The sequence below is a fragment of the Vidua macroura genome, chromosome 1 (assembly GCF_024509145.1).
Source record: "Vidua macroura isolate BioBank_ID:100142 chromosome 1, ASM2450914v1, whole genome shotgun sequence".
NCBI classification, from domain to species: domain Eukaryota; kingdom Metazoa; phylum Chordata; class Aves; order Passeriformes; family Viduidae; genus Vidua; species Vidua macroura.
Window position 1 is genome coordinate 106,215,769 of NC_071571.1, and position 72,089 is coordinate 106,287,857.

The 72,089-nt window shown below is 43.7% G+C and overlaps 1 protein-coding gene and 1 long non-coding RNA gene across 6 annotated transcripts; one reads left to right on the top strand and one right to left on the bottom strand.

The window, feature by feature from the left end:
- Positions 1 to 31,267: 31,267 nt before the first annotated feature.
- On the top strand, positions 31,268 to 32,991 carry LOC128803388 (uncharacterized). Its single transcript, XR_008435707.1, has 3 exons — positions 31,268 to 31,327; positions 32,603 to 32,648; positions 32,919 to 32,991. It is a non-coding gene; the product is annotated as an uncharacterized LOC128803388 (long non-coding RNA).
- A 3,235-nt stretch (positions 32,992 to 36,226) lies between these two features.
- Positions 36,227 to 41,670, bottom strand: ADCYAP1 (adenylate cyclase activating polypeptide 1). 5 transcript variants are annotated; one of them, XM_053995958.1, is made up of 5 exons: positions 41,606 to 41,670; positions 40,211 to 40,318; positions 38,188 to 38,322; positions 37,601 to 37,696; positions 36,227 to 36,623 (listed from the first exon to the last, which is right to left on the bottom strand). In XM_053995958.1, exons 2-5 carry the CDS (start codon positions 40,309 to 40,311, stop codon positions 36,437 to 36,439), a joined length of 519 nt encoding a protein of 172 aa, XP_053851933.1. In that variant the 5' UTR covers positions 40,312 to 40,318; positions 41,606 to 41,670; the 3' UTR covers positions 36,227 to 36,436. The 5 variants fall into 5 exon arrangements, with proteins under 5 accessions (XP_053851933.1, XP_053851951.1, XP_053851927.1 ...); XM_053995976.1 differs by having other exon boundaries at positions 40,211 to 40,342; positions 41,606 to 41,660; XM_053995952.1 differs by lacking the exon at positions 41,606 to 41,670 and adding an exon at positions 40,629 to 41,422.
- Between the last annotated feature and the right edge of the window lie 30,419 nt (positions 41,671 to 72,089).

Here is a 72,089-nt window from a genome sequence, read left to right on the forward strand (position 1 = left end):
TTACCATAACATAGTTTACATTTTTGATAACAAAATGTAAGTTTTGTTTAAAGGCAGTGCTTAATATCTTCTCTACATCAGCCACATATGAAAAATCCTGTTCTTCAGACAGGCTGCAGATAAACAAGGTGCTTTTCCTTATACACAGTTTGCCACACATGAGCAATACACAGGCAACCTATGACAGTTGTGAATTAGCAGCAGAAATCCTCTCATATTTTGTTGGGAGGACAACCCACTAACTTCACTAACTTTTTTGCTGTTGTTTTGTTTTAACATTTCCCTATCTTTCAAGATGGCCAGTGGAGGGAGTTGGCAGCACATTCCCCCTTTCCGTGATGAACGTGCCCTTTCAATGCTCCCAGTCCATAACAGAGGTTGTAATATTCAGCAACGTTCTGCAACGGCAGCTTTGCTGCCTGAGGCACAAAATTAGGTTTGGTTTGTCTTGCAGTAAAGCATGTATTTGTGATCCAGTATTCACCTCAAAGACCATAGCCAAACTAGCAGCAGCAGATTCAGGAGCTGTCATGATTAAATCATTCACAAAGGCAAAAGAAACTAGAAACAAGCTTATTGCTTGCTGAAGGAGCAACAAGAAATAAGTAGCTGTAGATTGGAATGTCCTAAGGCCTCTGTGTCAGTACTGGTAAATAAAACTGTGACCAAGTGCTTGCCCCCTTTGCCTACACTTCATTTCCCTCAAACAAGACAGCCTCAGAGAGGTGCATCTTCCTCCTGTGCTCTTGTCCATCTCTCTCTTGGCACCTGCGACTGCCCTGCTCTCAGCTCTGCAGCTCTCCTGAGGCTGTGCCTATTGTCCTCACACCTGAGGTGTGGTCCAGCTCCTGTGGGGCTGGGAGGCAGTGGGGACCCCTGCCCTAGAGCGAAAGAGAGCTGTGGGATGCTCAGCACACACGCCTCACATTTCTGGGGGCATCACGAGGAGAGCAACTGGATAATGCAGAGCCTCAAGGTATGGGCTGGAGTACAGACCAGTGCTGCTCCATATTTTCATGTTCTTCAACCATATTCACAAGAACAGCTGTGCTGTATTTTATAGGTGTGCTGAAAGCCTTAGCCCACTGAGAGAGAGAGACACATAAGGCTTCTCTGTGGCTTTTCCTGTTATCTACACAAAAAGCCAAAAAAGAGCTATTTTCTTTATCACCTGAATATTGGGGAACAAAAAATAGGCTGGAAGTCTGTACTCAGGTTTGTCAGATTAATGTAGTATTTGCTCTCATCAAAACTCAGGAATACTCATCCTCACCTTCCTGTGTGCCCCTGTCTTAAAACTAGGAAAAACACCTTCCAGATTTCTTCCCAGAGCTGTGGAGAAGGGATCAGGGGATTCAGGGATCTTTTCTGTTTTTCTGTACTTGTATTGCCAAAGCTAACGTCAAGGAAAATCACTTTGTGTGTTTGCAATTTCTTTGGACAGATATATGAAGTCTGACTTGCCTGACTTGCCTTTGAGTTCTGAACAAATTGTTCCCTATGTCACTTTCCATTATGAATATCTTGGGATGTTTGTTTGGTTTCTCCCTGGCTCGAAAATTAAAAAAGTAATATAAAAGGAAAAGCATACTTGTTCAAGCCATCCTTTAATCAACACCACACAAAATATTGCTTTCCTAAGTAATTTAAATAGCAGCACTGCAATTCTTATGTACCTTTAGATACTGAATTTAATCAAATAAAATCTGGTTAGCGTGGGAAAATACTTCCAAAATAGTCTTTAATGACTGCGGACTTACCAGAATATCTTTGGGAATACACAAGTGCAACAAAGCACGTTATTTCAAGAAACAGAGGAGAGCCACCCAAACTCAGAGCTTGGTCAAATACTAAGAAATGCTGCACAGTCTTGTCATCTTCAGGGAAAATCAGCCTTCAGGTCCTGCTCTGAGTAACACCCCTGTTTCAGTAGGGCGCAGCTACACACATTCAGATCCCACTGAAGTCAACAGCACTGAAATGATACTGGCCTATGGGTATGTGATTCAGTGCTTTCCTGAACAGGTGTGAGTTTCATTTATGTTTAAAAATTTTGCCTGAGAGAGGGTTTGAATTAACACTGTCAGCTCAGTCAGCAGCCACTGTGAAACAAACTGCAGCATCAGTTTTTAAGAATTCCCTGTTCCTGTATACTCCTCTTAAATGTACAAGAAATAAAGAAGTAGTGTTTAAATCTGCTGACATAAAGCCTTCACTTTTATGTTATACTTTGGGAAAGCATACAACATATCTTTCATCCAAGGTCTCCATTGATTTTCCTTTAAAAATTCTTAGTTCTATAATTATTAATTTTCCTTGTTACTTTTATATTTGTGCCTTGTTGAATTTCAAATGTCTGAATCAATACACTTTTATCTTTCAGCCACAGCAGACATGTAGTGGAGCAAAGGTCCTGCCACTAAAACTTGTCTCTGTCTGTCAAGGTATCTGCTCCACTCTTGCGTTACTGGTACAGTGGCTGAAATATTCCTAGCTATCAAACTAATTCAGACATCTTTGAACTGCCCCTATTCAGTAATTAAGTATTATTGTGCTACTTTACAAATGGGAAGTGAAGGTCAAGGATCCCATTCAATGAACTGGATGTCTCAATTTTTTACCCCAGTCTTCAAAGAAAAACAGTAGAGAGCAGGGACTTAGGGTCCTATTTCTGGCAGGAGTCGAACCTCTTCACATCAACTGTTCAGGGAAGTGAGCAGTGTATTTATATTTAGTCCACACTAATCTAAATTTACCTCACAGCCTCCTAACAATGAGAACCTACATAAAGTATAAGAGTCTGTCACAAAGGTTATCTGAAACCTCATTCACTTTTTCATAGATAAAGCTCTCCTAGTGGATGCGGCTTTGACATAACGCAGGCAAGAATTTCAGACATGCTTTCCCAAGTGTTAATTGTTGGGGAAGATGAAATAGCAAGGCCCTATAAATATGAGGGCCTGGCAAAAGAATCAGAGAATACAGATATCGAGATGAAAACGAGGTTTGAAATACCAAACCTTCATTACTGAGCATCCCGAAAACAATAATGCAATCCCCCCTTTCTGATAGATCCTAAGGTCAAATGGAATGTCCTGTCTCACCCCCCAATGTGTGGTTCATCCCATACCTGTAACCCTCCCCTGAAGTATCCGATGTCTGTAACCCCATTGGCCCAAGTCCTGTCCCAGCCCACCTTGAAGCCCCCTGATAAGGTGTGGCCGAGGGACCGGACGCTCTCTCTCGCTCTCTCTCTCGGACCTTCCTGCTGGGGCACCCACCTGGCACCATCCCTCTCTCTCCCCCCGCTCTCCCCGGGCCTGCCACGAGTTGCGGCTAGCAACTCTAAGCAGGGCCCTTCATCCTTTATAATAAACCCTATGCTCTAAAGACCGGGCCTCAGAGATCCTTCGTTACCACCCACCCAAACCGTCCTGGAGTCCAGCAATCCCCGCAGATTGGCGCCCAACGAGGAAGACCGACCCCCACAGACCGGCAACCCCACGTGTCTGAAGACCTCTTCAGCTTTTCTACCTGTGGGAGATTTCTCCATGGACGGTAACTAAATAACCAGTTGTAGCCTCCTAATCGGTGTCGTGAGCACGGCGTATCGTTGCTGAGCAGCGTAGAAGCCGGAGCTCTGTAACTTTGCCGAGGCAATCCTCGAGCAGGGGAATTCGTTACAAGGTAGCGAGTACCTCTAGCTCTTGGAGGAATTTGCCTGGCAATCCTCGAGCATAGGCGGCCGCTGCTGCGCGGCAGCTACCTAGAGCTCTCTGAGGAAGCTTGCCGTGGCACCCCGCCACGTGCACTGAGCACAGGCGAGCACTGCTCTGCACTGCCCGCACTGAAGCTCTGAGTGGAGTCTGGAGGCCCCGAGCACGGAAAGACGTTCCTGAGCGACGCCTGAAACCGGAGCTCTGAGGGGGACCTCAAGCAGAGTCCTGAGCGCTGACTGGAGTGCCTGGCCAGCCCCCCACGTCGGAGTTCTGAGTGAGGACCCTGCCCCTGCGATATCGAGGTGAGCTACACTGGTGTAAAAATGGGACAATCCCACTCTGCCCCTGATCGGGATCTCTATAAGGAACTTAAGCATTCTTTACGCTGCAGTAACAGTACTTTACCTAAGCAAGAGTTAAAGAATCTTTTAGAATGGACTGCACTTAATTTCCCGAATGCGGACCGTTCAGCCGTCTTTACCAGAGACTTTTGGGACTCAGTTGGAAATAGACTCTTTAATGATATTTCGCGCCGGGATTTGACTGGCGTTCCCCTTCTCCCGGCGTGCAGAGCATTGGTTGAGCTCTTTGCTGCACAGCAAACGCCCGCGGCAGCCGCTCAGCCTGGCCACGCTGTCCCCGAGAATCCCCTCCACGCTGCCGCGAGTCCGCAGCGCGGCACACCCCCCCGCCTCCCCCCCCGCGCCGCGCGGCTGCGGCGCCCGCGGCCCCTCCCCCCGCCCTCGTGGTCGCGGCGTCCGTTGCCCCGGCCCCCCCACCGGACCCCGCGGCCCCTCCCCCCGCCCATGCGGTCGCGGCGTCCGTTGCCCCAGCCCCCCCACCGGACCCCGCGGCCCCTCCCGCCGCCCCCCTCCATCCCCGCACCCCCCACTCCACTAACTTCTGCTGCTCCGGTTGGCGCGGTTCGCCCCCCCCGCTCCGTGTCGGGCCCCTCCTCCGCCTCCGCCCAAGCGAGCCCGCCCAGCAATGTGATCGCGGCAACACCCCCCGCTGCTGGCGCTGCACCGGCCCCGGCCCCCCCCTCCCCCCGCGGCCCCGACTGTACCCCCCCCTCCCCCCCGCGAGTCCCGCCGCTCCCCCAGCCACATGCTGTGTCTCTGTAGCTACAGCCATCGCTGGCCTCCTGCAGAGTCACGCGGCCACGTTTCTGCAAGCAGCTCATGCTACCGTCGCTGCCGCGGCGCAGGCTGACACGGCAGCGTCCTTTGTGCCGCGGGACGGAGCGGTCCAGCCCGCCAAGCCGCCCCGCGCCTCCCGCGCGGTGGCTCCCCCCACCGTTGTCACTGCCCCCCTCAGACACGCCCACCGCCATGGTCCCGTGCCTCCCCGACCGCCCGGCCCCTGCTCCAGCCCAGCTTGCGAGCTACCAGCGGCTGAGCTCCGCGGCACAGACGCCGGCTTGCCCCCAGCGCCCTGTCCCCGCTCCGCGGCGATCCCTGGCCAGCCCCCCCCTTCCTACCACCGCTGCGGCTGCGCCGGGGACCGCGGCCACCGCCGGAACCGCGAAAGCAGCCCAGCCCCCTGCTTCCGAGCCCCCCAGCGCACCGCTGTTTGCGGCGCCGCTGCCGGCTCGGAGCGCCGCGGCGCCGCCGTGGCCCGACCCGCCCCCATCGCGTAGGGATGCCCCGGGGCTCCACGCCGCGGCGCTGCCACCCCCTGCGGGCGGCGGCGCCCTGCCGTTCCCTTCTGTGGCCACAGAGACAGTCCCTGCTGCGCTCCCCGAGGCGGCCGCCATGATGCCTCACCACGCGGACCCCGTGACACGCCCCCCGCATGCGCAGTCCCTGCGACCCTCGGAAGTCCTGCCTCACGCCGCGACACCACCGCCGCCCCCCCACGCCGCCTCCGCCGCGCCTTTGATCCAGCCTCCCGGTTCCCACACGCTCCATGCTGCAGTCTACCCCCAGCCGACATCACCGTGCCCTCCCACGCCAGCACCATCGCTCCCAATTCCAGCCGCAGGACACCAGCCCGCGTCGCCACAACTTCCGGGATCACCGCATCTACAAGTGTCTCCGCCCACACCACCAGCCCAGCCGGAGCCTGTTACAGCCTCATCACAAGTGGCCCCCACTGCAGCGCGCCTCGCACAGCCTCTGGAAACCCCAACGCTACAGCCACCAGCAGTTCCTGCGCAGACGCAGCCTCCAGCCACCCTTCACCTGTCTCCATCGCCACCGGGTACCGTGCTGCAGCCACCGCATCCTGCACCTGGACCAAGCAGGACTGGACTACAACCAAGCACACAAACCGTGCAACGAGAAGGGGGAGGGTCGAATGTGACACACATGGAGAACTGTATTGCATTTCCAAATGCCAACCCTCTTAATGCTGAAAAGCCACCAGCATCAATCACAAATTTAGAAAAGCCCCAGAAAAGTTCTGACAATCTTCAACTGACAGACTGGAATCAAATAACACGTGACATTTGCAAAGAGGAAAGCCTAAACCCTATAGCACTGCCTGTGGTATTCAGCCAGCAAGCCGGTGGTCCCAGAACTTGGACAGCTATCCCATCTCATGAGGTGAAAGAATTGCGAAAAGCAATAAAGGACAATGGTATCTCCTCTCCATATTTTAGACAACTGCTGAAAAGCACCCTGGAAGGACATACACTCACACCAAATGACTGTAAAAATCTTGCTGCTATAATTCTTACAGACTCACAGTATATACTATGGGAACTTAAATGGAAGAGACTGCTTACAGGGGTACTAAACACTTATAGACAATGTACTGATGCAGACCTTCGTGCCCTCACCCTGTCTAAATTGATAGGTGATCCACCTGATGACCAGAATGAAAATCAAGTGAATTTACCCAGAATGGTGTTAGATGACATAAAAAAGATGGCTCGCAAAGCTTTTTTGCAAGTTCAGCCTGCAGGAACTTTTGAAAAAGCCTACAATCTAGTTAGTCAAGAGTCATCTGAACCATTCACCTCATTTGTGGACCGGGTGATCCAAGCAGCAGAAAGACAATGCGGTGATGATATAGCCCGTCCAATAGTGATACGGGACATCATTGAAAATAATGCAAACGTGGAATGCAAGAGAGTCATCAAAGCCCTGGGAAAAGAAAGACCTACAGTGCCTGAAATGATTGATGCCTGCAGCAAAATTGGGAGCCCACAGCATGTAGCAACAGTTCGAGTAAATGAACTTGGAGAAACTCTAGGAGAGAAAATTGAAAGGGCTCTTACAGCACAAGTAGCGCAAGCAAAAGCACAGGCAGCACAAGCAGAAGTACGAGACCAAAAACTTACTGAAATCCTAACTGCCTTGCATCTAAGTTCCCAGCAAAGAGACAACACTGTAGCTGTCATGCAAGCTGCTGCGCCTCCAGGACCTTGCTACTTCTGTAAAAAACCTGGCCACATCATGAGGGATTGCCCAGAGGTCGCACGAAGTGCACAAGCCACCGATCGCTGCTCTATCTGCAAGAAGGGAAAACATCACGCCTGGCAGTGTCGATCCAGACAAGATGTAAGCAGGAAATACAATCCAAAAAACTCCAAGGTGAGCGCGCAACGCCATCGCGCGATGAAACAAGTAATGGCACCCCAAGCTCCCGAGGCAAAATTTGTGAATACCCCGACCCAGAAGCTCTTCGCTTCATCACCAGCACAATCCCAAGTTATGACCCAAGCCTACTACCCCCAGGGACCTGGTGCACTTTGGCAACCTCCAAGCCAACAACCTTTTTAAAGGATGATGGCTATGACTATATTTCAACAGGGATTACTGGGCCTTCACAACAAAGACAAGACTTTTTAGTTGTTGGTAAAGAAAGGAATAGCATCTTGGGACTGCTTGTTTTGCCTTGTGTAATGTCTGTTAACTGCAGTGAAGAATTACTGGTGCTAGCCAATGCCTGCTACCCCCCGTTGCATATTCCACCTAGAACCCCTATAGCTATTGCTATAGCACTGCCTATGGGGACTATGGATCAAATGCCACCACGCTGTTTCCCCGTTGCTTCTGAAAATCCTGAAGTTCTATGGGTTCAACACATAAGTCAGCAACGACCAATGCTAACTTGTGAATTGTCAAATGGTGGGGTTCAAGTTTACATCAAGGGGATGATTGATACGGGGGCGGATGTTTCTGTGATCTCTTCTTACTGTTGGCCAACAGACTGGAAGTTGGTCATTCCCCCAGGTACTCTCACAGGCATTGGAGGTGTCACTCCTTGCTTGCAAAGTGAATCTTTGATCAACATCACAGGGCCTGACAAGAAGAGAGCGTCAATCCGTCCCTATGTAGTGCAGAAACCCATCACAGTGTGGGGAAGGGACTTACTTTCTGAATGGGGAGCAAAAATTGAACTGGGTTTTTCGTAGGGGCCACTAAAGCACTCAGCACCCTGAAACTGACCTGGAAAACTGACACCCCTGTCTGGGTCGACCAGTGGCCCCTGCCAGACAATAAGCTGAGTGCCCTCAAAAAACTAGTGGCTGAACAACTGCAAAAAGGCCACATTAAGCCCACTAACAGCCCCTGGAATTCACCTGTGTTTGTGATCCATAAGAAAACTTCTGACACTTGGCGATTGTTACATGATCTCAGAAAGATCAATGCAGTAATTGAGAACATGGGGCCTCTCCAACCTGGCCTGCCTAACCTTTCTATGATCCCGAGAAACTGGCCACTTGTAATCATTGACCTAAAAGACTGTTTCTTCAACATCCCACTGCATCCGGATGACGCTCCTCGTTTTGCCTTCTCCGTTCCAAGCACAAACTTACAAGAACCACTCCAGAGATACCATTGGTTAGTTTTGCCACAAGGGATGAGAAATTCGCCGACTATCTGTCAATATTTTGTGGCCTGCGTGCTGTCTCCAGTCCGTGCACAGTTCCCACAGTCAGTTATTCTCCACTACATGGACGATTTGCTCATTGCAGCACCAACACAAAAACAGATGGAAGAGACCCGTGATTGTATTGTTGTTGAGATCAAAAAGGCTGGACTGGTAATATCCGAATCAAAAATACAAGAGACTGCTCCCTGGAAGTATTTAGGTTGGAAACTAACAGAACAGTCTATTACTCCTCAAAAGATACAAATCCGAACTGATGTTTGTACCTTGCAGGACTTACAACAGCTTTTAGGGGAAATTAATTGGGTTAGACCTGTCCTTGGAATCACTGCTGATGAACTTTCCCCACTTTTTGATTTGTTGAAAGGGGACAATGACATCAGATCCCCTAGATGTCTCACTCCAGAGGCTTACAAGGCCCTGGAAAACATTACTGATGCTCTGCAGAACAGGCAGGCACATCGCTGTGCTCCTGATAAACCCTTTTTCCTTGCGATTTTAGGAGAAAAGCTGAGACTGTGCGGTCTCATTTTTCAATGGGATTCCTCTCACAAAGATCCATTGCTAATAATTGAATGGGTTTTTATTTCTTACAGGTCGCCAAAGACAATCCTCACACCTCTAGAAATGATGTCTCAAATCATCATCAAAGGCAGAGCAAGGCTTCTTTCTATAGCAGGTCATGAATTTGCAATTATATATTTGCCCATGAAGAAAGCCTATTTTGACTGGGCAATGCAAAAATCAGAAGATCTGCTGTATGCTTTGCTCGATTTCCCAGGCACTTGCTCTATTCATTATCCATCACACAAAATGATCAAAGCTAAATTATGTTACAAAGAAAAACCCCTGATCAGTGAAGAACCCTTAGATGCGGTCACTATCTTCACTGATGGGTCAGGGCGAACGCACAATTCGGTTGTTACATGGCAAAATAAAAATACTAAGTCCTGGGAACAGGATGTTCAAAAAGTTGAAGGTTCCCCTCAGATTGTCGAATTGGCAGCAGTTGTAAGAGCATTTCAGCTCTTTCCAGAACCTTTCAACTTGATCACTGATTCGGCATACGTTGCTAATATTATTAAGAGAATTGAAGGATCTGTTCTAAAGGATGTGAACAACGACAAGTTGTGTCTTTGGCTCACCTGTCTCTATCAAACTTTATCACACAGAATTAATCCTTATTTTGTTTCTCACATCAGAGCTCATTCTGGTCTTCCAGGATTCATGGCAGAGGGAAATGCACGAGCTGATGCACTGGCATCAGCAACGTCTGATGAGGAAGGTGCAGCAGGCATTGAAAATTCCACCTCAGTGCTTGCTGCAACCACCTTACCTAACATTATTGAACAAGCCAAATTGAGTCATGCATTTTTGCATCAAAATGCACAGGCAATCAAACGAGACTTTCGCATTACCCTAGAGCAAGCACAAAATATTGTACGGGCTTGCCCAAATTGTCAGCATGTTCAGCCAGTCCCCTCTTCAGGAGCCACCAACCCACGAGGGTTGGAGAGCTTACAGAAATGGCAAACAGATGTTACTAAGTACCCGTCTTTCGGGAAATTTAAAAATATCCATGTCTCCATTGATACATTCTCAAACGCAGTTTTTGCCTCTGTACATACAGGAGAAACAGCTAAGCATGTCTGCCAGCATTTTTCACAAGCTTTCTCCTATTTGGGTGTCCCCCAAGAAATCAAAACAGATAATGGCCCTTCATATGCTTCACAAGAATTAGCTGCGTTCCTGAATGACTGGGGTGTTCGCCATACATTTGGCATTCCTTACTCTCCCACGAGTCAAGGTATTATAGAAAGAACACATCAAACCTTGAAACGCATTTTAGATCAACAGAAAGGGGGAGAAGACCAGGCTGCACCTCAAAGGAGGCTGAATAAGGCTCTGTATGTTTACAATTTTCTAAATAGCTCTGCAGAAGAGCCTGACCCCCCCATTTACAGACACTTTTTGAACAACAAAAAAGCAAAACTAAAAGAGCACCCCCCAGTTTTGATTAAAAACTTAGATTCAGGACAAATAGAAGGACCATACAATCTTATAACATGGGGAAAGGGGTTTGCATGTGTTTCCACAGGTGGAGGACTTAAGTGGGTCCCAGCAAAGAACGTGAAGCCCTACCACACATCGAAGCCCGCTGACACCCTCACATCAGCCAGTACTTCCACAAGTACAAACCAAGAAGCAAGCACCCAGACCTGAGCTGCGCAGAATCATCAGGAGAAAGTGATCTGCCAGGAACAGCTCAAGAAAAGAATGAAGTTTTATCGTTTGCGCGCGTGCATGTTGCTTTTGTTCTTTTGTTTTAGTTCTTGTAGTGAAGCTTTACCTGTAAGTCAACCAAAGACGAATGTCTGGGTTGCTTTAGCCAAGTCTGCAGGCTCTGATACCATCTGTCTATCTGACACAAGCCCTGACAAACCTTTTTCAACCTGCTTAGTTGGGGTACCTCTTCCAGAAGGTTTTGATAATGTTACTCTTGACAAATACTGGCCATATGACGATCATCACGTATCTCCCACTCCTAGCCAAAGACACCAAACGTATATTGATAATTCTAAAATTGATAAATCTGACCTTCAAGAGCTAGAAATCCTAGGCTCATTAACTATGGACACCTGCTACTTCTTTCATTTCCTAGGTGAAGGCGGCCCTTATTTAAACGTTACCCCTTATCACCCAGTTTATAGCAATATAACCTCTTGGTGCAATCAAACTAAGCTTCTCATATATGATGAGCCTTACGCAGATCGTTTTAACAAACTTCCTATTCGATTTCCTAAAGGAATTTGGCTCATCTGTGGAGACAGGGCCTGGCAAGGTATACCTTCAAAGATAGATGGTGGCCCTTGTGCAATGGGGCAACTTACAATAATTGCTCCTAGTGTAAAAAGAGTAGTAAGAAAGAAAAGCAGGAGGATTAGATCCTCCTGGGGACATCAATATGAGAACGACTGTGATAGTGATTTTCACCCTTGGAGCTCAGGAAAATCGACTCTTATAAGTGTTTTTCTACCTCAGATAAGTTCCTCGATTGCATTGAAACAGTTAAACAAGTTAGGGTGTTGGCTCAGTAAAGAAGTAAATGCTACCTCTACTATAATCAGTGATTTACTAACAGATGAAGAAGCAGTGAAACATGCCACTTTACAAAATAGAGCTGCTATTGACTTTCTTTTACTAGCACATGGACATGGCTGTGAAGATTTTGAAGGATTATGTTGTATGAATCTGTCTGACCATTCTGTTTCCATTCATAAACAGCTACAAAATTTGAGGGATTTAGCTAACCAAATTACAACAGATAGCCCATCCTGGTTAGACGATTTGTTTGATGGTTGGAGCTTTGCACCTTGGCTAAAGGAACTCTGTAAAGTAGGTTTGATTATTCTGATAGTGATAATTGTAGTTTTAGTAGCAGTACCCTGTATACTTCAGTGTGTGCAGAACATAATGAGTAAGACAGTATCTAGCATCTTAGTTGTTCATCAGAACGGGGGAGATGTTGGGGAAGATGAAATAGCAAGGCCCTATAAATATGAGGGCCTGGCAAAAGAATCAGAGAATACAGATATCGAGATGAAAACGAGGTTTGAAATACCAAACCTTCATTACTGAGCATCCCGAAAACAATAATGCAATCCCCCCTTTCTGATAGATCCTAAGGTCAAATGGAATGTCCTGTCTCACCCCCCAATGTGTGGTTCATCCCATACCTGTAACCCTCCCCTGAAGTATCCGATGTCTGTAACCCCATTGGCCCAAGTCCTGTCCCAGCCCACCTTGAAGCCCCCTGATAAGGTGTGGCCGAGGGACCGGACGCTCTCTCTCGCTCTCTCTCTCGGACCTTCCTGCTGGGACACCCACCTGGCACCATCCCTCTCTCTCCCCCCGCTATCCCCGGGCCTGCCACGAGTTGCGGCTAGCAACTCTAAGCAGGGCCCTTCATCCTTTATAATAAACCCTATGCTCTAAAGACCGGGCCTCAGAGATCCTTCGTTACCACCCACCCAAACCGTCCTGGAGTCCAGCAATCCCCGCAGTTAATAAAAGATGCTTGAAATTTTGCTGCCAGAAGCAAGACAGGCTTGCAATTGCTTCAGAGTTGCAAATCAGAAGCAATCTCATTACCCCTGGTGTCACTGTTCTCCTTCCTAGCAGTGGGATGACAGAGGTGCAAAATCAGTGTGAGTCCTGACACACCCATCCCTTATTTTAGTAACCCTTAAAAATGGATTGCAATGCAGTTGCAGCTGACCTCTTCTGTGATGCAGTACATACAAAAGTATAAAGCCAACAAGTTTTATAGGCTGGAAAAATTACAAGAAGGCTGAGGTTCTCAAATGACAATGTTTTGTCCAGACTGAGACGTGTCCAGAGCTCCAGAAAATGATGAGTTCCTCTCTTATGAATAAAAACTTTTACATCAAAATTCACAGACAGAAGATCCCAAAGTCAAAATCATTTCCAAATATCTTGGTCACAATATAACTTCTTGCTCTGTTCTCTCCTTAAGCCTGAGAACTGTAACTATTTTTGTGTGCATGCATGGACAGATTTGTGTTTGGATATAATGCCCAATTCTGTTCACTCTAGCTAGCATACACCAAGTAATAATTGCAGCAGAACAGTTAGAACAGCCTTGCCCTTTGTATTTTAGAAATACTTTTTTTGCTCATGTACTTAGACAGTTGGCCACTTTGCTTCAAGTCATTGCCTGAGGGTCTTTTTTATACCATGAGATTATTGATCAATGCAGTGATGGTATTGGCCATGCTAAAGCACTTAGCAGAGAGGATCATGCAAAAATTCCTTTCCTCCAATCTATTCAGACAGAAGAAAAACTAAATATAAACTGAACTTTTTAAGGCTCCATTGACTGTTTGTCCAAGTGTGAGGACAAAATTCAGGTCAATTCACCTATCCCTCAAGCACTCCTTAGAGTTCATTAAAATTGAAAAAAAATAACCTTCTAATAGATATGACCATCACTTAGGGCAAAAGTGCCCTTATACGCTAATAAGACTGTAAAACATCACATAGGGAATCACTGATTCTCTGTTTTTCTTAGCTTGTTTCCTAGAAATGGCTAGCCATAGGAAATTAATAGAAAAATGGCATTAATCTGTTGTTATATTTTACCCACAAGCCTATTTACTCTAAAATTTTCTTACTGCAGGAGCTGTAAAATGAAGAAGTTTTTGGCTTGTATGGAGCTCAATAAGAATGATGATTCATCTCTAGAACAAATATTTGGACATTAAAAAAAAAAAAGAAGACTCAAGAAATGATGCCTGCCTTAATATAGATCCTTTTGTGAAGAGTACTGTCCCTACCTCCATCACTGACTGACTCAGCTCACCTTTTTACTCTGAGCAATCAGCAGACCACTGGCTCCTTTTCCAAGTTTTCCTGACACATGTAATGTATAGTGTTGTAAGACTTCTTCACATTTGTTAATTAAATTTTTCTTGGTCTATAGTCTGGCACTGAGACCTGCAGGCATGGACTACCCTGTCCATGCTTTTAAACTCTCCTAGTCTCCAAGAGGCCAAACTGCCTTTGGGGAGTTACTAGCTCCTGAATCACTCTGAGTTGGCTTCGAGCTGTTATTTGCTGTGGGTCACAAGTGTGCCATTCGTAGGCTGTTGCAGAAATAACAGTACAGACAACCAGGTGCCTGTGCCCTGGGGCCCTCCCTGTCACCACTTAATTTCCTGGCATAAATGTAGCTGTTTGTTCAGTCTATCATTGCCCAGGTTCATCATCTTTTCATACCTCTGAAAATCAGAGAAGTTTTTCAACAGCTAACTGTGTAGTCTACAGCGGCTCAACCTCTCTGTATTTCTGCTGACATTCCCTAAAAGTTTAAAAGCTATTAAGGATTTTTTTGAGTAAGAAAAACATTGTAAAAGAGACATCACAGCTCACAGATCTGACACCATGCTTTAGGTTTTCCCAGCTTTCTGCCCATGAAGAAGGGGCTAGCAGTACTATACACGGGATTTATTTCTCAGTTGCAGTAATATTGCATTATCAAACAATCCCTCCAGAAATAAGGATCACACCCACAAAAAGTTTTAACCACTGTTGTCAGAAAGCTGGAAGAGTAAACATCAAGATAAGGCACCTTATATAAACCTCTAATAAGGGTGAAAAGCAGTTTTGGAAAGAAATTGTAGTAAGTACATGGCAAGAATATGAGAAAACTTTAGATTACTAAGAGCATTCTTTCCAATGGAAGTGAAATCTCATTCTTTTAATGGAGGAAAAAACCTCTTTTAATTAGAAAATATCAGTGACACTCATCATAAATAAAGTGCCTGGCTTAGCAAGTAATTTGTTGCTGCTGCATCATCAGATCAATAAAGATTCAAAATAAGAATGTGCTTCAGACTTTTCCAGGATCATAGCAAAAATTTCTAACCTGCTGAGAAATCGTGTAATTCCTACTCCTAACTAGCTATATTTGAGATGATTACGTAGAGATAGGTGCAGATAAAGATATAGAGATAGAGATCTAGAGGATATAGATACAGATATAGATTATATAGCTGTGCATGTGTGTATCGGAGATGCTACATATTTATTCTGCTTTATTTTCTACATGCAGTTCTACAAATAAAAATTTAAAAGCAAAAATATATAGCTGATTCAGTATTGACCTTCATCACTATTATTCTGGCATTCATAAGAACTCTATTCAGAGTTTTCTTCAGTACACATTTTCCTGTTAACTCACAGTACCTATTGATGCAGGAAGCACTTCATAATTTCTTACTCATTGACTCTATTTAAGTTAATACATTGTTTAGTAAGCTTAATATTTTTAAGTTCCAAGGATCTTCTAAATATAAATTAGTATACTATAGGCTCCATACTAATGAGATGGCATCCTGGGAAAAATATTAATGGGACCCACAGAAAATAGCTTTAATGTATTATGAGTTGACAATTTGAATTTTGAAAGGAAATACAAAAACACTAATGAGTAACATTAAGCCTAACATTAAAAAGCAAGCATCTGTCATCAAGCATTACAATAGCCACAGCATTATCAGAAGTATCAGAAGTTACAACTTTGTTACAGAACTCTATCCTAGTTATAAGTGTTCCAAATTACAATCTTTTACACTCTTTCTAACAATTTTGAACTCATATCTCTCTCTTTCCAGCTGTCATAAAATCACAGAACATTTTTCCTCGCCTATGCTCCATATCTTGGAGTACTGTGCTAAAGTACACCTAATTCCTGTAGCCATGAATCAGCTTTGCATTTCCATTTGATTTGCTGGCCAACTTTGAAGATTTATCTCTCTGCCTTGACAAATTGCTATTAAACATGTCTCCTCAGTTTACCTTGTTCCTATGTCCAGATCACAAGCACAGATACCCCTTTCTTCTGCTCTTCAGTGTCTCCTGCTCCCTCTTTCTCTCTCCTCTCTTATCACATGCTCATGAAGTTCTCCAGACCTTGTGTCTCCCCACTCACACTTTTTTTTTTTTTCCCACCTTTCCACTGCAAGGTATGTCTCCCTCCTGTTTCCTCTCTTCCTCCTCTCCCCAGCCTGGGCAACATCCTCCACTCTGAATTCTTTCCCCTCTCCTCCTTTTCTCCTTCAGTTCTTTAGTTCTGCTGCATCCCAACTAAAAAAACCCTCTATGCTTCTATACTAAACTGAATCCCATGTTTTTGAGCTGACATCTTACCACCATCCTCAATTAGTCCTTCAGTCATCTTTTCCTTTTCCTTTTCCTTTTCCTTTTCCTTTTCCTTTTCCTTTTCCTTTTCCTTTTCCTTTTCCTTTTCCTTTTCCTTTTCCCTTTCCTTTTCCTTTTCCCTGCTTCCCAACCATACATTTCTCCTTGTCATGAGAATCGTCAGGCTTTTCAAAACTCCTTCCCTTTTGCAGGGCATGCAGGACATACATACTGCAATATTCATTCTAAGCAGACAAGCATCTTATCTGCTTCTTTCAAGCTTGTCTTTTAATCTCACTGGCACTCTTCCACTCCCTCTTTAGTATCTCTATTTCTCAATTTCCTCAAGATGCTCCACCTCATAATATAAATGTCCTTTTAAAAATAAACCATCTTTGACTCCACTCTCCTCTCTACCAACCATCCCGCCCACCTTTTTTTGTCTGCAAATGTATTCTGGAGCTCTTCCAATTAAACTCAGTCTTGAGCCTTTTTTTTTCTCCTAACTTCTTCTCTTTGCCCTCCAGTGAAGAAGACACATTTTCACCAAAGTGCTTCACAAATCATTCCTCCCAAAACCCAGAATTGACATCCCTTTTCACCCTCTCCAATTTGCCTGCAAGACTCTTCTTGTAAAGCTGCTCTCCATGGACTTTGACTCATCTGTGCCTTGATTCTCCTCTTTTCCCTCTAACCACACTCCAATGTACATTTCAAAGGATTTTTCTCATTCTTTCCTCCAGTTTTCCACAGAAGCCTTCTACACCTGGACTCTGTCTCTGTTTCTTTTCATGTTGTCTCCAGATAATTCATTTACAGATAATTATGCAAATAATCAAATTCCAGATAATCTCATCTTCAAAATAAAGAAATCATGTACCTGCTCCATGTTTCAGCCATCTGCTTAAGAGTGGCACAGTCAGAGTAAGGCTCTTCATCTTTCCCTCTGTCACGTTCCCCTTTTTTTGTCACAATGGAAATTCCACTATCTTGCGTCTTCTGCAGCTCCTCCAGTCCATAGCCTTGCACAGCCTTTAGCTGAATTCCCATGTGATTCTTATTCCATCTTTTTACTTTACAGTTGCACGTTATACATTTCTATTCTCATTCATAACGTAAAACCCTCCTCCAGGCTCTCACCATCTCCCGTCTCAACTAACATCATCTTCTACAAATTTGTCAAATATAACATAGCTACCTATTTCCATTCATAACATTATGGTGAAGAAAAGTTTCCTACCCTTTTGCTCCAAGCATGTGATTTCACTTTTCACAGCCTTCCCCCTCTTCATTCACACCAAACATCAGCTTCTTGTCTTTATTCTTCACAGCTTGTCTCCACAGAATTTATCATCTTTCATATACTAAAAGTGACAGTAACATTTAACACAGGTTCCCACAGCACCCTTGGCAGGAACAGGCATTCAGGGCCAAAAGCAGAGGAGAGGTGAATTAACATCCTTTGCATGAAGCCAGCGAGATGTGCCCAAGTACCAACAGAGCCACTTATCCTATCTTTTCTGGTAAGGAAGGGAATTTACTCATCTGTAGCCTGGGGAGCAAAAGAAAGTTTAATTCATGCAGGATAAAGCAGGAAGAGGCAAACCCTCTGAATCAGCCACTCAGAAGGCAGTAGTGAATGGTGAAGACTGAGTTCAGGAGCACAGGCATAGAGCCCCTAGGCTGACTTTGGCAGCCTTGTTCTGTGCCCAGTCATAAAATATCCATTAGAAGAATCCCTAAAAAGCTAAAGGTGGATATGACAGCAGCTCAAAGATGTGCTGGTAGCAGACAGCTCAGATGCAGGGCTCCATGGTGCACTACTCCAAACAATCTCCAAATATTTGAACGCATCACCTCTGCACAGCTAGCAGGCAATTTTTATTCAGAGTCAGAGCTGAGTCAATGCCTACAACAGAAAAAGTCTTGCAAAAAATATTCTCCAAAGCAGCTAGTGTATTAGCCTCCTAGTCTTTCTTTCAAATTGTCCTCTTAAAAGTATTCACAACAGGCAGCCACCATGCATGAGGCAGCTGAAAGAAAAAGGCTCTTTACATCCCAACCCATTAGAGCCAAACTGTGCTGTGCACAGAGCTTATCCATTCACTCATCCCTCCTTTCTCAGATCAGTGCTGTTCATCTGCCTGGGCGTCAATCTCTGCTGCACATCTGGGGAAACTGGGGTCCAGTTTTGAGAGCACCTTTACCTCATCTGAACATGAACCTTTTATACCAACAAATGACAGCATTTGGTACTTAAGCTACTTAATCTGTAGATGCATGCAGATACAAAAAATTATGAGATCTAAATACTGTCATTTGACCTTGAACATTTTCTAGCATCAATTCTGAATTGGTTTCCCATTCATTTGCCCATTAATAGCAAATTGTCTAGGCATTTGGCTTTAAAAGTCTTGTAGTCAGAAACAGGCATTTTGTCCAAATAGGGACTGAGCACACCTCAGAGGTTTGCCCTGCTTTAATTGTGATGGAAATGATTTTCATTTATTTCTTTCTGCTATGTATATTGTTTCCATATGAGAGAATAGACAGACTAGGATTGTCCTTATGATATCCAAAAGACCGTGCTTTTCAAACCACTCTGGTCCCGTAAGCCCTACATCCAATCAGACAGTCAGATCAAGCTGCTTATAAATTCATATTTGTCGAAAATAAGTGAGTAAATATCCCTGACTATGCCTTCATAGAAAGCTTAGGCTTCCTTGCTTCCAAAGGAGCACCCTGTTGACAGCTCCCAAAGCCCAGGGTGCAGCCTGCAGCTCTGGCCAGCTGTGCCCACGAATAAAGCCAGGCTCCAGACCCAACCAGACCCTGCCTCCCCGCTTCTGCCGGGTGATGAGTGAGGCCGCCTGCGAACAGCGGCACTTCCCGCCAGCTGAATCCCCCTTCTGCAACAATATCACACACACTCCTATTTTCCAAAATCTTGCTGGTGGAAACACTGCGGTTTTAGTTCTCTCTTCTAATCTACAGGATAACCAGGAAGATTTATCAGCTGTTTGATACAGAGAGGAAAAAGGGCAGGGGCAGTGGCAGTCAACGTTAGACAAGAGCACATCCCCCCACCAGCATAGTGCCTTCAGAAACAAAATGGAGAGCCTCCCTGCAAAGATCCCAACAGCAATTTAGTCTGAAGGAATATGCCTCCCTCAGGACTCTTCTTATGGCTGCCAGAGTTATGAGGGCCACGTGCTGCCGCATCATTAATATGGTGCATTTAATTAGCACACAAACATACATGTTTGTGTTCTTTCTTTTGAAATAACCCAAAACTACATGCATTGTGCAAACTCCCTTCATTAAAATGACATAGTAAATCATGTCTTCTTTCAGGCAGAAATTTGTGAGGGTAACATGTTGCAGAAAAAAAGGTCAAGAACAAGGAAGAGAGAAAAATAAATAGGAAACTAAAATAAAGAGATAGTGAAGAAGGGAAGGAGTTAATGGAAGTCTTTATAGGGCACAAAAGATGAAAGGAAGGTTTCAAGGTGTTAACAGGGCCTAACACAGCTGAATGGCACATCAGGAATTGATATGCTCTGAAATGTAGTAGAATTTAAGAAGGTCACTGTTTTGTGTAAACATGGTCCTTTTGGTGGTGTCCCCACTGGGATTTGTAGGGTGATAGTTTCTTATGGAGGGTTGACAACTTTTCTTCTTAACAAACAAGAAGGCTTCCTCAGGTCAATGGCAAGATAATGGGAAAGGAATATTTCCAGGTCCCAGGTTCATTAAAGCCTGAATTCTGTACCAAAGAGTTTTGCATAGCTTTCCTCATGTGAGGAGATCGTGCTCAGATGGATCAGCAGAGATGCTCCCACTAGCCATCCACACAGTAAATGTGGAGATGCTGCAGCATGAGGTCTTTAGTTGGCCCTTCCTTCCTGGCTTGATAGAGCCTGAATTTATTTCCTTAAGGGCATGGTTCAAGGTCTGCTGATAATGCCAGCATTTCTCTGAGGAGTTTTATCAGACAGGCAAGTTATCACTGAGGGTCTGATTGTGGTTTTATTTATCCTTTATATTGAAACTTGCTTTACATCTTTTGTCTGCAGCTGCATACGTGACCTCAGAGACCTTTAAAAATTAAGAACACCTTATTAATGCGAGTGTGGGCTTCTCATCTGTTTTTCCTGTTTGTGCAGTTCCTAGCAAACTGGGGGTTTGACTGGGGCTGAACTCCTAGTTGCTATGGCAATACAAGTAATAAATAAATAGTAAAAATAATACATTGGAATAAAATATTCTGATTTTGTAAGCATGATCTTCAGAATTATAATAACTGCACTTACTTACAATTTAGCATTTCTGAGCGACTGGGGTGCCCCAAAACACTTGTTAACTATCATGCCTTGTACACACCAGAAAATGGTAATGTGGCTCTCTCATGTAATGCTGCAGATTTTGGCAGTGCTAGTCATGACTGCATGTTGCCAGAGGTGTGTCTGGGAGGAGATGTGTGTGTGTGTGGACATGCTAGTGCACATGACAGAGCCAGGCATGTCCAAACCCGTGAGTTTGCACAAATGAGGGACACCAGTAACTTCTACAATACCATGACATGTACACTCTCACTCAGTTGAGAACTTTTTAACTTCTCCAGCTGTGCAAAAAAAAAAAGCCACAAAATGCCTGTAATTTATATTTATAGTCTCATTAAAGAATATCTTTATTTATTATATAACAATAATTAAGCTCATGTGGCCAAGATGCAACAGAAAGCTGTAGATCAAGAGATATATTTGAAAGAACTACAGAACTGATTTTTCCTGAATAATGTCCAAATTATAAGACTCTTCAATGTTTTTTGTTGGTTTTTTCCCTTGAAATTTGTAATAACATGCACTTCCATTGTAGATGGACATCAGTTCTAGAAATCAAAGCCATGTAGAAAAATAGCTGCTTTTCCTCCTGTTTTGCAGGGGAAAATAATAAATATTGGTAAAATCAGAAGTGCCTGCAGATTTGTTTTTTATTGAAACAAAATTATGTTTAATCCTGTATTTAATCCTAAGAATGATACATTAAATTCATACAGAGATAAATAGGTATGTTCATATGCATGTGTATTGATTGCATACAAACTGCTGCTAGGTGTATTTAGAAAATAAGAAAATATAAACCTTCATTATTGCAATGACAGATATATCTTATAATATCCAGTAGCTCCAGTGGTCATTGAAATATTTAAGTACAATTTTGCCTGTTAACACATTTCTAAAATAGATGAAAAATTAAATGTTAAAAACAGAAAGAGTAAACATTGGTGGCTTGCAAAGAGAGCAGAATGTTAAATCTACAGCGCTCAGAGACAGTATAAAGACCTGATGAGGTTGTACAGATACAAAAGAAGCTCATGTTTCTAAAGACAAACCTTGAAAAATTAGATTGATCATTTATTGCATCTTCCTTGCAACATATTGCACATAAGACTAAGGACCAGCAGTAACACAGATATATGGGAATTGCAGTTGCTTCCTACTGCAAGTTTTTTAAAAGGTGACTTACTCTGAAATAGTTGATAGTTACAGAAAACATTTCTGAAGCATTAAAGTACAGCAGTAACAATTTCTTTTATTTTTTTCATAGCAGGCCTCATCAGGGAAGAATGGCAAATGAAAAAAAAAACCAAAAAAACCTACCTTTTCCCAAATCCTCTGGTTGTCTGATCACAGAAGACACTCCTCCAACTTACAGTTCTTAACAGCAGCACAGCAGAGAGCAATATGACTTTATATCATAACAAACATTCTTTGAAAGAAGACATTACTTGTAAGAAAAGTTAAATTGCAGTTCAACTACAGCCGAAGAGACACTGCTCTTTTGAAGACAGCAGGTTATGAAAGATCACTCTGACTTTGCCATGGGAAAACAAGTGGCCAAAGATGCAACAGGGGAGAGCAGTAGGATGCAACCCCCATTTCTCCAGCTCACAGCTTAATCTCTGGCTTCTGCCTGATTCTGTACCCTACAGGGGTAACATCCCTCACAAGCACACCTAACAGACAACACCCTGAACAGTAAGGAGTTGAGGTAACATCTGGTTTATGGATCTTGCCTAACAGCCCAACATTTGTTCATGTCAGGACATTAGGCAGTCAGGTGGAAATGTCTGCCCACAGAAAACAGATGTGTGTTGCCAGGACAAGGAGATACACCGGTGAACTTCAAACATCTGTACAGCTAGGGGGGAGGTACATGAACACAGTGCTCTGTCAGGCACCAGGCCATCTCTTCCTCCTGATGTCTCCAGCCCTCAATGTCAAGCCCTAGGGTACATCTACCACCAAGGAACAAAGTAAATTTATCATGACAAGCGCAATGATCCGGGAGCATCCAGTCCATGCTTTACCTCAGATCAAAGAGACAAGTGCTATTAGCAGCAGTAACCTGATGCACACTTTTAGTGCCAACTTTTGCCCAAAATAGTCTTTCTGTGTACTGAAAATCCAAAACCAAGGGGAAAAATAAAGGCATACAGTGTGGCAAAAGAGAAGCCTAAGACATCTTTTCTATATCTTTATCCTCCTAAAGCTGCAAAGATACTCAGTGCTGGTTAGGGAGTCAAATTTTGAGAAGGTAAGTAATGGCAAATTTAATATGCAAACCTGTGTCATTTAAACATTTAAGCCTAAAAAATTAATATTTGGAATAGGATCTGCACAGTCGGTTCAGAGTTAGAATAATCCATACAAGTGGGTTCCTGTGTCAGCTTTACATAGAGAATAACCTGAATTGTCAGGCTAAACTGCGTTCCTCTTAATCTTTCTGGATGAGCGGAGCATGGCTTACCAAAGGGCTACCCACCCTCCCTCTACACCTTTGCAAAGGCATCGGGGCCACCCCTGCAGAACTGATCCACCAAGAACATTTCTAGGTTTCCCTGCTGAGACTTCATTAAAGGGAATAGCATTTGAGTTCAGTATCATTCTACATCAATGTCCACATTAAAGCACTGACTGCAAGTGCTCATCTGCGGCATTGGCAAGTGGCTTCCAGCCCCCTCCAGGCAGCAGCACAAGAGGGAAGCCTCACTGAGCTTCCCCTCTCTTCTACTGACCATGAACTTTAAGCTTTGCAAAAATGAGGGTTTGTGAAAAAATCTGTTGAGGCTTTACCACAATTGGAAAGACAGATTTGAGAAAATGCTTCTTAAAAAACAATCTGATGACTTTTTGCTGACTTGGAAACATAACAAAGCCTCAACACCCAACCTCACCCCGGTGTATCTGTCACTTTTGAATCATCTGATAGTAATTGCACCCTCTTTTCCACCAAGATGAAACACTCACTATAGAATGACAACCACTCTCTGATCAGCTTGGCTTTTCCCATGTGGTTGGCATAAGTTACTCAACAAAGTGATAGATCTGTCAACACAAGACAATTTGATATGTGTGCATCCCTATCAGGATGGACCCCAGTGCTGAAGCTCAGCTCCTTGCCAATACAAACCATTACCTGAAGTTTTCCCTGACTGTGCTGTCTATGTGCTGGCACCAACCAACTTTGCTGGTTGAGCTGAGTCCTCTTTCCTGTAGACATCTTCTTATTCTGCAGCACTATTCCCCTTTTTGAGCTACATGCAGACCTCCTGCTGAATTCATGGACTCACCTTTGCTCATGACCATGAGAGGCTCTTTGCTGTGCAACCTGCCCTGGTGGCAGCAGAGGTGGTATGTTGCGGAAGCATCACCAACATGGAATTATTTCTTGTCATGGGGGTAAAGAACACAGTCTCTTTTTTTTTTTTTTTTTTCTTTATAAACCCATCTGGACATCTTCAGCTCACCAGGTTTTTGGTTTTTTTTCTGATTAAGGCAACCAGACTCTAACAAAGTCCTGCTGGCTTATGTCTTTCACCATGATGCAGAGTATCATAATTCCAAGTGGTCAGAGAAAGACAGCTGCATTTCCTGCCCCTTTTGTATTCCTACAGCAATGAGCCTGGGCTGATTTCTCTGCATGCAGAAAGTCATTGAAAGCCAGAGGGAATATGTACTTGAAAGGGTTTCAGCCATGAAATGCAGCAAGCCCCAGCAGCATCTCTCTGTGAGACTCAAAGGAATATGTCATTCTTTGGGTATTGTGAATCTTGACAGGTGTTTTAAGGGTATCTCTTTTTGCCCACATGTTACACTATAGTCTCTGTACATTTGGGTGTGTATATAGATAAAAAAGATAAAAATTTCAAAAGAAAAGCAATTCTAGTTTTTGACCAAGCTGGTGAAAGTCTCAGACTGGGTGAAAAAATATGTGATTTTATCAGTATTTCACAGTAATCATTACAAGTTGTTGGACAAGATGTGGAAACACCCAAAGCTGGTGTTCAAATATGTGGCTTTGTATTATAAAAGCATACTGAAGCACTGGTGGATTTACTTGTGGTTTAGTTGCTAAAATTCACTCCTAGGTTTCAAACTCGGGCTTTGGAGCTATATGGAAAGCACAACAAAGCTATCATACAGTGCTTTCTCATGGTGCTCATTCTAAAGGCATTGTTAGAGAAAGAGAAGTCAGAATGCTCCTGAGACAGAAAAAGCTGTACCATGTATAAACGCAAAGTTTATAAATAGCTTGAAAGTCATAGCAAGAAATTTTTAAAACTCCCTAAATTGTCGGGTAGGAAGAATGGACAGGATGGGGTAGGAAGAATGGACAGAAAATCATAATTCAGATGAGATTTCTGCATTTTAATGAGCTGTGATTTTTTTTCTGTCATCTCCAACAGCCAACATGTATCCTGTCTCAGAATATACAAGTAATGATACTTTGACTATAGATACTCAGCCGTGTCTTCAGAGGGTAGTTATGCATGTAACAATCTAATTTACCAAAGCACAAGAATTTATAGTGTCTAATTAAAATGGGATATTCATTGCTAAAATAAAGTTTTTTTTTAAAAATGGACTTTAAAATGTAGCCACAAAATCAATGGATATCCCTCTGGTGTGTTAGACACCCATATAAAGGCAGCTTATGAATAGTAAGTACTTAATTTGCTGATGGCCAGATGCTTATTTTGGCAAAGATGGCCCTTCTGCATGCCTAGATTCAGAGACATTTCTGAAACTGTTGATGACCATCAGAAACAGGCTGCTGGGCTAGCCTTTGGCCTGGTCCATATGGAAGTTCTTATGGTCTTGCTAATAGAGCAGAGCAAGAAAGCAATCCGTTCTTATTTCTTGCAATTCAAAGGTGGAGGAACAAAGTTCTTCTCGTTTGGTGCCTTCTCAAGACCTCTGCACACAGATACAGCAGAGCCTTTGGACACCCCCTGCTCCTGCCTCATACTCCCAGCTTGTGCCTGCCTGTCCCCAAACACAGGCATGGTATTCATTGCCATTTAAAAACTGCTTTTCCACCTGTCATCTGCCTATAGCAGGGGAATCTAACAAACTCCTGCTGACTTTTGTCTTCACTGTGTGTGCATCCTAATTCCAGGCAGAAGCATTTCATTGAGGAGTCAGAGGACACATTATCCCTTTTTAACAGTACACAACCCCAGTCATAATGTATGCCCACAGGAAGAAATGTTTCCCATGCAGGGAATGACTCAGACTAGGTCAAAGCAGCGATATAAGTAGTGTGGAGAAAAGTGAACAGTAACTGCAGCTTATAAAAGGTAGCATTTATCTTAACAAAGTGACAACTGCATTTATCTTAACAGAGTAACAAGTTACAAGGGAGTATTGTGATCTTCTGACTCTGAAGCCCACCCTTTAGGAACCACTGATCTGGAATATGAAAAGACTGTACATGCTGAAAAAGTCTTTTTTAATGAGACAGGGTCAGATTGTGCTGAAGCTCACTCAGGTCGAGTGGGCAGGCATTTTCCTTCTTATTTTGGCCCCATTGACATTAACACTACCATTATTAGTAAAATAAAGCTGAATACAATGCAAATGCAATTGTGGTCCCTTTGCATACTAATAATTGATAATTAGTAGATTTCAATAGTTTCAATAGGTCCCAATGTTTTTATTTTTTCTGAGTGACTGGCTCTACTGGGAAGTAACAACAGTATGAGGTCGCCCTGGTAGTACACTTATAATGAAGTGAGGTGCAACAACTATCAGTCATGAAGTTGACTCTCTGTTTATAAGATTAAACAATGACTAAGCTTTTAAAAATGCGTAAACAGCGGTGTAATAAGACTGTCATTGAAGTATAAGGAATAAAATGAAACTGGTAAAAAATATAACTTCATTTTATAATAGCAAGTGAAACACAGCCAGAAAACAGCTTCCTTTCAGTCTAATTCTTCCACCTCCCTGTATACAGCATGCTACACAAAATCTTGGGCTTAATCACCTCTTAGCTGTGTCATGGCTCTTTCCTGATGGAAAGCACAGCAATGCACCAAATCAACTAGAGACACCAGAAATTATTAAACATGCATAACCTTTGAGAGTCAAGGCCAGCCTTTCTTAGTTTTTGTGTATTCATCAGCCCAAGAAAAAAAAATAGATAATATCTACAGAAGCTGTACAAAAGCAGATTAACCATTTGATTTGTATCAGAGATGAGTTGTGCCTTGTAATATCTATCAGTTGGGCTGTGCTGGGGACAGATGACAAAAGACTGGAGGGGAGCCCATGAAGCTCTAACCCATGTGGCACAAGAGGTGCATCCTGGGTCTGACACAGAGGAAAAAGACTCATAACCTGGGAACAGCCTGGCTGCAGTTCATTTACGGAGAGAATGCACTTGTTGAGTGCCATGAGTCTGGTTTCAGAGGTGTCTCTCAGAGGAGGAATGAGCTAGATTCCTCAGCTATGGTGTGCATAACCTGCATGATGCCCTTGGGCTGGCAGGAAACTCATTGGCCCAGGTCTTGGGTGGAAAGAGGCGGGAAGAGAGTGACTGTGTGTAGTTTTATATTGGGCAGATATGAACAGAGGTTGTGCTGACAGTGGGTTGGGTTGGACTGACTTTGCTCAGCTTCTTTTTTTTGGTTTTTTTGTTTTTTTGTTTTTTTTTTTTTTTTTTTTTTTTTTTTTTGCTTGAGACTGCTTTGCTCAGGTATCACTTGAACAGACCTCATGTTTTTCATTTATGCTTTTTAATCTCAGCACTCCTAAAACAGAGATGTCTCAAGGTACTATTTGCAAGGTCATCAGCTAACCGGACTATGAAAACTCAGACAGCTCATTAAATTAAGCTATCTGGTTTACTATAAAAGACTAGAGAACCAAGTGTACATTAAAAAATCAAGTAAGAAAAGAACAGAAATTGGGAAGGAAGTTTCTCCGTTTTTAAGCACTGAGAACGAGAAAAGCAGAGATGTAAAGGGAAAAACTTAGAGCCAGAAGATCCAAACTTCCCCTTGATTCTAAACTTAGCTCAGCCACTGGCCCACCGTGCAGATGACTCAGTGCACTTCCTTGAACTTAAATCATTCCTCTTACAAAACTTGTTAAAGAAAGACGTCAGTGTAAATTAGATGTTGTGTCTAAGTTTAGCTATGGCCAATACATAAATATCAGAAATTTAATGTGTTCTCATTCTTGTCTGCTTAAGAAAGATGTGTATATACATGCACATATGCATATATATATATATATATACATAGCAAGGGAGAGAAAGACTTCTTTGCGCTATTTTTACAGTTTCATTTGCATATATTGTTATTTTGCTGGTGACATAAGAGTTCACAGCTGATTAGAAGTTTAACTGTTTTAGAGCAGCCTAATTGCCACAACGCCCAAGCACTCTTCATTCTCTCAAACTGTCAGGAAAGTTTCAATCCCATCCAAGCAGTGAGAGCTGAGAGAGTACACATTCGGCATATAACATACATGATGGCTGATTTCTTGTGACACTAATCTTCACTCCTGGGGGAAAGGCAGTCATTTATTCATAACTCTACCACTCAAAAGTAACCATTCTTCTCACCATGGAGATAAATGTCAAAACAGAGACCATCCATTGGCTGAGTCTAATCTAATCTGTCCAAAATGAATATATATTTAGATCTGTTGTCAAATCTTGAATAGCAAACCCTTTAGCCTAGGCAGCTATTTCCTCAGTCTGCCCTCTCCATCTATAAATATGCATATCAGAATGGATATATACTATCAGAGAAGCATATTAATCCTGCTAACGTGGACAGGATATGATGCTGACCAATCTTTCTGATACGAGCAAAGAGTCAGACGACAAAGCACAAGACTTTCAGAAATGTGTAACAGAGAGGGGGAAATATATCAATTTTTGTTAAAATATCTCTGTCATTCAACATGCACCTGAATTCAGCAGGCCCTCCACTCCCAAGTGGCTGGTCCAACAAATGAGAAGAACAGGGTCCTACCTGGATGTCTGCAGAAGATGGCAATGGAAATTTCCTTTCTCATAAAACTGTTAATTCTCATTGTCCCTCTCCTTTCTCCAGTTCACATTTTCATTTTAGGGATGTCAGCTGGAAGGTGTTTATTTATGCTACATCCTTTCCCATCAAATTATACCTATGGAGTTCTTCATATCCTCCTGAAAATGGTTGTCACAATTCTTAAGAATGAGAAGGATGACCCCAGAAACTACAGGCCAATCTTGCTTTGGTGCCCAGTAAAATCATGGGAAAGGTTATTCTGGAAGGTATGGAAAAATACCTGAAGGTCAATGCAGTCATCTGTCAGCCAGCATGGCTTCACGAGGGAAAAGTCCTGCTTGTCAAATCTGATTTCCCTCTATGACAGGGTAACCTACCAAGATGATCTAGGAAAGCTAGTAGATGTAATCTTTTTGGAACTCAGCAAAGATTTTTGTATTTTCTGACGCAAAATCCTTCTGGATAAAATGTCCAGCAAACAGTTGGATAACCATGTTACATGATGAGTGAATAAGTGGCTTACAGGTTGGGCACAAAGGGTTACAGCGACTGGGATGATACCAGACTGGCAACCTGTCACTAGTGGAGTTCTGCAGGGCTCCATCCTTGGCCCTGTGATCTTCAACATCTTCATAAATTACTTGAAACAGGGCTGGAAGGAATACTAAGTTTGCCAGTGATACTAAGTTAGGAGGAGCTGACTCCATCAAAGGCAGGGAAGCCCTGCAGAGAGAGGTCAACATATTAGAGACATGGGCTGTCACCAACCGTGTGAAGTTTAACAAGGGAAAGTGCCAGATATTCTGCACCTGGGATGGGCAACTGCAGCCTGGTTGTGTGTATAGAGGGTTGGAAAGCAGTGCTGCAAAAAGGGACCTGGGGGTCCTGGTCAATGGCAAATTGAATCTGAGTCAGCAGTGCCCTGGCAGCCAGGAGGGCCAAGCATGTTCTGGGGCATCACCAGCCTGGCAAGGGAGGGGATTGTCCCGCTCTGCTCTGCACTGAGGCAGCCTCTACTTGGGTGCTGGGGGCAGTTTCAGGCACTACAAGATAAAAATAACATTACGCTTTGAGACAGTGTCCAAAGGAGGGCCATAAGGATGGTGATGGATTTGGAGGAAAAGCCACGCTTAGGCCACTTTGCTTGTCCAGCCTGGAGAAGAGGAGACTGAGGGGAGACCTCATTGTAGTCTTCAACATTCTCAGGAAGAGAAGCAAAGGGGCAGGTACTGATCTCTTCTCTCTGGTGACCAGTTTCAGGACACAAGGAAATGTCATGAAGCTGAGTCAGGGGAGATTTAGGTTGGATATCAAGAAAAGGTTCTTTACCTAGAGTGGTCAAGTACTGGAACAGGTTCCCCAGGGAAGTGGTCACAGCACCAACCCTGAGAGAGGTCAAGGAGTGTATGGAAAATGCTCTCAGACACATGGTGTGATTTTTGAGGTGTCCTGCGCAAGGCCAGGAGTTGGACTTGTTGATCCTGATGGGTCCCTTCCAACACAGGATATTCTATGATATCCTGCTACTGAGACGCTGGACAACGCCATAGAAGAACCAGAAGTGACTGTCATTTTTCTGTCCCATGCCTCTATTTCATACTACCATGAATCTCCAAGAAGTTCTTTTGGAAGTGGAATGTCTGAAGCTCATCTCAGAGCCTGAAGAGAAAAAAATCTTCTTGCTGTGGTCCTCACAAAGGAATTATGCTGTTTTAGAGAAACATACCTCTATCTCTTATAGATACTTCATTATTGAAGTTGCACAACACTATTGCATAAATGGTAAACATAGGTTACACTGCTTGTAAACTGTCCTATTTCTGGTGCTCTAATATCCTTGTTCAAAACTAAATTTCATTTTTACATTTGGATGAATCTTAGCAGCAGCCAATTAACTAATTATTTCAAAAGATGAGTTAGGCTTTCCACTTATTCTACCTTAGCAGTTCAACCAAATTATCATTAATATATCATTAACTACTTTTCTTGTCTGTGTATTCCAAGTGAGTAACTGAGCCATGGTTGTATCAAAAAGTACTTTCAGATGTCCCACACAGGTTTAGAGTGAATGGTACCTCAATTATGCCAGTATGGGATTGCTCTAGGAACGCAAGTGCAAAAGGAGATCTGGCCAGCAACCTGCTATGAGTCACTCTGACTTGCTCTGGATTTGCTCTTACAAGTGGGTCAAATCCTTGTCTGGAATAGTTAGAAAGATCTGCACTGCAGCAGGATTGAGCCCATGTGTCACAATGCACAAATACACAAGCAGTATTGCCAGAAAGGGTCTGCTTTCCAAAGGTGGCAGAAATGGGTGCCAGGTGACAACTGAGATGGCACATAATGGTCTTTGTGCGGGAAAAATAAAATGGATGTTTTGCAAAGTAATAGCTCAGTAAGGTAAAATAACTGGGGGGAAAAGTGCTTTAACACAACATAAAACAATAGTACGAAATAGGAATCAAGAACCGTGGTGTCACTTCCAGGCCATGGCTTCTGTACATGTGAAGTAATCATCTGGAAAAGATGGTAGCTGTGGGAGAGGATTATGAACAGGTCATGATCTCACAACATGACAAAATGGCCAAGAGAGCAAATGCAACCCTTGTTAGCAAATGCAACCCTTGTTAGCAGAAGGAGGAGTTAAAGAAGTTGCTACTTTTTGTCACATCCTGAAGGTGGCCCTTGCTAGGTATTGTAACCATTTCTAGTCTCAACACTTTAGCAAGGATGTTAATAAATACAAATGGTTCAGAGATAGTCACACCTGAGGAAAATCTCCCTCATGGTGAGCACTTAAAGATCAACCTCACAGCCTCAAAGAAAGCGCATAGAGGAGAGCAAAACACTGCCCAAGACTACCTATGTGGAGAGGGAAATCTACAGGCATTAGAGATTCTTCATCAGGCTACAAATCTCTTGAACTCAAAAATGAGACAAAGAACAGTGCTAAACTGCCACGTTTGGAACAACTTATCCAGTTAATTTGCCATCCCTGCTAGCCTTGGAATCAATATTGCTGTCATACAGAATAGCTCTTTCAGAAATGAAATGCTGAATGAAGGAGTCCATGAAATCCTATGTCCTGTATTATCTAAAACAGAGTAGATGAACATAAGAGTCTGCTTGAGTCTTAAAAATCCATGAGTGTAGTTCAGAGGACATGTAGTTCTAGAGGCTAAGTATGAGGCCCTTACATTTTTCAGGATGAGTTTTCCCTGAAGGTTTTTCCTGAAGACTAAATTATTTATCCTATAACTGAAAAGTAAGCTTCAAATGTATGATGGAGCAAGCCCCCAAAAGATCAGATTTCCTCCTGTTTTCCCATTTTCCTTAATTCTAGGTGAAAACATATACAGACAATAGACAAACTTTATGTTTTGAAGAAGACTGAAAGTTCTGCAGGCACGTGGAAAGGAGATCAGCACCCTCACAAGCAAGTCTTGTGAAAGACAGATACTGTCTGCATCTGAGTTTACAACAGGGCTCTAAAGAAATTGGCTTTTCTGGTTTTGATGACCTATGTAGCTCTGTAACAGATGTGGTGTTGTACCACATTTCCAAGGGATGGAATCTACAGCAACTTCCTTTACTGGATTTTATCACTTTGACTGGATGTCAGGAGGTTTTTACAATATGAGGCTCCAAAACCATGTCTTGCCTAGTCATTCTTGTTTCCTCAGCCAGTTTTATCCATTTCTGCTTGTAGCTGTATAGCAGCATACAGAACTCCAGTAATCCCCACAAAACTCTTACTGTAAGACTCAGTATTGCACATTTTCCAAGAGTAACATTTAAGATGGCACTTTAATTCACTGGGAACTGAGCTGAGCTTTTCCGTGAAATTGTATTTGATTTGGTAAAGTAGAGTGAGGCTAGGACTATCTCTATATGATTTACAGCAGAATTTCCATCTTTTGCACATCTTCAATAAATACCAGGATTTGATGAAGACCTTACTTTTCAGGTGGACCGATCCTAAGTTTCATCCTTTGGCTACCAATATGAAGATGGTAACCAGTTTGGTTGTCTTAATCACATTTTCAGTTTTGATGGGCAGGAAATGTAGTGTAGCTATTTGTGAACCCTGAATAAGCTAAAGAGCAGGTGTTTATTGCTTGCTGGTTTTGGGAAACTGTGGCTGGATTTTGTTTTGTTGTAAGTCTGGGAAATCATTCACATCTCCCCCTCCCCTCAACAGGTATGTTCTGGGAGGCATGGGGGGTTGGCATTCTTCTCTGACCTGGTCTGCGTTTAATCAACACTTTTATCTCACTTTGCAGTAACTCCTAACACGTACCAGTGACATCATCAACTAAGTTCTCTCAGTGTTTTCCAGTTTGTCAGTAAAATATTGCTGTTGAAACCAGTTTAGAAGGTGAATTCATGGCAAAGAGGATATGAGCAGCCTGTCTCACATCCTGGACTTGGAGTTTGAAAAATAAATTGATAGGAAATTGTTATTTAAATTCATGTGCTTTGTTTTTGAATTGTACAATCTCAGAAAGAAATAGAGTTTAGTTTAAACTAAATTGCTGTTACTTTCCAACACCCTTGAGTGAAGTCCTGGAGATAAAATAAAAGTAATTAACAGAAGCAGCTATTGTTAAGCTAAAGTAAAGATTTGGGTTCTGACCTCCACTTTGTACCAACAAACTACCCTGAGCCTTTTTGCTGTAGCCACGTACTACCCTGAAAAACTCAAGGAATGCTTTGTCGTGTTGCAGTGTAATTTTTTAGGACAGCTAGTACATCTTTAATCCGAAGAAAGATGCTGCCGTTGCCCAAGCCGGGTGATGCTTGGAAGCACATTATCGCATACAGAATGTTCATTAAAAGCGGATTAGGAGAAGATCTCATCAAACATACCAATTCCGCTTGAAATAAACGGCTTCTAAGCACAGGAATTGTTAGAGGAATGGACCATAGGTGCCGACTAGTTTGGTTTGCGTATTTTAGGGAGTGTTTTGCGCTGATGAGTGTGGGACTAGGCTCTTTACTCCAGCAGTTCTGTTTAGTTTACTCGAACAGAGTAGAGGTGATAAAATGTGGAAACTTAATGAAAAAGATATCCCAGGCATAAAACACTGTAGAAGAATTCTGCCATATAATGAACTAATTAAAAAACAAATTAAATGAAGTGCAGCTTTCACTGTTAGGTTCTAGATTTCTCTCCCCCAAACATTAGACAAAATTGCATTGTTTACAAAAATTTATTAATACAAACTTTACACACTTTATATAACAGTTATCAAAGTCCTAGTTATAGATATCATGTGTGTAATAATACTTTGTTTAAGTTCTTTTTATATTCATTTGCACACAAAATAAGTTCTCCAAGACTAACATCTACCTGCTATGACTGTATGTCAAATCTGCTCAAATTTTGGTAAGGCTGTTGGCATTTCTGGAAAAAAAAAAAAAAAGAAATCGTACAAAGGATAATAACCTAGGTGATCACTTCATAATGCTTGCGACTAGCCACTGAACTCTAACTGATAAGGTCATAAACAAAACGTCAAGAGAGCCCTATGTCATTATACCACAGCCGACACAAACACAGCGCACTCTGCCCATGGCCAAAGAACAGAAGGACGACTAAAACGCAAGCCGATGTGTTGCAGCATCGTAGGGCCACTAAATGCCATCCGTGAACTCGTGGCGATTTACAAGGTGAAGAGAAGGCACGAAAGCTGCACACTGCGCCCCGCGTCCCTGCGCCCCGGGAGCGCGCCCGGGCGGGCCGGCGGCGCGGGCGGGGCGGCCGGAGCCGCCGGGGCAGCGCGGGCGGGCGGGCGGTGCCGGCAGCGAGCGCAGCACGGACGGGCGGTGCCGGCAGCGCCTGCCCGCCCCGACGGGCTCCGCCCGGCCCGCTCCGCTCCTCCTGCCCGGGGAAGGAAGGTTTTACCCGCGAGGGTTTGTTGGGGGATTTGGGGGGTTACTTTCCGACGTCTTGGATGCGGGGCTCGTTTTATCTTTGGAAAGACTCCTGTAAGGTTTGTGTGGTGAGCTGGAAGGAAGCGGGTACCTACGTGTCCTCCTTCGCTCCCGGCCCGGGCGGGGGACGGGAGCAGCCCCCGGGCAGACAGTAAGATAGGAGTCCGTACATAGAGAGATGAGGTGAAAATGGTTTATCTCGTTAGAAACCGGACCACAGGTGAACACTACACATTCTTTTATGACAAAAGTTTGTTTTATGAAATAAATTTTACTAAGCAATAAGCCAGAATGTAGAAAAATACATTTTACCTCCAAACTCAATAAACAAGGAACAAAAACTTTCGTAGTAGTGCATAATTCTTTAGTGGTAGCTACAACAGGGGTTCCTAAACTTGTACAATAAGAGCTTGCATAAAACAGAACAAAGGAGTGAGAGAGCGTTCACAATCTTTTTTTTTTTTTTTTTTTTTTTCCAAAAAGAACATAACCCAAAAAGGTGACTCAGGTGGGTTAAACAGAGCTCGGAAAAGTTCGAAGAGAGGATGAGAGGCGGGAGGTCCTACAAGAAAAAGCAATCAAAGAAAAGAGCAACTCCGACCGAAAAATGCAAAGGCGAGAACCCTGCTCATTATTACACATGATGAGAAGCATGGACAGCACTGGAGAGTAACACACTGTACTTTGCATCCAGGTCCAGTACCGAGCTGCCCGGGGCAGTTGGGTAGCGGATCGGAGGTGGGATCGTCTCGTCTTACCTCGACCTAGCGGAACCGGCTCCGGTACAGGCTCCGGCCCGGGGCGTGCCGCGGGCCGCCCCCGCTCACTTCCCCACTCTTTCCAAACGGGTCCTGTCTCTGCTTTGGCTTTGTTCTGCAACTCTGCCCAGACAGCCAGAAGAGCAGTGCACGGGGCTTACTACTTACTGCCCTTGCTGCTGGTTCGGGATTTTGGGGTTGGGGTTTTGAGTTTGGCTATTTTTGGTTTTGTTTTGATATTTTTTTTGTTATTATTATTTTAGTTTTGGGGTTTTAAACTATTTCTCCCTCCAATAGGCAACAGAGATGCACAATTTGGATCGAGCTGTTGTTTTCACAAGATAATTATCCTCTAAGCTCATTGTTTGAGGGTACACTAATAGAGATACAACTGGAATCAAAGAAAGCAGGAGAGAAAAAAAATAATCGAAATCTAGAAGAAAGGGGACGCTGCCCCTTCAGAGAGGCTAGTGGCAAAGGAGCCTGCCTTGAGACTCACCAGGGGAAGAATCTGCTTCACCAATTCTCCCAAATCAATTTCCTCATAATCCCCCTGGGAGCAGGTCATCCTTCTCTATGTACAGTAGCAAATGGTGAAAATTAATGTCTTCGACCCTGTCTCGGATAAAAATACTATCCTTTTAATTTCTGTTACAAAAATAGGACTAATATTCAAAACAATGATTGTCTCTTTTTTTTCTATTTATTTTGTATAAAAACATAAACAGCTCAGGCGAATTCTTGTTCTTGTGCAGGCTTTTCATGAAGAATTGTTCTTTACTATTCTTAGTAGTATTTATATATATATATTTATATATTATATATAACTTAATGATTGGTCCACAAAGTAGATCTGTGCGTTTCTCTAGTGCTTTTTGTACAAAAGAAAAACAATATTATTATCAAAATATTCATTTAATGGCTTTACTTCATACATAAATACATGTTTAGATAACACAGGAGCGGTGATTGTTCAGTCAGTTTGGAAATGACTTTTGTTTTTGTTTAGATTTTGTTGTTGTTGGGTTTATCTCTCTCTCTCTCTCTCTCTCTCTCTCTCTCTCTTAGGACTTTGTATACACAGGAGTGGCTGGTTACTCACATCGCTACAAATACGCTACTCGACGTCCTTTGTTTTTAACTCTTTGTTTATACCTTTTCCCCAGGACGGCTGCTAGGTATTTCTTGACAGCCATCTGTTTCCGGTAGCGGCTGTAGCTGTCCGTGAAGATGCCGTCTATGTGCCGCTTGGTCAGCGGTTCCGCATCGTCCCCCAGGCCGCCGCTGGCACCGCTGCAAGCACCGAGAAGAACAGCTGCATCAGGCGGGGCCGCTCCGCCCCCCTCCGCGCCCCTCCGCACCGCCCCCTGCCCTGCGCAGCCCCGCGCCGGCCGCTGCCCCGGCGCAACACGTTGCGCGGAAGATGCGCGGGGAGACAAAGGCCGCGCCGAAACCCGGTGCCGACGCTGTGCGCGCAAGTGGCGGCGGCGGGAGAGACAATATCTCCCCGCCATGAATTATTCATTGCGGCCGCGAAAGCTGCTCTCCTTGGGGCTTCATTAACGTGTTACCTTCTGCCGAAGGGCAGCGGGTGGCACCGGGCTCGCCCCTGCCCCGCCGGCGGCGGGGAGCCCCGGGGAGCCCCGCCCGGCGGCTGGGGGTGCGCAGGGCTTCAACCGAGCCTCCGCTGCTGCAGCTGAGCCCTCGATCATCGCTCTGGATAAGCTACCTCCCCCAGCAAACCGTAAGGACTGCCCAACTTGCTAATTTTAAATCGGTTGATTATAAAAAATGTATAGAGACATAGATGATATAGATATAGATATAGATATAGATGATATAGATATAGATTTAGATATATAGATATATAGATAGATACACACGCATATGTGTGTATCTATCTATCTATCTATTAATCTATCTATCTATATATATATACACATATATATATATACATACATATATACATATATATATATATATATATATATATATATATATACACATACATATATATCTGTATGCCCGAGCATAGTAACCCAAACCAACCTCCGCGGACACCCGCGCTGACAACCAGGCTCACGCTGCACCGGGAGTGGCCAGGGGCAGCCGGTGCTTGGGGAGCCGGACTCCACCAGACTCATCGTGGGCGCAACGCACTCCCGACCCCGGCCGGGGCAGCTTTGTTCCCCCGGGCCGCGGCCCTTTCAGCGCCTCCGCTCCAGCAGCACCAACGCCCACCGCGGAAAAGAACAAGCAGAGAGCCTTACCCGACCCGCTTGGCCATCAGGGAGTGCAGATATTTCCTGGCAGATAACTGGCCCAGGAGTTTCCTGTAGGCTTTGTTGAAGATCCCATCGGCGTGCCTGGGCAGAGGGAAGAGCCCGCGGGTGAGCGGCGAGGCCCGGGAGCCGGCTGCGGCGGGTTGCGAGAGCCCGGGCGGCAGCGGTGACCATCCCTCTCCGCCAGCGAGCGGAGGGCGGCATCTCCCCGCGTCCCTCGGGACCCCTCGTCCCCACCCAGATCCCTCCCCGCCGCGCTCGCTCGGTTCCGCTCCGGCTGGGCATTTCTGCTCCGTTTGCGGGAGCATCGCTAGCCCTCCTCGGCGCGGGCGGCTTCCCCGCTCCCTCCCCCGCGCTGCTGGAGGTAAGGCGGCTTTTCCGTTTCTTCTGAGCTTTACACTGGGCACCGGGACCTGGGCAGTACAGTCGTTTGTTTGGGCTCGGGATTTCTATTTTGATGTTGTTGCTGTTTGCCTGTCAGGTATCATTACTATTTTTTCCCCCAACCGGTTCTGCCAGACCCGTTTTTCTCCCTACTCCAAAATCACGCCTTACACCCCGCGAGTTGCAGTCACCTCTTTTCCGGTGGGTAATACAAGGTGTACATCTCGCCGATCATGGAGGACGGATTCGCTATACCGAGGGGCTCTTGGTCGTAGGCGAAGTCCTGCAGGGTGTTCCCGTCCTCGTCGTAGACTTCATCCTCCAGCCTGGCAACGAGAGCAGCAAGGAGAAGGAGTCAGCCCGGCTCCACTCCCCGCTGCCGGCTTCCGGCTGCCTCGGTGGCCGCCCCTTGGCGTAGCCGACCCGGGAGCCCCGGGAGCCCCGTCCGACTGCCCCATCCCCTCCCTGCACCCGCCCGCTCCCCATCCCCGCCCTCTCCTCTGCGGGGCAGGACCGCGGAGGAGGGAACACACCCGCCGTCAGACGTACTCCAAGAAACCCCCCAAACATGCCCCCCTCCCCCCGCCCTCCGCGGCCCACGCCCCGGCCCGAGAAACATCCCCTCTCTGCCACAGCCGTGGCTGGTGCTTCCCAAGCGGAGCGCACGCCCAGGCGCGCAGGCTGCCGCGCACACACGCGTTTGTGTGCCAGGGGCTGGGCTGGAGCCGAGCAGCCTCCGCGGCCGAGACGGGGCGGTGAGCGGCAGCCCCACCGCCGGGGACCGCGCCCCGCTCCTCCCCGCAGCGCCCGCCGGGACGGGGGGGGTTTCGCCTGTTGTTTTTCGTTGAATGGTGCCTCTGCCCTTTGAGATCTCGCCAGTTTAGTGTGTGTCCCAGCCCCCCCAGCCCCCGCTCTCTGCCTCCCTCTCTGCAGTACGATGTAGGTCATTGCACGTTACAGGCAGCTATTTTTGTCCGTGAGCTTTAGCGGAGGTATTAATAATAGATGCCGCTAAAGTGTTTCACTCCTGCTAATTCAGGCGCCTGAACGAAGAAAGCCGACTTGCTGCCGGCTAATGGCCCCTCAGGCCACCGAGCCCGCTGCCCCCTAGCCGCACTGCCCAGGAAGATGACGGGGGCTGCTCCGAGGCAGCTCCGACAGGCTCCCGGTTACTGCAAGGACACCTCGGAGTCGCAAAAAAGACACCCATCTCGGACAACCTTGCGCTCCCGGAATCACCCCTCCCCGCGCCCCTTCATCTCTGCTCACCGCACGGCAGTGACCCCCGCAGGGCACCCCGGAACAGAGCCAAGCGCCGGTGGAGCAGGACGACAGCACCGAGCCCAAAACTCCCCCCAAGCCAAGCAGCACCGGTCGCCCGAGCAGAGGACAAGCAGGGTGAGAACAGGCTGCCATCGGCCGTCCCGGACCAGGTACCCTGATCCCCTAGCCGCAGACCAGCGTAGGAAACTCCCTTGTGCTGATGCCTCTGGGGGTCCTCCACTCCTGCCCCAAACACAGAGGAATTCAAACGCCCACTGCTCCCAGCTGGAAAGGGACAGCACAGGCATCAGCCTGCGCTGGAGCCCAGCAAGGCAACTCCGAACATAGAAAACCAAACAACCTTGTGCCAGCCCCTTTCCCTCTTGAGAGGGGCTGTCATACACAGACAGGTAAACAGGGTAAGAGACCGAATCCCCACCAGCTCCAATACCGCTACAGGAACCTTGACAGCTCTCACATGCTTGCAGGCAACGGCGCACCCGTCCCCGCGCCCCGCTCCCCCTGAGCCGGACAGGCGATGCTCGGCCCTTACCCTGGGCGACCTGCGGGCAACCAGAGGCTGCCAAGGGCCTCGCAGGACAGGGGGCAGACGGGAGAGAAGCTTTTGGGCCCCGTCGACATGCAGCCGGGACCTCGGCCCGCTGCCGCCGACATGCAAAAGAGCAGGTGCCCCCACTCCCGGGGACTCCACCACAAAGAGGCCGTGGGGGTTACAGTGCCGGGGTCCCGAGGAGAGGACCTGGGGGATGCCAGTGCAGCTGGTGCAGGGGGTGGACACACAAGCCAAGTGGAGGGGATTTCCTTTGGTAACTCTACTCCACACCCCCTCTCATTTTCCTCCCCGGTAAGAGTCCTCTGCCCTTAGCTAAGCTGGGGCTGAGGGGGGCTGATATGGTCCCGACGGAGCTCCCGGACAGCTGACGGACCTACCTGAGCGCCGGGTACTGAAGTCCGGCCGCAGGTGAGCAGTAGACGCTGCAGTGCATTATTATGCCATAGACCAGGAGTGCTAAGATCGCTTTGCTACACATTGCCACTCTGTACGGGAGGGAAAGGAAACTGCTGTAAAAAAAAAAATCCGAAAACAAATAAACAAAAATATTCACTAACAAAAACCCAAAGAAACCACCCCACGGCTCACCAACCCCCTGCTCTCTCCTGCCGGAAAATGAGGCAGAGCGGCCCCGGGAGACAAGCGCCCTGGGCAGCCGGGTGCCAGCGCGGAGCGGCACGGAGAGGAGCAGAGCGGTGCCCGGCGCAGAGAGCTGCGGCCGCCGCCCGCCCCGTCGGTGCCCGCCCGCCCCGGGACCGCTGCGGGAAGGCCCGGCGAGCCACCTCGTGTCCTTACCATTAAACTCTAGACACTCGGCACTGAGAGCGTTTGGCTGCGAAACTAAAACGGCAGGTCTTGCGGGAAAAAAAAAAAAAAAAATAAAGACCCAAAATGGGCAGGGGGAGAGAAATCGAGCTCTCGCCCAAGTTGCGTCCAAAAGGAGTTAAAACCCTCGTGACATCGCCTCTCCCCTGGGCGAAGGACCGGCAGGATGCAGAAGATGCAGAAGCGGCAGCAGTTAGTTGTTTGCTGGTTTTAGGGCTATCCACTCCAAAAAGAAAAAGAGAGACAGGAAGGGGAAAAAAAAGATAAAGGAAAAAAGTTTGCAGGTAGCAGCACAGATCTGGAGTGGAGTCTACAAGGTAATTGAGTAAGAGGGATGGAGCGAGATGTCGCCGGAGAACCGAGCGCTGGGGAAGAGGGAAGAGAGCGAGCGAGTCCGGGAGAGAGCGGAGGCGGGAGCCGCGGGCTGGCTGCGTGCGATGTTGTCTTCCCCAGATCTCTCCCCTCACTGAGCGCCTTCAGCCTTCTCTTCTTCTGCTCGGTGGCTCCAAACTTGACCAGCCTTCCGCAGCCTTCCGTCTGATACGCAATTAGCAAGAAAATCTTTGCAAACACCCCGCTTCAGCAAGAGCCCTCTTCGTAAACATTTGCCTGCTTGTCACCTTAGAGGACGGGCAATATTGTTTGTTGCCCCCGTAGTGGTGTCCGGATTTTTATTCATGAATCAAATGCCTTTTTTTTTTCCTCAGTCACGTAATAATCGGGTATCAGAAAAGACGTCACCACCCCAATTCCTCAAGGAACACAGTTCTGTGTCGTCCTCAAAGATGAGCTTATCAGGAGTCATAAAGCTTCTCATAAACACCAACTCACACTTCCTCCCCCCCCCCCCAAAAAAAATAGAAAAATAAAACCTAACAATCAAACAAACACTCATAAAAGCCCCACCGCACAAACACAAAAGGATGTTCGCCACAGTAAAGTTTTACCTGACGTGGGAAGGGAAGCGGAGGAGAGCAGTTAGGGGTGGGGCAGGGGTCCCCGGGCTTGTTGGGTTCCCCCACGGCTTTGCTCCGGGTCTTTCCGCGGGGCCAGCTCACCCCACGCACAGCCCGGGGCTGCCGCTGGGCGCAGGCCCCCGCGGAGCTGCCCGGCTCTGAGCGCGCAGGCGGAGCAGCCCCGGTGCGGAAACCCCCACTTCCGCGGAGATTTAAGAACATAAGTGCTTAATTTTTTTTGTCCCCGGGCCCCCCTTTTATTTTTTTCTTCTTTTTTTTTTTTTTCCCTCTCTTTTCTTTGTCTTTTCCTTTTTTTTTTTTTTTTTTTTTTTTTTTTTTTTTTTTTTAAGGATTGTAATATTGTTCCCGTTACACAAGGCTCCCCCCTCGGGGCAACCAGCAGCGCCATGACCGCTCTGCGTGTATTGAAGCCGCGGGGCGTAAGGGACAAGCCCCGCGGCCCCGCCGCAGGGAGGGTCCCACGCTCTGCCGGCGCTGCCCGGGGAGGAGGGGGGCGGCTTTTCCCCTTACTCCCGTGGCCCTTCCCTTTCGTCTCTCCGCCTTGTGCAGAGACAGATGTGCGGCTCGCAGCGCTTGGCAGAGAGGGAGGGAAGAGCATCGCCATGAGGGAAAAAAAAAAAAAAAAAAAAAAAAAAAAAAAAGTTGATTTGCCGGAGGGACCGAGAAGGAAATCCCTTCTCTGGGGACTTCCCCGCCGCCGGAATAATTTTCCCCCGAAGTGATGCGCCGGGCGCGGGCCATCGGCGGGCTCCCAGCCGCTGCAATTGCTGCTCGTCTCCGCAGTCCCCTCCCTCCGCGACCGAAAATGTGCCCTTCATTTCCGAGAATTACCCAAAGAAACACAGGCTTCAGGAGCCATTACTAGACATTTTAATTATCGGGATCATAACCAGAGCGTTCAGGAAGCAGCAATAATATAGTTCTCCTGTTTCCTACTTGAATGGGTTTGGTGTAACATGCTTGGATGAGTTATTTGAGCACAAATCGATTTCTCAAAAACAACAACAACAACAAAAAAAAAAAACACACCATACAATTACATTCCTATTACGGTCATTTAAGGTTTCAATATTTTCCGGAGATAAAGGAAATTTGACGTGAATGAATGATTCCCGTAGAAATGGCCAACGACGCGATCCCGGGCGAGGATACACGATAGGGACGAAGCAGGACACTATCCCCGTTGTCATTCTGGGCCGGGTCTTTCGGGCCGGGAAGGAGAGGGAACGGGACAGGGCAGGGCGCCCGGCGGGGCTGCCGGGGAAGCGGTCACCCCGCCGCTCCCGCTGGGGAAAGCGTCACCCCACCGCTCCCGGTAGGAAAAGGAGCACCGGGCGACTCCTGGTAGGAAAAGGGTCACCCCGCGGCTCGCCGCGCCGGGCCCGCGGCGCGCTGGGGCTTCCCCGCCACTCCCCGCGCCCCGCGGGCGCGCACGGTCCGTGAGCGGAGGGCGCCACCGCGCGGGCAGCTGCGCACCTGCGGGCAGCGCCGCGGAGCCGCCGTCGGGCGGGCCGGGGCTGCCCCGTGCCCCGGCTGAGCCGGGCTGCGGAGGAACCCCAGCGCCCGGCTGTGAGAGGCGCCAGAGGGAAAGGGCGGCCCGCTGCCCCCCTTCACCGGGCCTTGGGGGCTGGTGGGGTCTGTGGTGGGGCTTTTTGGTTTCCTTTGTCATGGCTCGGCGGTAGCAGGTGCAAACATGGGCTTTTCTAGAAACCCGTGTGGCCAGGACTGTGTGAATCACGTCAGTATGAAGGCTTGACCGCACACTCTGCCTAAAGAACAGGAAAAAACATTCCTTCTCTCCAAAGAGACAAGACACACACAGGTAATACATTTTAAAGCTGTGGCTGTTTTCACTTTAGAAAAGCTACTTTCAGCAACTTTTGACGGATACAGCCACATTTCCTCTCCTCCATCCCCACTCCCCTAGATCCCTACAGAAAATATGAAGATGCCTGAAATAACAGGTATTAGCAGCACAGAGGTAGAGATACCCATAAAACAAACCTGAAGCTACAGACCTCATACAGAGACCCTATGCCACCCTGGTGGCACCATGCATGCAGCAGCAATGTCAGGATGGTTTGCAAAAAATGCATTTTCTAAGCTCTCATTTATGATGAGTGAGTAACTCACACACAGTTTGTACCAATAAAGGTTTCATAGCATTTCAGTCTACGTCACAGGGGTGTGTGTGCAGAATGAATATGATTATGACATGACTGCAGTTTAGGCTGGGGAAGGAAAGGTTTTAATCTGGTCTCTGCATACAAGTAAATTTATCAATAACGGTCATCTCAAGGCTGAGAGGGATTTAAGGTATATAACACTTGCCCCTAGGGCAAATTCCTGAGGCAGCATCTAAAGAAAAGCAGGGAGTTTCTTATTGGCAGAATTTCTTTCATCTTCCCTGTACCAACTTAAATTAGACCATTTAATTTGTCTAACTATTCTATTTTAGATATCTATTTTATTAACTAGAGCATTATAATTCTATAGAAGTTTCTAGCGGAGCTTACATCCTGCGAGCCTTGCCAAGTCTGACTGCAGCTGATTGCAACTGACTGCTGGAAACCTTGTTGCTATAGTTCTAATTCAAAGGAACATATTTAATCATGTACCATAATGGGCATCTTTTTGACTCCTCAGAAACCCCCTTTTTATATTTATGCATATTTTATAAAATATACTATGAGTAATTTATCAAACTGTCAGGAAACTCATAAAGCCAGATATCTTATACACCCTGGTTGGATGTCCAACCACCATATTCATATTTTTTCAGTATGTCCCAACTTAGCTGCAAGTTTTTAAAAGAAGCTAGAAGAATTTATGTACATGGAATACATAATTTTATCATGAAAGGACATGTGTATCTCTGCCAATATAGAAATGGATTAATTCTTCTTTCTCAAGAAAGAAGAGAGCCAAACCAGCTGTCTCTCTCTCTCTGACACACACACACAGACATACACACACACATTGTGGGTTTATCATCTATCTTGTAACTCTGTGCCAGGCCTCCTTTCTTACTGGGGTGGCTTGGGGAACCAGTATGCCAAGGAATACTTGTCAGCACCAGTTTCACAAACACCAGCCTTCACCTTTTCATGGCTTTCCTGACTCCTCCTCCTCCCCAAGGGCCAGCTTCTGGGAAGGATGAACTTGTCAGATTAACTCACGGGAGATTAACCTATCCATTAAATCATTCAGCTGTAGCTGTGGTCATCTGAAAAAGGCTGATTAGGGATAGCCTGACAGCAGAACAGAAGATATTATACCTCAAGCACAGCTTGGAGGACATTTCAGCACTTCCAGCCGAGATGTGGAGCCTGCAGCAGAGGTGGGAAAGCACTACTTTCCTCCTGTAGGCTAGATGTCAGGGACAGAAAGAGCTGAAGTATTTCATTCACAGAGTTGTTTTTCTTTTATGAAACCATTCCCTCTCATGCTTTCTTTAGGTAAAAGCAGCAAAATGCTTAGGCATGCTGTAGAAAGCACAAACATCTGTGTGCTTTCTCATGTCCAAAGGGACAAAGCTGCAGTGCAGACAAGCTTGGTCACCCAGGGATGTTCTGGGCAGAATGTACAAAAAACCCAGAGAACAACAACCAGGGGCCATATTGGGACTACAAATGTCTCAAGAGATGATAGGGGCAAGCCTCACTTGGTGACCCTTGCCAGCCTCTTTGTATGAGACCACCAAGCATTAGCAAAGTCTCTACGATGAGAATCTTCAAGATAATTCCTTGCTACCTTTTATAACCTTACTTCCAAGCAAACAGTCAAAAAAAAAAAAAAGGGCTGGGTTTGTTGTTTTTTTTTTTTTTTCCCTTCTCTGAAGTGAGGAGGCAGACCGGTACTTGCCAGGGCAGCAGTGCAGGAGCACCAGCACTCCAGTCACTGTGCTCTTGCTGCTGCTTAGAACTCATGGTGAGAGACAAGGCCAGTGGGTTGCCTCTGTCTTGCATAATTGCCCACACAGAAGTTCAGTGTTCAATCTCACCCCGTGGGTGTCCTCCTCCCCCTATTCAGTAAATGAAGGCAGATGACTACGACAATACAGAGGCAGAGTCATTCCCATCCAAACACAAAGGCAAGAAAATGACTTTCTAAATAAATGAATGACCAAACAGTGGACTCGGTTTCACAAGGAGGTACCACCACGCTATGCCTGTGACAGAAAATTTCCTTGGATGAGCAATAGATTTATTTATAATCTCTCATATTTCACCCAAATAAAGTCGTATGCTGCAAGAGAAGAAAAGAGTTGTCCTTGATGCTTTCTGACAGTGGTTCTTTGATCAATCATTTATGTATGAAAACTAGAAAAATAAATTATGAAAGGCAAAAAACAACAACAACAACAAAACAACAAAAACAACTTATTTTAAGAATTAATATTCCAAAGGCCTATTCTACACAAAAACCAGCAACCTATAAAATGCCACTAAAGACCTCACTAGTCCACAGGGCAGAATAAAAGGCTTTAGCACTGGCAGCAGATCTATCCCCACTATCATTTCTATTTGGTCCAGTGTTCAGGGGTAGGGTAAACCCTTAAGCAGACTGAATATACAAAGTTTCACAAGTGCTGCCAAGATACAATAATTTATACTGGACAAATAAAAGCCACAGTATTTTTGTGTTCTAGGTTGCTTTAGATGCAGCTGTAGCCCAAGGTGAATGACAAGTTCTGGGTTTGTACCCAAATGTCACAGAATTTTGGGTACACCTTTAGAAACAGTGGGACTGCCATGTGCCTGTGTCCAGAACCAAAAATCCATCCATAGTTCTGAGGTATTGTGCTAATGGCATAGCTAAAGTTATTCATAGTTTACATTTACCAGAAATAGTTGGAACAAATTAATAATGAATTAGAACATTTCTTATCATCACAGGGAGCGAGAGGGAATAAATAGAACCATCCACATTTTCTTATTACAAAACAGTGTGCAGCCTATTACCAAACACTAATTTAGTGTTGCTTATGCTGGAAAACTGTTGAAGGGTCTCTGGCTCCTGACAGTGCAGCTTAATTCAGTCTGACAGGAGCAAGGCTGCACAGAAGCAGTCCAGGGCAGGCAGGTGAGGACCATCCCAACAGGGGTGATCCCAGCCTGCCAGAGCCGGGCGCTGCTCAATAATTCCAATTAACCACGCTAAAGATGATAGAGATGGGTCATGCAGAGCCCAGTAAATATCAATCAGAACCACATATTTTGATGAGAAAATAACGCAGTCTTTCTCATTAAGGAAAAAAGATATTTGGTTGGGTGTAGAAGCCTGTCCTTGGTGGCTTGTGCACCCTGCAGTGCAGCTTCTGCCTTGTGAGGCTGCAGGCCCTGCTGGCCACAGCCAAAATTGCCCTGAGCATGGGAGCCCTTCGCGTGGCTTAGCTCCCTGTTTTGTGCATGGTGAGCAGCAGGGAGAGCAACCACATCCCTTAGCAGCACAGGAGGGCCTGTGCTCCACCAGATGCACAGCTCCAGAAATGAGGTGTGGGATGAGACTGGGGAGCTCAGTTTTCTGGCCTGTGTGCCACGAGTTGGCTGGACAGCAAACTCTGGGGTCACCAGTCAGACATAGGGGCCAGGAAACAGCACATAATCTTTGTCTCCTGTCATAACTTAAATAAAGTACTCGAGTCTACTTAGCCTAGAGGAAAATGTGTGGTTCTTAGTTTTTATATTTAAAGAGAGCACAAAGAATTTCTTGTGTGTGGCCTTATGGTCCGATCCATCTCTATCTTCTAATAAAATGCATTTCTGTAACAGCCGAGGCAATTAATCACTTAAACAGAATTGGATTACAATCTCCATTACTAGAAAATCTTTAAAGTCAGGCTTGCTATCTTTCTAAAAGATCTCAAGCTATCGAGCCATTCTTTGCCCTGCTTTATGCAAAGGTCAGACTGGATGTTCGTAATGGCCTCTTCTAATGTCAAAAATCTGTCTCTGACCCTTGTAATGCCACTCACTGATTTCAGACAGAACTGCACTGGATTTATTGACCCTTCTCATTAGGAATGGAGATTGTCTGCAGAAACTCCTATGTGATTTTGTTACTCCAGGTACATGTCTATTGAGCTCATTATGTAAATACTGATTTCTTTTGTCCGTTTGGAATTTCATAGGAATTTGCAGAGTACAGCACAAACCAGAAATTGCTAGGACATTGGAAGACTGAACTCTCTCTTTTGACCCCCAAATCTGTGTTCAGTCTCCAGAGGTAACTGCACATGTTGATAGCAACATCACAATGATAAACTATGATACTCTGTAGATATGTTTAAATTCTGAAACTTAAATATAGTATCTTTCACTGTAGTGAAAATCCATTTCCTGGGGATTTCTTGCTTCCAAGTGCAAGTATATTATTGACTTTGATATGTATTTTCAAGAAAAAAAAGAAAAAACAGAAGTAATTTGGGATGATGATCTGACATATTCAACTCTACAGCAAATGCAATTTTGGTCTAAGTCTCAATAACACTTGAGATTGCTCTAAAATATATATTAGATATACCTGTCTGTAAAGAATGTTTTACCTTTGCATAAAGTACTCTAGTTACATCTAGTTTCTCTGATGAAATGTCTGAGTGTGACGTTAATTTGCTCTGAAACACAACAGACAACAAGTTTGTTGTGCAAGGAAATGCAGAAATAACATGCTTTCATCTAATGCTAACAGTTAAAGGTGTTTTGGTTTTTGGGTTTGGTCCTGGTTTGATTTTTTTAGTAAGGACTCCACAAGGAGATACCTTTATATGTTTCACATACCTTACTGGAATTAAAAAAAATATCCCATTCAAAAGACAGCCATTCAAACACCTCCTCTATGGAAATTAAAGAACTCTGGTTTTAGTGCACCTCCTGACCCTTATCTCCTCAGATCAGTTCTACCAGTTCTGCTCTAAGACAGAGATAGCTTCTGATGTACTGTTCATTTCCACATAACCTTTCTTTTTTTTTTCTTCTCATTCCTAATGTAGAATACTTTTATATAATTATCACAGAGGTACAACGAGGTAAGCTTTGTTTACTACAAGATAAATACTGGAATAGGAGAATAAAATTCTGTTGATGAAAGGGGAAAATATTTGTTCAGTATTGAGAAAATTATGCTAAAACCCTCACATCACAGATGTAGAAAAAAATATCTTTTATTTTAGATGAAAACGAGCTGCATGCAATCTGGGTATAAGCCCAAAATTAATGTGGGTTCTTTATACTTATAAAATATGCTACAATTATGCAATAGGTTTCATCTGAATGCTTTACCACTAATCACAATATTCTTATGTCATATTATTTTTGTAAGAATTATAAATCATAATTCTTATAAGTCATAAATATATTGCATCTGTTTTATCCAGTAAAACATGAAATACAGCAAACTCAGTGACTTCGTTGGGACCACACAGCTAAAAAACATGAATGGTTCTAAAACAAATACCTGACCCCACTGATGTCAATGACAAAGATCCTGATTGCTTTAGTGGGGTCAGATGGTCACTTTTGGTAATCTGAATCCCAATTTTTTGCCAGTGTTGGAGTTTTACCACTTGGGAATAATACCTCTTGTGCCTCCAAACACTTAGTGCAACTAATCTATAAAGCAACTATCTGCCAGTGAGTTCTGTCATGGATTCAAGGGAGATTAGTATTTAGCCCCTATGAAGAGTGATTTTAGTTGAAGAAATTCCTGTCCCAGTCCCCAAACTTGTAGTCACCATGTGATGGTCTCCACCAGTGCATGTAGAAATCAGAAACTCTTAGATGGCAAAGAAAATGTCTCCAAGAAAAAAAAAAATGTACAGTCAGTGACATGAAACACCAGTGAATTCATGTATTTGTTACTAGTTTGAAGATGATTAATAACTTCGAGCTAAACTAAAAAGAATTAAAACAACATTACTCATCCTCTGGGAACAGGGCAATCAAAGGAGGCTTTGCAATGGATTAAAAGCTGTCCTTCAAAAGAAATCTTTCCCCATCTTCCAGTGTTGATTATTGAATAATACTGCTAGTCATTACACTCAATACAGTTGGTGTTCTTCCTTGATTTTCGCGGGGGAAGAAGAGACAGTAAGGAGAGCTGAATCACAGGTTTTCCTCATATTTTTTCTCAATGAACAATGGTGCACACAGCTGCTCTGGAAATCAGCGACAGGTAAATTCAACACTGTCACTGAAGTGCACTAAAAAGATGGCAAAAGTTCCCAAGCATTGACTCACAGATAAAAAGTATAAACTTGGTCTTAGGATGTGAAGAAAGACATAATGTCCAATGACTCCTCTTGTTTTCAACATCTGCATTTAGTTTAAGTAGCTAAACCTATATTAAATACTTTTTCAGGATTGCTCCTCACCATTTGTGCAGATTCCACAGGATGGGAAACAAACCACCAATGCATGATCCATGGTTGTGAAATTCAGGGATGTTAAGTGGGAAAAGTGCTGCAAAACACTACACCCTGGAGGTATCTTGTGCTGTGCGACATTAGTCCTAAATGAGTCTGCAACAAAAGGGAAACTTCACTTGAAGAAGAAAACATATTCCCTGCACCAGTTAGGTAACAAAAAACTGAAAGGTCATAGAGATATTAAAATCCAATTTTTTTAGCTACTAAGAAATGGAGAAAGGTGAGGGGATGGTGGGGGTCTCCATTTAGGTAGTGTTTTGGAAGAAGCAAGGTGGATTGAAGTCAGGCACAGCTTTTCAGTTCCTCAGAGGTCTGTGAGCAGAGCACTTACAGTTGTTTTAGTTCACAGTTTGCTGCCTTATTTTTGCTGAGCACTGCATATCTGTAACTCCCAGTGAACTATTGCATGTCACTAATATCCTTACATGGCCTGGAGTCCTATTTATAAAAGCAGCAAGTTTTAAAAATATGAATACAACGAACAGGAGCTCTGAATGTTTGTCTTCCTTGGGACTGGGCTGTTAATGGCACCTGCAGAATATTGGCTGTAGGAACTATTTCACAAAATCTTAAACCTTTAGATTATCTTCCAGGTAAAATGTTAAGGCAGGGTATAAGGAAAATTTTTAGGGGTGACACCTTCACACTATTTTCCCAATGGGACTAGCAGAAGCTGTACCTCTGATAGAAGCTCCTTAAACATTTTTGCACAAGGCACCTGAAAGTAAGTTATAAGGAAAATCTTGTCTGTGAATGAAGCAGAATTGCAGAGAAATCAGTGAAGTTCACACAGATACATTGCAAAGAAAATCTGTAGTGCACTTTTTAATAACTCAGCACCAGATTCTCTCTCTTTCTATCACATCCTCATCACTCAATTTTGCTTGAGCAAAAGCCACAGCAGCATGAGATGCATCCATCCATCCTATCCTGTCCTGTCCACCCCCAGAAAGCCATAAGTGTCACAGATGCATCATATACAACAAAGGTAGCACAAATATACCAAGGAGGGGTTCATCTGTGAGAAAACCCAATTTTATTCCCACCATAGCGTCACCAAGGTGCCAGCGTAGAAGATTGTGACAGACTCCTGTGTAAGTGATTTTCTCATTTTCCTGGCTGTTAGATCTGTTACATGGCTGAGAGCAGCAGCACTGGAAGACTTGAATTGGGAATATTTGCTGTTTGTTTGATCTCTCACGACCCTGTTGCATAAGACCTGTTGTAGCCACGTGAGTGCTGTGAGCATGGGGTGCACTTGGGGATCTGGCCATCTTAGCCAAGGGCTTGACATTTTATGTGTTTGAGAGGCATCTTCCGATGCCAGGGACCATATAAGACAAAAAGCGATGGCTGTCCTGAAGGGATCTGAGCGACAACAGGGAGGCAGGATTTGTGCAGGAGTAGGTGTACGCACAGGTCGGTTTTCCTTTAGCCAGACTCAGAAGCAGCAGCCTCAAGGACATGGCAACCCTGGCTTTTGCTTGAGCGATCCTCAGAGGCTGTGCCAGGAGCAGCTCCCGGGCCGGGGCGGCTCAGCGCCCGGCGGGAGAGCGCGGCCGGGCGCCGCTGGGCGCGGACGTGGCGCGGGGAAGCGCGAACCCCTCGTGCCGCCCCGCGGCTGCTGGATTGCAGCTGGCACCGGGGACGCCGCCCCGCCCGCTCCCAGCCGCGCTCTTCCAACAGAAGCACTTTGGCCTCCTGCGAGCTGTGGGGACGTCCATCTCTCGCTTTGGGGCGGGTGCGAGCCCTCTCCCCGAGTACGAGCTACAGGCGCATTAAGGGGCCTGAGTCATGCTGAGGTGCGCTGGGAAGCAGCAAAGAGTCCCCAAGGCGGGCAGGGGCAGGCGTGAGTGCCGATGCCACCGGCCGCGCCTGCGAGCCCGATGGAAAATCGCCTCCCGGGCTGGGTACGCGATGTTCTTCTAAGTGCGCTCTGTGACCGGCCATGGTGAGAAAAACATTTTCTTGTGCTCTCCCAGTGCATTATGAAAACCCACTAAAAGGTGCTTTTCGCACCACAAAACCTTTTAAAGGGATTCTGTCAACACAAAAGCAACATTGACAGCAGTTGCCTTTAAAAGTACTTGAGTCTTCAAACTCTGAAATATGTTTCTTCTTTTTTTTTTTTTTTTTTTTTTCTTTTTTTTTTTTTTTTTTTTTTTTTTTAATTTTCCGGACTTGATCTACTACCAGGCTTCAGAGAAATGTTTTCTGTAATTGCATTACAGTAAGAAAATGCATTGTGAGATTAATGTACATAACTGTTATTAAAACAATTTGTAAACTTATTCTCCACAAAATGGATATTAAAACACATGGATCTTTGTCTCAGTAATAAAACAAAATTGTTGTGGAGAAAATTCATCAGACATATTGAGAGGACTATGAAACCCATTTGCATGTGGTTCACATGGCCCAGATCATGTCACCAAGTAGTCACAGTTTTCTGCTGTATTTTTCTTCTCTTCTCCTTTCATGTGCATCATCATCCTGGCACTCCTTCATTCATGTGTATCACCATCCTGGCACTGGACGATGGGATGCACAAATCTGGTTTTGCTAACAGAGGTTTTCCTCTGCTTCTGACGATATTAAGAGACAAATTGCCACACAGAAAGCAACATGCCCATCTCACACACTTCAAGTACACTGCTGCCATTTCTGTCTCTGGGAAAATGTATGGATGGGCCATCACTTTCACCCTTTCTTTTCTCAGCAATTAGAGAAGGAATTTTTGATCAAATAGGATGGGCACTCAGAGTTCTGTGTCCTGCAACTTCTTCTTTGTATTTCATTCTGATCATGTCATTGCTGTAAAACTTGTGTAAATGCTTCCTATAGAGCAACTTCGACACCGAAATTTGCAAGTGAAATCAGTCAATTAGTTTATAGATTATGGGTCTTCCATATTTTTGGAAACAACATATATCTTTGGCCACTGCAGCTTGCAGTTAAGGAAGAAAAAAACTAGAAAATCTTAGTGTTGATACTGCTGAGATGGAATTGTGTGCTGCAGTTGCTTTTTGTGCTGTGAGAAACAAGTATTACAGTAAGGAAGTACTCACTGTTTTGGAATAGTACCAAACAGCAACTTATTTTTAATTTTAAAGGGTTTTTATTTGTTCATTCAATAGGAAGCATCAAAGATGTTTACAGCTAAAATTAATCTCTGCACCAAAATATCCTGCTTCCAGAAATAATCATGTAAGTGATAAAACTACTGGTCATTTGTTGCTTTGCAAAACTTTTTCAATTTCTAAGAAGATGGCAATCCACAGCTTGCATCAATACCTTGGCCAGCAGAGATTAGCCAATCTGGTTGGATAGCTAGTAAAAATGAAATTTCCAATTCCCTGAAGACAGGGAGCTCAGGTTGGCTGCCAACCCTGACACCTGCCAGTAAGAGTTATATTGCAGTGCTATGCAGTAACAGATCCCAAAAGAGCTTCAATATTTTGACCTTATATCAGGAACTCAGAGGCAGTCATTGAAGAATATCCTTCAGTAAGGACAATTTCTGGTTATAAAAAATGCAAAATGCATAATACAAAATTCAACTGTGGTGATTTCTTGATTGTTTTTTTTCTTTTACTGTTTTTTTTTTTTTTCTTTTAGGATTAAAACAACATGTCCAAAGAATAAACACAACCAACCTCACCTATGTCAATATTGAAGACCTATACAAAGACTGCAATGTACTAAACTTTGAAGACTACAAAAGATCCATATGGAACATTCTGCATCTGCATCCATAATTCTGGATCCTGTAGAAATGGCTAAAAGATGGTGGTGACTAATCTGGCCTCTTTAATGACTAGAAGAAGAAAACAATTGGAAAATAACCACCTTCCAGGTCTCACTTCGTGCAGTGACCTGGAAAAGAAACTCTATTGGCACCAGCAATCAAGCTTTCCTGTATTATCTTCCCAGGGGGTTGATTACACTGTCCTAAATATTGGGAGAGTGCCTGAGGTCCAGAAATCTTTACACTGAAGTTATTTCTCAAGAATCCAAACACAATTAGAAAAGCAGAAACATACCGTGGTAGTCAGTATCCCGTATGGCATTACAGCAACAAGAATTCAGAATTGCCAGTCAGGAGGGGTAGCAAAACAAGGATATGACATGCCAGCTGCTGCCTTTAGGATTTTCAAGGCACCTTTCCCAACAGGAGCAAAAAAGTAGTTCAGAAAACTGGAAAGTATCTGTTTTTCCCAAACTGACAATTTTTGTAGTTAAATGAAAAAAAAATTCATAGGATCATAGACTCACTGAAGTTGGAAAAGACCGCTAAGATCACTGAGTCTAGCTCTGAACCCAGCACTGTCAATTCCACCACTAAACCACATCCCCAAGTACAACATCCATACCCCTTTTGAACTTTTAAGGGATGATGGTTCCACCACTTCCCTGGACAGCCTTTTCCAATGTCTTTTCAGTGAATAATTTTTTTCTAATATCTGTTCTAAACCTCCCTTGGAACAACTTGAGGCCATTTCCTCTCATCCTGGTGCTTTGCAGGATCTGGCACTTCGCCTTGTTGAATCTCATGCAATTGGCTTCAGGTACCATTCTCCAGAACCCATTCTCTTCTAATCTACTTTTAAGAAAAAGGTCTAGTTTTATCTGGCACACATTATCTAATCAAAGGATGCTTGAAAAGTAAACTTCTGAAGCTAGCAAAAGCCTTTAAGTATTCTAAATAAGTGATGGGCTCATTTCACTCACAAATCTAACTTACATTAAACCAAACAAAGAATATAATTTTTTTTTTCAATATTACCTCATTATACTGACAGAGAGCTCCTCAATGTTCCCCTCACATTTTTGTTCCTACTATGGTCAAATCACAATGTGCTGGCTAGTACAGGCAGTGCACTATGTCAGGCACTGTATGCACTTGTTGAAAAAGGTTCTTACCCAGAGGCTTCACAATCTGAAACGAGAGGACAGGAATGAATAAGAAACTGTAAGCACAAGAGAGATTGCTTCCCTGTGATTATACAGGAAAAGTGGTCTCAAAGTGGGAAATAAACTCCACATCTGCTGTTCTCTTTCAGCACATTACTAAGAAGTACACAACCAGGTTTTTTCTCTTCCTTTTTTTCATGGTTTGGGCATCAATAAGCCTTGGTCTCACTGGCAAATTCCAGCTAAAGATCACAGGGAATGTGTTCTGTTGAAAGCAAGGCCCCAGCCAAATTTGTGCCTGCTACTGAATCCTCAATGTTACTGTGCTGATAATTTCTTCTCTTGTGGTTTTCACACTTGAAAGAGAGGTCAAATTGTATGGACAATTTTTTGTCTTCAATGTGATAATCAAGCATGCCTGCTGCTTGGACTCCTGCAGGGAATTCACATCCAACACTATAATTTTCAATTCTTTAGCCCAAGTACTGTTGATGTTTCATTTCATAGCAGACAGAAGAGCATGAAGTGTTTTTTTTTTTGCTGTCAGAGGCCTTAAGGAGAAAAAATTTAAGGAATGTAAGGGAAAATACAGTAAAATTCACATGACAATTGCATACACACTTATTGCATCACCCATACACAGCAGTGGAGGTCAGCTGGTATTAAAGATGACATATTTTTATTTGCTTTATATACTTTATATGCTAATTGCACACACTTGCTTATTGTAAGGTCTGGAAAAAATACCCCTCTGTAACAAATTCATCTCAATCACGTAACTTTAGTTGGAAATTGTTCTCAAGAAACTTTGCTTAAAGTGCATGGAAGAAGTGCATACTTGCACATTTTATTGGATTCATGTTATTATAAAGGTAAAGCTGAAGTGAGCATTTCTTCTGTTGAACTGGAATCTGAATTGAGGAGCTTTTTAGAAGCAGAGGTTTTACTTCACTTCTACTGAAAGCATCAACCCTGAGGTGATGAAATCACCCTGAATGCCACATGGAGAGAGAATGCCATTCAGTAAGCAGTGATCTAGTTGAAAAGATCAAGAAAGTAATTTGTGGCCTTTTACATCTTTAATGCAGCCCAGAGTTTAGTCATTTTGGACAGAGATAGATTAGATGTGTCTGGGTGAGTAACCTGAGGGCAATTCATTAATTAGGGAGAACATGCAGCTGCATATGGGCAAAATTAGGAAGGAAACACATTTGCAGATGCATGAATGACAGCATGAACAATTCCTTCTCAGTTTTCTCGTTTAAACTGTCATAAAGACTTGATTTTATTCTGCAAATTGATAATTTGGTTTTGGAGATTCTAGAAGTGCCTGGGTAAGTAAGTACACGTGGATGAATTCCATACAACTGAAATCCTGTTTCAAATTGCTTTAATGCAGCTCCTTATGGTTCATTTCAGATCTGCAGTGTCTGGTGCTTTGGCCAAGTCAAATGCTCTGTTTAGCTGACACATGAAACTAGATTTGGGAGCTGAGTGGCTAAATGGTGATAAGCAAAATAAAAGATCAAACCCAGCAGTGAAAAAGAGGTCATGAAATGAAGCAATTTTTATGAAACTGTAAATATCTGGTGCAGTCTTTCAAATTGCAACTTTCTGATGAATAGGAATGCATACCAAAGTCCTATTTAACCAATACTGCCAAAATAATGAGCATCATTATACTTGCCACCATTTCCCTGTTCTCCTGGGAAAATTATTGTTTAGACACTACAGATTAAGGCAATTTGAAATCAGATATCCTTAAACATGATGGAAGAAGAGGAAGAAGTGACAATGCAGTACTTTCTAATAAAAGAACATTTTCCTCTGTACATTATCCTTCAAAGATCAGACATAACACTTTCATTTGCATTTAATTTCATTACTGACAGAAGATACTGAGAGAGGAGAAAAACAGTTAAGCAAACAGAATTGCAAAATTCTGTTTAACACAAGAAATGAGGATTCAACATTTTCCTCCAAACAATTTATAAATTAAGAGGTCCCAGTTCCCACATTTAGACCACCTGGAATCTGTTTTGAGGTTCTAAAGTAAGAAAAATAAAATATTTTAATATGCTGAATTTTCTATTTCTATTTTATTATTTGAAATTTTAGCCAAAGTGTATGAATTGAAAAGAATAGAGAAAAGTCCTCAGACATCAAGTGCAACAGGTAAAGCAGGCAAAGCAAGGAACAGAGCTTGGTGCTATTGTACTATTATTTCCTAAAGGAATCATGAGTACCTCTAGTTGAGATACCTCTTCAATGCCTCACCAGCTCAATTCAATTCCCGTTCCTCCCCAGCCAAAAACGCTTGCAATGAAGATGGATGGTGAAATTTAGAAATTTAGCAAATGGTGGGATTGGTTAGAAAAGGAGTCACAGCTGAAGGCAGGGTGTTTTGAAGGTCAGGCTCAGATGTGTTGACAGGGTAGGAGTTTATGCAATAGACTCATCTGCCCTGTTTGATGAAAGGTCAGTGCTACTAACTCCTGTATCAGAAATCAGTCAGATGTAATAGAGGCTTAGACTGTCAGAGCTTTAGGTGATTTCTGTGCACGGCAACAGACTTTTAAAAATGGAATTCAGGACTTAATTTGACTATTTTTCATAACATTCCAAGTCAACTTTCTTTTAGGAAAAGGAAAATACATCATATTTTCATATCATATAATGCATCATAAATACATTTTCTTTTAGGAAAATACATCATATTTTAGGAGCCTGATGTCAAAGAAAAGGTGCATGTGAATAGACTCTCAGAAATATCCATCTCTCATTTGGGCCTCAGAAGAGGTTCCAGATGCTCACACACTTGGAAGTGGGTTCTGGGTTTATTTGACTATCTGGACTAAAAGTACTGCAAAGATGAGTGTTTAAGGGCTTGACAATCATTTTACCTTTGCAGGTGGGTGCTGAGTCTTTTTGATAATCTGTCTCTTAGTAAGTAGCTGAAAATTAATATGTTCAAAACAGTATGTCAGGAAAGATAAATAATAACACAATATTAGAGAAATAATTTGGCATGGTCATGCACTAAAAGCATCTGTGACTCTCTTAAGCTTCTGAACTGTCAAGGGTTAGCATTCCTATTTTTTTTAACTGTTTTATCTTAATTGCATTATTAAAGCCTAAAAGACATCACAGCAGTGTCAGTTAATATTGAAATGGAAGCCACATATTAAAAAAATATATAAAGAATCACAAAACAGAAATGCCTAAGACAAAATGAGACACTACTAACAAATTACTTATGTATGTGTCTGATGAGAAAGGTCACAAGAAAATGAATTATGTAAGTTGTGCACACACATACAGGAAAACAGGTGCTTACAAACTTTAGGACAGAAAACCAAGTATAAAATTCTTCAGCTACCATAGTTACTTTGGTACAGTTTGGATGGACTTCAAGTGAGTAGTTTTGAACATTTCAGAGTGATAAATAAAATCCTTGGCAGAATGTAAAACTGTGATAGCTTAAAAGAGGTATTCCTTGAGGAAAAATGTGAGAGGCAGAACAGATGTTCCACTTTCCAGATGAGATGTCTTCAGCAAACCCATGTATCCACTGTAGCTGAATTGAAGAGTTGTTCATCCTACATTTTCACAAGGTGAAGCAAATACTTGTTTACTGATGGAAGGGAGTTACTTCTTCTTTTTCAATAAATATTTCATTATATAACTACAAAGAGAGACAAATGAAACCTCCAAACACCAGCTAATAGGTCCAGAGCTTAATGGTTCTTTACAAGGCAAAGGACACATAACAGTTCTTTCCCAGATTTTCATAAAATGATTAAGCACCACCATTCCGAGAAAAAAAAAATTGTTCTGGTAAATTACTTTTGTGACATCAGAAAAAAATAGACTTCTTTGCAGACATATAATAGTCTATAATGGCAAGATATTTATTTACAAGTAAGTATAAACAGTCAGTTTGGGTTTTAGTCAAGGCATACTTCATTTTAACTGAAAAAGCCAGAGAGGAGAGAAGAAAATTGTCATTGTCAGACGACAGTATATCATGTCTAACCTTGATTTGTGACCTCAGAAATTTAAGAACCAGATTTTGAGAGAGGCTCTGCTTTCACCCAGGGGCTGCATCTCTGTAGTCATTAATGAATTTCGTCAGCCCACATTCTATTTGGGCTGTGACTCACGTCCACAGCAGTGAGCAGGAGGAACTGTGGCTCTGCTTTTAGTAGTTCTGATCCACATTTTTTAACTTTTTTGTTTCACACCAGAGGAAAAAACTCCTTTGTTTAGTTTCACTTATCCTGTATAATTTAGCTAAATATTGAACCAAATAACTTTTGAGTTGACTAAACCTCAATTTGGGCAAAGAAACAGATACAGTTCTGAGTTTGGTTTGAAGATATTCAGGAACATAAACTTGTCTCTTTGTCACAGCTTGTCCCAAAGATCCTAGCAAAACCTTGAAGGAAATCTCACACAACCTGAAACTCATCCAGGCAATAGAAAGAAACATGATGGAATTCACTCCTTACTACCTGAAGAACTCCTCATTTGGCATTAGTTTAGCAGTTCTTCATGCAGATACATAGAGAGGTGACAACATCTGAGTAGCACACAGACAACTTAGAGAGAAAGGCAAGTGTCAAGTCTTCAGGTGTGCACAGAACTTATGCTGCCCAGCCCTTGCATCTGCTGCTCTGGCATGCTACTGGAACACGACCCATTTCAGACAAAATATGCTTATAAAGATGCTTATTTTATCAGCATGACATTTTTCAGCTCTACATATCTTGTGACACTTAGAAAGAACTTCTGAACAAGTCACCCTCATGTTTTTCAAAGTTGGATTGATTCATTGATAGCTGTGCACTGAGAAGAACCAGGTTTCTGCTCTGTGGAAGTCAACTCTGCCTTGCAAAACTCAGATAAGAAGAGTGCACTAGTCATGGCACTTCTGCCAAAGGATTTTATCAAACTGGTTAGTCTCAAAAGCTTATTAGCTTATTAGCACCTCATATCCACCAGATTTTTGGGCCCTAAGTGCAGCTGGTTGAGAAGGATGGAAAGGAGGACAAGTTTGAAAATTCAGGTAGTGTCACAGCCCTGTGGCTCTGCCAGCCCTGCCTGTCCCTCTCCATCCCTCCAGGGTTCCCCCTACCCTGCCCACAGCTCAGAACTTCATGTCAGCTCGTAATGGCCATCAGCCCTCTGCCCCAAAACCACAGCAGGGCCATCTCCAGCTCCCAACTGCCCTGCTTCAACCTACAGGTCCACGTCTTGGCCTGTCCCCAGCCCCAGGGAGGTGCCCAATGCTCCTGGCTGTGGTGTGGGATGAGCCCCAGCTGCCAGAACCTGCCCTGACAGACCCAGCACAGAGCTCTCATGGTCCCCAGGGAGCCCCCAGGGAGCCCTTGGCCCTGGCAGTGCCCTGATGGGATGGGAGATAAATTTTACAGCTCGTCAGACGAGCTGGATTTTCCAACATGCAAAAACCCCACTGGATTTTCCAACAGTTTCCCCTGAAGAAAGCTATAATACAACTCTAGATACCACCTTGAACTTTTCCTGTGCTGCCACTTCAACAGTGTGCCCCAGCAGCAGCACAACATCTGCTGCAGATGGAGCCCATCCAAGCCCAGTCCTGCTCCTCCCACCCTTTCAGATCCTCCTGAACAAGGTCAGCTTTTCCTGGACTTTTTTTTGCAAGTGTTCTTGAACAATCTGAACACACAGAGATCTTGAGGCTGCATCAGTGAGAAGCAGCAATGCAATTCAGGGAGTTTCTCTGGTCCCCACAGGTGCTTCTGCAAAGGCTGAAGTGTGTCCTAGCTGGAAAACCCTTCATGGTGCTGGTGGCATCAGGGCACTGTCAGTGTGTTGATGTGAGATTACTGCAGGGCCTTATTTCTGGCTTTATTGAACAGGATGGAACACCTGTCCTATGAGGAAAGTCTGAGAAAATTGTAATTGTTCTACTTGGAGAAGAGAAGGCTCTGGAGAGACCTTATTGTGGCCTTTCAGTAGGGACTACAAGAGAGATGGGGAGAATCTTTTTACAAGGCCATGTAGTGATAGAACAAGGAGGAGTGTCTTTAAACTTGAAGGGGGTATGTTTAGATTTAGATATTAGGAAGACATTTTTTACTGTGAGGGTGGTGAGAAACTGGAAAGAGTTGCCCAGAGAAACTGGGGATTCCCCATCCCTGGAAGTGTTCAAGGCCAGGTTGGATGGGGCTCTGAGCAACCTGGTCTATTGGAAGACAGCCCTGGCCATGGCAGGGATTTGGAACTATGACTTTTAAAGCCCCTTCCAAACCAAACCATTCTATGATTTGCAAGAGGAGTGTGGGGCAAGATGTGAGCTGCTGTTCAGTGAAACAGAGTTGTTCAGAGTCCCAGCTGGAAAAAGACCAAAAAGAAATAATTTTGGTTTTCAGCAAAGATTAATTATGTTAGATATGTGGTGGATTTTCTCATTGTGAAGACAATAAGTCTCAGGACCAAGGGGTAGAGAAATTCTGAGTAACCTCTTTCATTCAAGGCATTCATTAATTATTTGACAAATATCTTTGCCAGTGGCCTAGATACATTTGATGCCTTTCAGCAAAAAATGAGATTAGAATATTTATTTAAATCCTTAACACATTCGATTTCTATGATTCCTATTTCTACTACTGCTAGGAGCAAGGGATTTTCGTAGTTTAGAGTTAAGAACACTATCTTATCCATATTTTTTACATAGCATCTAACCACATGTGTCTTTTGCAGCATGAGCCTCTGGTAGTCCAAAAAACAGAAAAAAAAGCATGTTTTGCTCCTGCCACTCCTAAAAAAAAATTGTCTTTGATACCTTTGCATTAAAACAAAATTGTGGAAAGCGAAGAAGGAGGTTTTACAGTGGTTACCTGCAAGAAAATAAAAACAAAATCCAGAATGAGAATTTGACTTATTCTTCCATTTAAAAAGAAAACTAAAAGGATGAAGGAATCATCTCTTCTAAAAGTGCTAATCCCAGACGCATTGTAATAGCTGAAAAATATCTTCTTCACATTTTCTATGCAAATAGTCTTTATCCACTTTTAGATAATGACATTTGGGTAGAGAAGAATAGATTTCCTTTGGGAACACTTTTATGTCATGCGGCATTCAGTTCCTGAAAACAGCAATTGATCTGTGGAGGTCAAATATACTTAAGATATGATTAATATTACCAGAAATTAGTCCCTCAATAGTCTATTTTTCAGACACAATACCAATAATCAGCTGGCTTCTTTTCCATGCACACATAACACATACCATATTGCTGTTACTTTGCAGAGCTTGTATTTAGCATTTATTCCATTTTGGGATTCACTCTTTTGTTGGTATTATTAGACATAAGCCCATTAAACTAATTTTCACCAGCATTAGTACAATTTACATGGCCCAAAGCCCATAGATTTAGCAGTATTTTTGCTATATTAGCAATGGGTCTCTTGTGAGAAAACTGCTGTGCAGAAAATTTACTGTGCTTATGTGACAGCTGTTCACCATGTGTTTGAAAGGCACTATCAGGTGTGTTTCTAATTCAAGTGTTTAAAGAATCATCAACAGAAAATGGCAGCTGACAAAATCTAGGTTTTCCCCTATTCTAAGCCAAAGTTTTGGTGAGAGGGATTTATTGCAGAAACAATAGCAGACATTAACAGCAGTTTGCTGACAAGTAAGTTTGATACGCTGCTCTGATTTTCTAGGAGCACTCTGGCATTTGCTTGTACAGACACAGGAGGAAATAAATACACAAGACCTTACAGGTGCTATAACTTTCTGTGGGTTTTTGGTTTCTTTCTTTTATGATAACTGTTCTACTTAGAATACGTGTATGAAAAAGCTTACAGCCTCACATTTGAGGTGTCATTTTGCAATGCAGAACACTCAAATGGAAGTCTCTGGGACTGCAGGATCTAAGGGTTCTAGATGTAAAAGCATAAAAACTGTTGTATTGTCCCAGATCAGTGGTCCATCAAAACTGCTTGCCTACCTCCAACAGCAGCTGCTAACAAAAGCTTAGGAAAGACCACAAGAACAGCACATGCCTGCATTGACTCTTTTCCCCCAAGCACTTACAGCTTGTGGCTGTTTGTGGCTTAAGGAATTATTAAGTGAATCCTCATTCTGATGTTCTGTCCTTGTTTGACTTTCCCTATGAATGTGTCTAATTGCATTTTGAACAATTTTATACCTTTGACTTGCATCAGCTACATGAAACGAGTTTCACAGCTTAATTAGGAGTTGTGCCAAAGCAAGTGTCTATTCTGGGCTGGACTTTAAGGTTTCTGTTCCCTCCCTGCCCCTGCTGCCCTGCTGAAATCTTACTTCAAACGTGACTAGAATTTCAAAGTTCAACACTTAATAAATAAGAACTTCTGCCCATTGCATCCCTTTGCTGTGACACTCCGGTATACTGGATAATTTGAAATTGCAGTCTGTGGATGACAGCTATGTGTTTCATCTACGTATTATCATTATTGACTTGTCCCTCAAACATAACCAGAGGCCACAGTGAAGTTTGGAGACTGAGTACTGCAAAAGCTGGGTACTGCAAAAGGGTACCTGCAGTAGGAGGTACTGAAGACAAACATGCTCAGAACTTATTGCCAAGCAGCTTTAACTTAAACTACAGCTTTGCAGATGAGGCAGATGTGAAATACCAGAGCACGATATGTCCAAGCATTCCACACTGATTGTGGCTACACTCACCTTATCAGGCAAGAGGAAGAGATAAGCTAATTCTTTGATCAGGCTTAGCATTCTCAGATAACACTGTGTCAGCAATGCCTGCTTATAAGCAAAATTCATTCAATAGTGTAGATTATAATGTTAGTTCTGGACTAGCCAGCTGTGCAAATGGCAAAGAACTGCATCTGAGTTTTTAGGTCAGAGCAATACATGGCGCCTGCTCTTTGCTGGCAAGTCTGACACCCTGCAGCATATCCAGGCATCTCTGAGACACAGGAATTCCCCACCTGCAATTTATAAAATGTCCTTGGAAAGCCCAGAGTTTATGTGAATCTACCCACTGTTGTTCAGGTAAGGATGAGGGTTGAATAACATTTTTCAGATGTATTAGACCATCCATTTCAATGTCAGTGCTGGCTAGAAAGAAAATCGTGGCCAAGAGGCACATGGAATGAAACTAATAAAAAGTCCTTAGGCCATATCTCATTCTCTCCTGGAGACCCTAACACAAGGAACATTTCAGAAGACACAGATTTTGGTTTGTACAGGTTTTTCTCTTATGCCAACCATTCCTAGATATTTCGGCAGGCAAGTAAGGTAAATGCAGCAGAGATTTAAAAGAGCCCAGTATAGGTTAGGTTCTGAGTGGCTGGGGAGCAGCCTTGCTGAAGAGTCCTGGTACACAACAAAGGCTGAACATGAGTCAGCAGAGCATGGCTGCAGCAACAAAGTCAAACTGGATCCTGGGCTGCAGCCACAGGGACATTACTGGCAGTGATGGAGATGAGATCATTCCACTCAGGGTTGGTCAGGTTGCATCTGAACTGCTGTGTCCAGTTCTGGTTACTACACTTCAAGAAAGACAGAAGCAGACCAGAGAGAGTTCAAATAAAGGATGCAAAGATGATCAAAGGGCTGGAGAACCTGCTCCATGAGGAAAGGCTGAAAGAGTTAGATCTTTCATCCATGGAGAAGAAAAGGCTTACGGGGATCTCATCACAGTGTTCCAGTACTTAGAGAACAGATACAAGGAGTACAGAGACTCTTCACAAGGAAACACATGGAAAAGAGTACATCTCCTAGTACAAGTTGTACTAGGAGATGTTTCATCTTGACATAAGAAAGAAATTTTCTACAGTGAGAATAATAACTCAGTGGAGCAACCTTATTAGGAAAATGGTCCCCATCACAGAAGGTTTTCAACTTGAGATTAGTCAGGTTGCTAGACAGTGTCATTGAGGCTCCCTTTCCCAAGAAAACTTGGGCCCTTTGAGATCCCTTCCAACCTGGGCTGTTCCATGGTCCTGTGATTCTATGATTTAAATTAGGGCAGGGGTACACTGCACATAGGGTCACTGCAAGTTCCAAGGAGATTAGAAGGATCAGACTGTGTTTGTGCCATTTCCTCAGTCTTGCTCCAAGAGGACATATTGCCCGAGATGCACTGGCCCCCACATTTCACATTTGTAGTTGGCATTTGGTTGCCTAAGTGCTGCTCCATTTTGAGGCAGTGTGTGCAGAGCTGTTACAGCTGGGCCAAGCATTAACTGTACAAAATTTTCAAGGAAGAGGACAAAATTTACCTCTGGAAGACAAGTGAACTGGTTAATTGAGCTTGTTAGGAAAACAATGTCAGAACAGAGAATTCACTTTCCTTATCATTGACACATTTGCAAAATAGCATCATTTTCTCTGTAATTTCATTCAATAAAGGGAGAGGAGTTATGAAAATTTTGCACAATGTTCTTTTGTCACTTGTAGAAACATTCTGAAGTGTTTTATTCTCTTTATTGTTCTTCCTCAAAAGGACTGTTCATTTAATTTTATCAGAAAACATTAAATTTCCACATCTCAGAATGAAGTATCCAGGTCAACCTGACACTAATCCTTTATGAAATACCCTTCTGCATAGAACTTGTGGAGTTACTGGTGCCATAGCTAATGGGGATGAGTGGGCAGTCTTTGGCCAAATAGAATTTCCATCTTCTTCAAGTCTCTGCTAATAAGCTGTGACTCCACGGGGTCTGAAAGATCATGTTCTTTTTCACTGAACACTTGCAAGAATAATTTGCTCACCATGGATAACAGCAGCTTGGGGACAAATGATTGCTATACAGTCTCAATACCAGATTGCTTGGCCTGACACAACTTCTACTGAATGATTTCTGAGTTGGTTTCTAGGAGTTACCTTTTGCTGCTATTGTTGTCCCCAGCCCACATACCATAGGTGCACATTATTTCTCTGCTCTCTCACAAGGTTTTTAATAGCACAGTATGGTGGTAAGTTTTGAACTGCACCCATCATTTTATTACTGGTAGGTATCATGTCTTCCATCACCCTTTCACAATCCATTCATTTTTCTCCTTCATTTGCTCTAGCTTGTGTCATATCTGATGCTGTCTTTGAGGCATTTATTGTCATTTTCCAAATGTATGGGCATGGCACCAACCACAGTAAAAGTTCAGGCCAGCTGATAAATGTTGTTACATAATTGCCCAATAATTGTAATTATCATCAGAGGCAGATGCCTGTTACTAATCATAAAAACATCTGGCCTTCTCTTTCTGCTTCCCTGTGGCGTTTGCTTTTTCTTGCTTGCTTTTCTTTATACTTTTTTTAATCCAATTTTTTTTTTTTTTTCTGAACAGACACTTTCAGATAAAAGGCTCCCTCAATGAAAGTCTCCCTCTGCATTGATCTGGTAAGAATGCTGACAACATCCTAATTCCACAGACTGTCGTAAGTGAGGTTCAGGTGACTGGCTAAATGATGTCCATTTCCAGAGTGTCACAGAAATATTACTGTGCTGAAGTTAAATACGAATGTGCTCTCTCTTGTTGTGCTTTTTCTCATTTCCCATGCTCTGCAGTAAAATGCATTAGTGTTCATTCCTGGAGAGAGGTGACTGCAAGCAAGGAGACGTACTGTTAGCAAAGCCTCAGCTAAGAAACATCTGCCTGAGCCGGCTGCAGAGATTTCATAGGTCACTCACATACAAGGCTGACAATGTCCCACATGTCACCTCCACGGCCTCAAATCTTTGTTCTATCCTAGCTCAGGCAGGCTGCCCTAGCTCAAAAGGCTCCTTCAGACAGATGGATGACTCCTACTTCCCTTATTCCCTGTAGGTGAAAGGAAAACTAAACGCTTGTGGGACAGTGGAAGTCTATCACTGCTCAGCCCTTGCAGACTTCACTCTGCGTGCTCCGTGATTTTGCTTCATGACCACAAGATGTCTCCTGTAATCCATGGGAATAGCAAAAGGCTGACAGACAGGCTAAAGAAGCGTAGGAAAAAAAGGGAGCAGCCTCCAGGAAACGCCTGAGAGGAGCTTCCCGATGCATGTCCCATCTCCCACCCAAGAGAAGAGCATCCCAGAGAAAAATGATCAGCTTTGAAAAGAGAAGGAAAATCTGATTAAACTTCTCCTTGAATCAACAGACTAACTGGAACAACCTGTAAACATTCCCAGTTTATAAGTGCCCTATGTGCAAGCAGAGACCAAAAGACTGACAAAGTGCTGAGAAATGGCTGTGAAACACAATGTGCACAGAAACAGGAGCTTCCTTCAACTCCATTATTTCCAGAATAGAAGCTTCAAGAATCATCATTAATTTGTTTGGGCAAACATTGCAAGTCTCAGGCTTTACTTTTCACAGACTTTTTTTTCAGGCTTGTCCAATATTGGTTATTGTCTCAGTCCACAGTGGAGCAGCACAGTGTGCAACCTGCAGTCATTGGCTCCCTTCATTTCCAGGCAGGCGTGCAGCATGTGGCAGGTTATGGTTAATGCATTCCTTCATCCGTACTCTAATGTCACACTAAAGAGCAGACTTGCCCTTACACTGTTCTGCTTCTAGTTTTGGCTCTCCTTTTAGGAATGTAATTGCCTGTAACATGTAATGTAACTGGATTTTTCATTTGGAAGTTAGAGCTAGTCAGGATGCTTGAGAATATATGTTTCTAAAACTTTCCATTAAAAAGAAAGGGGGGGGGAAACCGTCATGTATTTAGAAATTCAGCACGCTGTTAAAAAAAACCAAAAAGCCAAACCACCTGACATTTTCACTATCAACATTTTTTCACTTGAAGTTTGGGGAATTTTTAAAAGAAACTAGACAAGTCTTTAGGAATCTCCTGACAAATATTTTTGCCCTCATCAATTATCATTTGCTGGAAGAAACTCATACTGAAACAAGTGCTTATAATTGAAAGTATCTGTCATATTAAATGATACACTCTTGTAAGTATGTAATTTAATTTATAATTTCTAATTGCAACTTGTAAGGCACAAATGCATGAAAACCAAAATTAAGTAATATTAATTGCTGTATTCAGACTGACAGGAGAACTCCCATGACTTAAGCAAATCACAGAAATGGAGGAAACCCTGCTCTCGGGATTACCAGCTGTGTAGTAGACCAACAGACCTGCACAGACTTCCAAATCAGGTTTCCCACCTGAAATCAGCGTCAGAGTGGTTGTCACAGTACTTCCTTAAGCAGCAAAGGAACTGCTGCTGCAAAGGAAGTTCCTACCTCTGCAGGAAAGGAACATTAAGGAATAAGCAGATGTTGGGAATGGCAGCCCGCAGTCCAACTCCCAAAGGCTGTGCTTAAAGATAGAGCCACTACAGACAGAGAGCAAGCTAACTTGTTACCCCTCCTTGTAGGCCCTGGAACCATGTATTAGAACACCTGTCCCAGCAATTGGCTTTTCTTTAACTCCACATTTAAAGATTCCAAAGGCCCCCTTTCTTTCATGCACTTCTCTGCTATTTAACTCTTTTAGAAGAAGAGTGATATATGTGTGATATATGTAATGGTATATTTGAAGGCAAAAATGTCAGTTGCAATGAGAAGGATGGAACTTAACCTCAGTACTTTTTGCATGTCCATTTTTATTACAGGATATTGCCTTTCCAGCAGCATTTTCTCTCATGAGCAGCTCCACTGAGGTCAGTGAGACTGCTTTTCAGGCTGTATGATGTACCTCTTGATGAATATAACCCAAAAAAGACAAGTGGAAAATCCTCCTGGCTTTTGAATAAGGTTTTATAAGATATCTAAATGATATCAGAGGCTGTTCTGAAGTATAATACATGAACTGACTTGTGGTTTTCATGTGAAATTGAATAAATACCTCCAAAGTATATTATTAAATATTCTATTATGAAAGATCTATCTGAGCACTTTTGTAAATTTCTATTCTTGAAATATTGATTCAATAATTTTGAAGAACCACTATGGTTTTTTATAAATGCCAAACCAAGGTACCCACAAAATTTGTTGTATGAGTGCATAGGCTACTGCATACCTCTATGCAATGTGCATTATGGAATTTATTATTTATGTATGTTACTCCTTATCCATCATGAATAATCTGAGATGAGCTCAGTTGATTAGAGCATGGTGCTGATAACACCAAGGTTGCATATATGATCCCCATATGGGCCATTCACTCATTGGACCAGGTGATCCTTGTGGGTCTCTTCCAACTCAGAATATTCTGTGATTCTGTGATTGTTAAAAAAATATGTAACTAAAAATACTTAGAAAAATGGGTGAATGATTTACTTTCAAAATAACTGTAGAAAAGGTATAAATAAATTTGAATTATGACTATCTGACTTCTATGATGGAAACTATTGGACTTAATTAGAATTTAAGTGATAGCCACCATCTTTGGTAAAATTGATAACTAGGCCTTGAGCTGAAGTATTATTTTTCTGAAACCTTCTCACAGTGATACCTCAATTCCTCAGTTTTCCTACAGCCATACATTTAACCATATATATGTGTGTCTCTGTGTGTCTGTATGTGCATTTCCTGCATGGGACACTCAGAACACCAGTTAATGTTTGATTTGTACATACATTTTTTATATAGGTGTGTTTGTTTTTCTGCTGGTCTTAGCCAGCATACCTGACATCTGAATAAAACCTTTGAACTCTCAAGTGTCATTTATTGGTGAATTCAAACAATGTTTGCTCAGCACTCGCTCTAACTTTAAGCTTGTCAAAATTGGCTTTGTCCAACATAATCTATTCTTCCCCAAAAATACCATAGCTGAACTTTTATTAGGAGGCCCCTGCCTCCTTTGACAGAGTCAATATAGCCAGAAGCAAGCATTAACCAAAACAATCTTGAACTAGTCTAATAATTCTTCTCATCTTAGCATCTACACTTACCAGGTTCATCAAGAAACTAAACCTCATCATAATCCTACAGGTCTTAGAAGTTTTCCTAAATTCTTCAGATTCTTGTGAACCAAACTCCACCTTTTACCCAAACACAGAGCTGACATATATCCCTGCATCAACAGCCCAAACAGTGGGGGACAATTAATTTCCCCAACCATGGTCATCTGCACATCTGACTCAACACATCTCTTCAATCCAGCAGTCATTTGACTCCGCAGCCATCTTAAACCCTGGATTAGGATCAAACTGTAACCCTAGTTTTAATCAGAACTTAGAGTTTAATCTGCAGTTGTGACTAGCATCTTTATCCCCTGCTACCTCTCTGGATCAGCCCTTCCCATCTGAACCTCTAGCTGCAGCTCCAGCTGCAGCTCCAGCCTTCACTGAAAGGACCCACATCCCATCCTGCCCGGTTACCCTGAATTGTCCCCTACCAGCCCTAGTCCCCATTCTAACTTTAATGTTTTTGTAGGAATACACAATAATCACAGCTTTTTCCAGCTTTCTTCTGCAAAACACAAATCTTTGCCCCAGTCCTAACACTAGGCTCAGAAGTGAACCTTTTCAGTTCATCCCTGCTACCTCCAGGCATGTCCCATTTCTGTGACAGCAAGAAATGAAGAAATTCAACAATATCCATGTGGAGAAGGGCTGAGGTTACTGTAGGAAAGAAGATTATTTAGGTGTAAGGAGTCAGTGATTTTGGGCTCATGGTGCAAGGCACAATTACAATTAGAGCTGAAATTCACCAGCAATGCTGAGACTAATGAAGAACATACATTCTAGTCCCTGCAAAGTGCATGGTGTTAGATATGAGCTTCTGCTGTGAGGAATGAGTTATGCCTGCAAGATTTGGTAGGCTGCATCTAGCAGAGAATGTTTAATACTCAATTTAGTGTTTCAGAAGAAATGAGCTGAGGGGGGGTTTTGCTGATTGGTGTGATTTGCAAAGCTTACTACTAGGAACACCCAATTATCTTAACCGGATGTGGTGGTTGGACACCAGCTGGCATCTAAGTTCCACACAGCTGCTTGCTCACTTCCCCCCAGTGGGCTGGGGGACAGAATTGGAAGAGTAAAAGTTAGAAAACTCATAGGTTGAGAAAAAAGACAATTTCATAGGTAAAGCAAAAGTCTCGCACACAAGCAAAGCAAATCATTCACCATTCCCCATGGGTAGGGAGGTGTCCAGCCAACTCCAAGAAAGCCAAGCTCTATCACACTTAACAGTGACTTGGGAACACAAACTCCATCACTATGAGTGCACCCCTGCTTCCTTCTTCTTCCCCTAGCTCTGTATGCTGAAAATGTTGCCATATGATATGGAATATTCCCCTGGATATGTGGGGTTACCTGTACCGGCCATGTTCCCTCCCCAAACTGCTTACTGGTGGGGTGCAAGGAGCAGAAAATGCCTTGACTCTGATTTAAGCACTGCTCAGCAACAGCTAAGACATCTCTGTGTTATCAACACTGTTTTCAGTACACTTGAAGTGTGGGATAAGGGGCCAGTGCCAGGGATGTGGGGCTTTATCTGTTACAGATGCTCAGGATTATAAAGCAGGGGATCAACACCAGGAGTTGGAAATGGCTTTATATTATTTGCTAGCCATTCAGGAACTGTTTTAGGTAGTACTTTGTAATGTAGTTTGTAGATCCTTGGTTTTCAGCAATGGGTTTCTTTTTAAATGAGGCTGAATATACTCCTTTCCCCAGGGGAGACTGGGAAATATCTGAAGTCATGTAGAGACATGAGGTATGGCTACAGTGGTGAATTCTGGGTACGTGAGCTTGAAAGAAACTTGGATTACAGAGCACAAGGTGATGTGCCAGGATTTCAGCAGGGAAGCAACCTCCGTGGCAGGCACCCAGGGAAACAGGCAGGCTGGTTCAAGAGCAAGGCACTGCAGTGTGGGATCATAGCTGAAGTGCTCAGAGTGATATAATTAACTTGAAAGGGGGATGCAGCTGCATAAACTTCACATCCATACTTGCCCTAGAGAGCGAGCAAGCTCCTGTGGTTGAAGTGTGCTAAGAGGATTCCTTCTGAGTTTGGCGGCACAAAGGGTGTACACAGAGGTCCAAAAAGCAGCTTTTTCATACGTGAGGATGCTTGTTAATTCTTTTTCCCACCAACCTGTGTGTATTTCCATGCCCTGTGGAAAGATGCAACAAAATTATAATGTCAACAATCATGAGGGTACTTCACCAGTGT

Excerpts from the sequence above, each read along its gene's own strand:
- ADCYAP1 (XM_053995958.1), bottom strand. The coding sequence starts at position 40,311 with ATGTGTAGCAAAGCGATCTTAGCACTCCTGGTCTATGGCATAATAATG. Across the intron at positions 37,697-38,187 it reads TATTACCCACCGGAAAAGAG|GCACGCCGATGGGATCTTCA; the intron begins GTGACTGCAACT and ends CCCTCTGCCCAG. Across the intron at positions 36,624-37,600 it reads CTGATGGCCAAGCGGGTCGG|CGGTGCCAGCGGCGGCCTGG; the intron begins GTAAGGCTCTCT and ends CGGTGCTTGCAG.